This window comes from Meles meles, chromosome 18 (assembly GCF_922984935.1).
Source record: "Meles meles chromosome 18, mMelMel3.1 paternal haplotype, whole genome shotgun sequence".
NCBI lineage: Eukaryota > Metazoa > Chordata > Mammalia > Carnivora > Mustelidae > Meles > Meles meles.
Window position 1 is genome coordinate 60145870 of NC_060083.1, and position 60948 is coordinate 60206817.

The following is a 60948-nucleotide window of genomic DNA, read 5'->3' on the forward strand; positions in this document are numbered from 1 at the left end:
CAGAGAAGTGCCACGCAGCTGCGTCGGGGTCGCAGAAGCGAGGACTCTATTTTGCGAAACAAACAGACTACAAAGAAGTATGATTGGGTCGGCTATTTGTGGGTCTCTGAGCTGGAAGCCGAAAGGCCTCAGGTCACATCCTTTGTCGTCCTAAATCTCATCGGATGAGCGCCAAGCTTCCCCACAGGGTAGCAATTCTCTCGCTCGGCTGCTTCCCCAGGCTCGGTGTCCTAGCTCGGGGACACAGAGGACAGAACGGGGTGGGGAGAGCATCACCCCCAAGGATGCTTCCGCTCAGTCCATGGGACAGAGAGGTGTGTTTTTTTATTTTATTTTATTTTTTTTTAAGATTTTATTTATTTATTTGACAGAGATCACAAGTAGGCAGAGAGGCAGGCAGAGAGAGAGGAGGAAGCAGGCTCCCCGCGGAGCAGAGAGCCTGATGCGGGGCTCGATCCCAGGACCCTGAGATCATGACCCGAGCCGAAGGCAGCAGCTTAATCCACTGAGCCACCCAGGCGCCCCGAGAGGTGTGTTTAATGCACTCAGAATGAAGATCTAATGTAAGGCTCATGACTTTAACCCATCCAATATTTAATAGGGTTCTGGAAAACGGCAGGTGCCATGACAAGGAGAAGAAAATGAGTGGATACGGTCCAAGGACCCAAGCAACTTACAATCTAAAGAGATACAGACCTGATTCTTTTCCTGTCTCATTGAAGGCGGTATGCCTTAAGTGGAAGTGCCAAGTTCATAGGCATTATAGGAAAAAGAACAGGTGACAGGAAAGGCTTCGGGGAGGCCTGCAGAACTTATCAGCCACATTGTCCCTGTTTCCATGTCTGCCCTATGCAGCAGGCTGAGCACCTGGAAGGCAGATCTGCTTTTATATACTGTATCTTCCCACACTCCTGTGCTTAATGTGGTGTCGGAATAAATTACAGAGCTGAATAAATGTTTGCCGAGTTAACAAAGGGATGAATAAATGAACAGACAGAGTGGAGATGGAAAGAAAAATCATTCGGGACAAAGGAAAGCTGGGGACGGGGTTTATAGAAGATGTCAGGTGGCAGTGTTTGATGCTTCATTTATTTCTGTCATCAGTGTCATTTTCAAGCAAAGGTGAGAGTTTGTGTTTGTGTTGTTTGGAAACGGAACTCTGCCAGCAGCACGAAGAGAGCCCTGGGAGAAGGAAGACTTTTTTGGCAGCGAAACCAATTAAGGAAAGGGGAATGTTGCCTCTCCAGATTGAAATGTATTTCAGAAGTGTGTAAGGTCAGATGATAACTTTTGCCGTTCTGGCTTCTTGGCCTGAAGTTTTCCCAGGTTGCGAATGATGCAATGGTATTAGCTCAAGGCCACGGGAAGACTGCCAGAGCTCCATCAGGAAACTGTGCCTGGAGGGTGAGCTGCACTGTCCATACTTTTCCAGGCTGGAAACGTTGCCAGATGGCCCATGTCAGGAGAATCTGTCATGTTTTGCGAGGCTGTCTCTTACCATCAAACGAGAAGGTGATCTCTTCCAGCCGTGGAGGAGAGCCAGCATGTCCCTGGGACAGATCGACGTTCAAGGGGCAAATGCCAGGGTGGAGCGGGCCACTGGAGAATCAGATTAAGAGCCACCGGGCCTCTCACACAGCCTCGTTGTTTAACTGACCCTGACTCTTAGTCACATTCAAGGGATCACTCAAACCTTGTTTCCCGGTGCTGTGGCTGTGGTGGGGAAGAGGTTGGGCTCTGCAGGCTGAAATCTGAGCCAGGACTGTCACCTGCCTCCCAGTGTCTCACCTGCCATGACCCTCCCCTTAACCCATAGCCCCAATCCTCTCAGTGTCACCAACTTCCCATGAGTTCCTTGGGATGACTCCTGAGAGTGCACTAAGAGCAATGGAGAGGATGTGGCCGTAGGGAGTAGGGACAGTGTCCCCAGCTCTGGTTAATCCTGTTGGCTCAGGGTCGGTGCCCAGGCAAGTGTGAACAGGCCACTGATACCACGTCCTGACCACATCAGCCAGGGGCGGCCCCGTGGTGACTCAGCTGAGAAACCCAAAGGAGCCAGAGGGTCGCTCTGTGGATGCGAGAACTTGGGAATCTTCGGTCTCCATCCCAGGGCACCCATCAAGGCTTCCAGCCACCAAATGAGCAATGACAACGGATAGGCGAGGATTTACTAATAAAAATGCCCATTGACCTGGGGCCTCACTCAGGGTGTCTTAGAACACTCTCGTAGTACGACTCTCAAGAGAGCCCGAGGAAGAGAGCAGGGGTGCTGCCACCTCGTGTCACCCCCACGAGTGTGGCGCCATCGATCAGTCCTGCCCTTTGCTCTGTGTTCACACACACGCTGCATCGGCGAAGTGTCTTTCGAGGAAGGGTGTCTGACCCTCTTTGCCCTCTCCTCCTACCTGCTGGCTGGGGACCGAGCTGACACTGAGATAAGGGCAGGGCAGCAAGACAGAAGGGACCCATGGTCCTGGTGATGAGGATGAGACCACCGGAATCCACATAGCTTAACTGTCAGGACTCCTGTGTCAACACGGGCTGACTGTTTATCTAGAGAACTCTTGCCGGGGCAGATAAGACTGTAAACCGGGGGCGTCTGGGTGGCTCAGTGGGTTAAGCCTCTGCCTTTGGCTCGGGTTGTGGTCTCGGGGTTCTGGGATCGAGCCCCACATCGGGCTCTCTGCTCAGCAGAGCCTGCTTCCCCCTCTCTCTGCCTGCCTCTCTGCCTACTTGTGATCTCTCTCTCTCTTTGTCAAATAAATAAATAAAATCTTTAAAAAGAAAAAAAAAGACTGTAAACCAATAAAGACCTTCGCCATTTGCTTTAGGATACTCATGAAAAGTAAGATCTTCTAACAAAACGTGGCTCATCTTGGCAAACAACCCCCTCTCAGGAGGATAGTTTGCTCACCGGGGCAAACGGCTTGTTTATCAGACAACTGTTCCCTTATTGAGACTAGAATCTTTGAGACCTTCTGTTGGTTGTGTCCACCAGCCCTCAACAGCTACATCACAAAATGGCCCGGTTCTTCTGAGGTCTCAGCTTTGAGAGGCCTGCCTTGAACACTTAAGCCAAGACGCTTACACTCTGAAACGTACCCCTGACCTCCCCCAGCTGATGGACCAAGAGTGTCTCCGGGCTGACTCTGGTCCAGTGGAGCTCTCCCCTTCTGTTGTTGCTTCAGTCATGTTGGCCTTGGTTTGGTTCATCAACCCGTTATTCTGATGGTCCTTTGGGGGAGCTGGCCATTGATATTGGTGATGGAGGCACCGTACGAGCCTTGGACCGAGTTCACAGGTTGGGGACATACGTTTCTATTTTGTCATGACACTTTTACTCTGGGGGTTGTTGTCACCGACCGCCAACCCTGATCCCCTCACTTCTCTGCTCTCTCTTCCACACCGTACTCATCGTTATGCCTCACACAGGGTCTGCCATACAGTAAGAGCTCCGCGTATGTGTGCTAACAAGACGGGGATTGGTTCTTTTCATTGAACTCTGTAGTATGTCCCTCAGTATACTTTCTTACGGGTTTCAGACCCTTGCGCAGTAGGACTGATTTAAAAACGAACATACCATAATTTATACATCTAAACAAGGGTTGTTTCCTTCAAATTAGATTCCTTGGGAGTCTGTTCTTGTAGGACTGATACTACTATTTCTTGAGACATTTTCAAATACCTCTTCTGTAATTATGTCTTGATTTGCCAGCCTCAGGGGTGACAGGCCATCTTTTGTGTGTGTGAAAAATGTTTTGTTATTGGTGATTACAAACATATACAGATGTGAACACAATCACGCAATGATCAATTATCAACTTAGGACCAGTCTTATTTCATCTAAGCCTTTACTCCCTCTTTGCCCCACCTGGTTTATTTTGAAGGTAATCCTGGACAATACGTCATTTTGCTCTAAAATATTTCAGCATGTCCCTAAAAGACAGGGCTTCTTTGAAAAATGTTAGCCATAATACCATATCCCACCTTAAAAATTAGTAATTTTTTGGTATCACTGTATGTTCAAAGTGTTTAAGCTCCCTGGTTTCATAACACTTCATGAAAATCAGGATGGAAATCAAGTTCATGTACTGGAATAGGTTGATGTCTCGGGTCTGTTTTTTTCTTGAAAAGTTTTAACTGAAGTGTACTATATACAGATAAAAGTGTACAGCTCGGTGATCTCCCAACCCCTTGTAGGCCCTTCCCCCTTTCCTTCCGTTGGAGTTTATCTGATAAAGAATGTTTGTCTTGCAGGGTTGACATTCAGGCAATTGTTTTCCCCATGGTATCATTTGGCCTGTTCCTCTGTCCTCCGTGTCCTGTAAATTGGTGGTTACACCTACAGGCTTATCAGATCCGGTCAGTTTTCACCAAGACCATTTCCTAGGAGCTGCTGTTCACTCCCACCAGGAGGCTCGTCATTCCCGGGCTGTCTCTTTTGGGAAGCATCTTTCCAAGGTGGATGTGATTTTTACAAACAGGCGAAAGCCAGTCGGAGCTGAGCGCCGTGGGCAGTGTGGGTGCTCCAGCTGGAAAATGATGGTTTGTGAAAAACGAGGCGTGATCAAGTTACCAGCGATGTTCTCGATGTTCTCGTTTGGCTGCTCAACTGGCCCTGAAGGAAATTCCGCAGCCGCTCCGGAAATGGGCTGTGCATCCGACGTGCGGCCGCCCAGGGTGACTCACGCGGAGGGCGCAGCGGGGACACCGCCGCAGAACGCGCCGTGTGGGCGGACGAGCGCGGTGGCCCTCCCCGGTCCTGCGCCCCTCAGGGGCCGCGTCTCCGCGTGCATCCCACTCGAGCTTCGGAGCTGCGGCGGGAACGGCGCTGTCCCGCCGGAACGCCGCCCTCCTGGCCCCACGTCAGCTACACCGCGGGGTCCGGACGTGTAGACAAGACGACACTCGGCTCCACCCAGCCGCTCCCGAGCCCGGGCACTCGCTGCCTTACTCGGCGAGAATGTGGTCAGGGCACCGCAGGAGGAGCAGTGCACAAAAAATGAGGAGGGCCCGGCCCTCCGGCGCCGGCCGGATCTCGGGACAGCGCCCTGGGCCCGGCCCCGGGCAGCCGCAAAACCAGAAAGCGGGGCGGGGACCCGGGCCCGCGGCCTCCTTTGGCATCTCGCTCCGCCCCTCGCCCTCGCCCCGCCCCGTGACGCAAACAGGGCGGAGCCAGCGGCCTCTAGTGAGACCAGCCGGTGCGTCAGGGCCGGCGCCAATTCCGAGCTCCTCCCACGCCCGCCGGCCCCCGAGATGGCGCCTGCGCAGCGCGGCTCGGCCCGGGTGGAGCCCCCCTTCCCCTCCCCTAGCAACGGTCGTAGCGCCCGCCTCCGTCCGTCGGCTGCGCTCGCGCACGCGCGCTCCTTCTGGCCGCCCGGCCCCGCCCTCCCCGTCACCCGTAACAACCACTCGAGCCTCGCCGCGCCCCTCCCGCTCGCGCCCCCCAGCCCGCGGTCCACTCCCCGGAACCGGCGGCGGAGCTGCGGCCGCCGGCAGTGGAACGGCGACGGCACCACGGAGCCGCCGGCATGAGCGCCCCCCGCTTCCCCGCGTCCCGGGCCCGGCCTTTCTGACAAGAGGTAGGCGCGCGTCTCCGCGGCGGGCTCCGAGCGCGCCCCCGGCCCGGCCCCTCCCAGCGCCGCGAGGCTCTTCGCGGCCCCTTTGCTTCCTCCGCCGGGGCAGGAGCGGGCCCCACCGCCCCCGCTGCCCCGGTAGCCTCCATCCTCACCCCCGCCTTCGCACTCCGGGAGGCCTCCCTGGGGGAAGCAGACTTTGGGGTCCACGCCCGCCCTCGGCTCCCCACCCCCGGACTGGCCGGGGCTGGGGCCCCGCGGGAGCCGCGGCGCTGGACCCCCCGGACCTGCCCGAGGGCCCGGCCGCCCCTCCGCCTGCGCGCGGCGGACTCCCTGGTTCCGGCCATTGGCTAATTTTTAAGCACCGATTGTCATGCAATAGAGGCTGCCCTGGTCCAGGATGCCACCTGGCCGTTGTAACTCCGGAGTCCCACGTAGGACGTTTCTCCGGACCTGAGCATCCGAAGCGGGGCGCCGGCAGGAGTTGAGAAGCTCGTGAATTAGCAGGTTCCCCGGCGTAGTCACTCTGGGTTCTTCCGGGCTGTGGAATCCTGAATGGGTGTTAGAGTGTCTCCACCGAGCATTCTGCTTTTCAAGTCTCCCCCAACCCCCGCATCCCTTTTTATACCCTGTAACCAGCCTCCCCGTCTCTGGGAGATGCTCTAAAGTTAATTTTCCCCATTTCAGAATTGTGCACCAGCCTGGTCGGGCTTGCAGAGCGGAATAGAACGTGGTCCCGGCGCCTCGGGACCTGCCAGTCCCAGACCCAGTATTAGTGCCGGGCGGAGAGAGGCGCAGGACTCCGGAGTTTGGCTCTGAACGTTGTGATTTCAGAGTTGGACGTTCTTCGAGATTATCTCACCCGAAACCTCATTTTACAGAGGTGAAACCGAGTCCGAAGGAAGTCAAATGACTGCTTTGAGGTCACCGGGAGTAGTTCTGTAGCAGCTTTCGGACTGCCAGTGTTGATCAACAGAACCTGTTCTTGCCGGGAGAGATACGCTGAACAAACACACCAGGGAGTTCCAGACCTGGTAAAATGGAACGATAGAGATAAGAATCTTCTGAAATAAAATATATCTCCGTTTTTGTTTTTTTTTATTCCAGCTAGACTTTGGGCACCTTGAGGATATTCCGTTTTCTAGGTTCGAATATTCTCTGACCGTATTCAGCATGAAGTGACATCCTTAATGATTATTCTCAGCAGGACAGGTAGGCTCTTTGGATTTATCTTTCTTCCTCACTTTTTTTTTTTTTTTAGAAGATTTTATTTATTTGACAGGAAGGAGAGATCACAAGGAGGCAGAGAGGCAGGCAGAGAGAGTGGGGGGAAGCAGACTCCCCGCTGAGCAGAGAGCCCAATGCAGGGCTCGATCCCAGGACCCTGGGGTCATGACCTGAGCTGAAGGCAGAGGCTTAACCCACTGAGCCACCCAGGCGCCCCTTCTTCCTCACCTTTAAATAGGAAAGTAAAGTCACACAGAGGACTCCAAAAAACGTGTGTTTTTCAGAAAAATACGTGTAGACTGGCACCAGAGTGGGAATAGGTTATCCCGTAGGAGTCCTTTCTCTGGGAAGTAGGCAGCGTTTAGTGATTATTGACAGTCATCAACATCGGTCTGAGGCTGGAGGTCCACTCAGCTGGAGTGCTTGGTGTTGCTGTCCGTTTGAAGACAGGTCTCTGAAATTGCAGTCTACGCAGTTAGAAAACAGGGATTGACAAGTTTACTTTGAAGCTAGCTTTTGAGGAGTATTATAATTTGAGACACTGTAGGGTTTTTTCCCGTGTTTATTTTTGTGTGTCACCAGACTTAATATCTTGAGGTGCTATCACTTTTATTTAGCTAAGGCAGGGAAAATGATTCAGGAACTAATTATTGGATCATAACGTTTCAGTGCTGGAAAGAACTGGGATCCTGCACCCAGCCCAGCCCCTGGAGAGACCCCAGGGGGGCCGGAGCACAGCTGTTCCCTCATAACACTTGGACTTCATTCACCCTGTCTTACTGTCTTTTCACCTTCTCCTTCCTTGTACAGTCCAAGCGTCCTCTTCGGGATTTTGTGTGTAGGGAATTATGTGACCTATTGAGGTCCCTTTCTACAGTTAGACTGTGGTATGATGAGTAAATGCCCACATAATTTTTTCCAGACTTAATCATGGCTTTTTTAATCTTATATATTTGTATTTTGCAGGTGTGAGAGGATTGCTGTTGTGTTACAATCATGGTGCAGAAATACCAGTCACCCGTGAGGGTGTATAAACACCCCTTTGAATTAATTATGGCTGTAAGTACTTGACATTTTAATTTAGTCTTTGGCTGTTTTTTTTTTTTAAGTATTCAAATGGGATGATCTGTAAACAGGTGTTAATTTTATAATTTGTTTCCATTGCTCTGCTGTTACTTACTCTGTTTTTATGCTTATGATCAGGATCTAGAGTTCTTGAAATGTTTTTAAACCGTTAATCTTTAAAAATGAAAACCCGCGTGTTTTGTTTTTTTTTTAAATGCACCTCTGATTAATATGTGAATTTGAGTTAATTCTCTCTGAAAACACCGAAGTGGGTTTCTGACTAAATACTTCTTCCTCTGGATTTTGCTCTTTTTGTTTGTTCGTTGAAGTAGAAAAGGGATGTGGAGATTGGCTTTTCTTCCCTTTGCTGCTCCTTCAGAAGCATGTTCTGATTGTCGGAATTCGGTTATATAACAATGAGCACTACGAGATGGCGGGATGGCGTTCAATTTGATGATTCTAACGACTCTGCTGAATGAGTTTTTCCCCCTGAAGTCAAGTTCGTTGTGGCATAGCAGAACTCCACAAACGGGTTAACTCAAGCCTTAATTTTCTTTGTTATTCATCTGAAGAGTTTGGCTGAAAATAAGCATTTCACTAGATGCAAAACAAATCTTTTTCAATCACTTTTAGACTATTCTTGGGTATTCTTTCTTTTCTGTGTTACTGTTAAGGTGTAATACAGCCTAAGTACAGGAAATGCTTTGGTCATGAACATAACCATGGAAATGCCCAACTGGACCAAGATCAAGATCCAGATACCAGCCCAGCGAGGAGTCCCACTTGCCCCCTCCCTCCCACCTCAGAGTTAGCCGCTGCTCTGACTCCGGACGCCATTGATGAGTGTTGGCTGTTTCTGGTCTATATTTAACTAGAAACTCAGGTGTTTTTGCATCTGGCTGCTTCTGGGCAGCCTCGTTGGTGAGATCTATCCAGAGCAATATAGTTTTCAAAAATAACCCCCAAAACGCAAGCCGTCTCAAAGAAACAGTTTAGATTTAGGGAATTTTAAAAAACTGAGACGTAATTTACATACAGTGAAATGGTCACGTTCGGTGAACAGTTTGATCAGTTTTGATGGAAGAGTGACCCACACCTCTGTCGGATGCAGAACCTTCCCGCCCATTACCTCAGAAAGTTCCCTTGTGCCTCTTCTCGGTCCGTGTGAGGTTTTGGGGAGTTTTCTTTTGGCATGGGGGTGGTGTTTTTAGTTCTGCATTTCCTTTTTTTTTTTTTTTCTCTTGAAGATTTCATTTTTACATAATCTCTATGCCCTGTGCGGGGCTCGAACTCATAACCCCGAGATCAAGAGTCCTGTGTTTGACTGATGGAGCCAGCCAGGCGCCTCCGTGTTTCCCTTAAACACTAGGACTGTTCAGTATTTTCTGTGAATGGTTTATCAGAAAGGCTTGTTTCCTGTTTGCATGTTGTGCGTGCCGCTTTGGCTTTTGGTCGTATGCAGCAAAGACCCACTCCAGAGAGCCTGAGAAGGGGTATTGTTCGTGGGAACGCATGTGGTGCGATGGGGTGATGGGAATCGCGCAGAAACGCAGGAATGCAAACTGGCTGGGCTGAGCTCCAAGAACCGGGCCTTGGAAGGTGGTTCCCGGCAGCTCTGGGAACCTCAGCTGCACTTGTCCCTGGAACTTCACCCCGCGGGACTCGGCCTTGCTCCATAGTGGGGAGCCTCTCTTCCCCTTCCCCTGCCAGTCGGCTGCTTTGCCCACTCCTGGTTTTCCCTCCCCTGTGCTTCAGCTCCTGTGCCCTTTGAGCTATTCAGAGCCCCTCCAGCCCTAGCTCGGCCTGGTCACAAGTTCTCGATCACTGCATTCTTTCAGTTTCTAAGTGACCGAGTCTTGTCATGTTTCAGTTCAGATTCGAGAGACTCGATCTGGGCACCCCCGCCCCCACCCCCCCCCCGGAGTGAGGCTGTAGGTTATTGGCTAGCTTGTGGGTTATTCACCCCGGGCGGTGGCAGAGGCTGGTGGAGTTGGGGGAGAGGTGTGGGGAGCAGTGGGGCCCAGTGGCCCCCTGTGGGCCGGGCCAGGTCTGCAGCGGGCACAGGAGTTGGGAGTGGTGCATTCGTTTTGTAAAACTTTCAGTAGATCTTAAAAGCTCAATGTAACTCTGATTGTGGGAGGCAAAGGTTTTTTGGAGTCACTTCTGCAGACATTAGTTCATAAAGAGGAGTTTTGACTGTCTAATGATCAACTTCCTTATTTTCCTTACTTGACTATTTTCAAAATGGTGACTTTTGTCCTGCCCATTTTATGCGTGGATTTACAGAAGAATTTGAAATTGAAGTTCTGAACCATCCCACTAAGCTTTTAAAATAAACTCATTTTTAAATTGCTTTTGTTTTGAGGCAAGTAGTCGTTTTCTTTTGGGTTGTGGAAAATATTTTATAATCTGAAAATGAAATATATTCTCCTTCCAGAATGAGACAGGAGCTAGAATGTTTTAAGTTTTGTATGGTGTCATTGGCCACTTTTTGGACTGGAATTGTATGTCCTACAATTTTCTTTATTTACCTTGCTTTATTGTTTTTTTTCATTGAGGAGGAACAGTAGTATAATAGATTTAGTCTGGAAATATTCTGTGCCGTTCTTCAGGGTGAAGAGAGACAGTTAAAGCAGGAACAAAACTCTAGCTTCAAGAGAATTTTTTTTTTTTAAGACTTTATTTTTAAGTAAGCTCCTTACCCAGTGTGGGGCTCGAACTTTCAGTCCAGAGACCCGAGAGTCCCATGCCCTACCGACTGAACCAGCCAGACGCCCCTGCAGGGAAAGGGATTTGAGAGAGCGCCACAGCCAGGGCTGGGTAGTGGTGGGAGTGCTGGGCAGGTGGTCGGCCTGGGGAATCCATTTGAGCTTCTAAGTCTTGCTTCAGGGTGGCCCCTGGGGGGAGGATACTGTTGGGGAAAATACCAGTCAGTTGACACATGGCCTTGTCTGTCAACTGGGAGAGTGACTGAGTTCAGTATTGCCAGAAAATGGCTTAGGTGGAAATTGCCTAGTGTAACTAGCGATAGGTGGGCCTCCTCTTTGTTAATTGCATTTGATTGATTTAATGAAAATTTATCTTTTGGGATCAGTGTACCCGTAGCATGAAGAAATCATGTTGATGCTTTCACTGACTCCTTTGAATTAGATGGCAAGCAAGCAAGATGGAGGGGAGTTTGCCCCCGGGCCCTTAGGGCATTTTGAGGGCTTGCTTTTGTGAGACGTTTGCCCAGAAGCAGCATGTTAGTGCTTCAGTGAGTGGAGAAATGGCCTGAGAGCCCCTGTCTCTCCTTGGAGGGTGAGGAGCCCAAGGCGCACGTAGTCGGCCTTTCGGCAGCCTGCAGGGGCTCCCCAAAGTTCATGTTCCCCAGCTTGCCTCTGGCTTGTGCAGTCTCTGCCTGGACTGCCGGGAGGCATAATGTATCCCTGAAGGACAATTAAGATTTGGGGTCTCACCCAGGCAGAGCGAGGGGATCCCACAGAGCAGGAGCTTGGCATGGCAGGGAGGACTCTGATGCGCTCGCAGGTGAGTTTCATGTTGACATTTCTGGGGGGAAACACAGTTTTGAAACGAAACATTTTCAAGCACAGCTTTCCCCCTGATGTTGCAGGCCTCTTCCTGCCAACCCGAGGAGAGGTGAAGGAGCGGGGAGAGGTGGAAGAGGGCGTGGGAGGGTGGCTGGGACAGGGCCCCGTACCTCTGGGCTGCTGGGAAAGGGCCTGCCCTCTGTCTTCCGCGGCCCAGGGAGCCAGCCTGGCGCCAGCGCGCCCAAGTGGGGTGAGGACTGGCCCCTTATCCCTTTCGGCCCCAGGCCCCAGGACAGCTATTGTTTTGACCTGGTGGAGCCTGTGATGGGCGAGGCCCCGTCGCCCCCCCCATGCCAGCACGGTGTGGCCCAGGGCTCTGCTCTCAGGAGCACCAGCCGCCTTCCAGCGTCCCCTGCCATCTGCGGTCCAGCAGACACAGCCTCTGACTGTGTCCTCCGGTCCCGCGTTTCTGTCCCTTTGTCTCCTGCTTGTTCCATCTTGTATGCCTTCAGGTCACCCCGTGTTCTCCTGCCAGACGCTGTGTCCACTTGGCAGTCCCATTTGTGTGACCTCTTACTGTCTCACCTGCTGTAAACTCCCGTGCTCTTCCTCGAGGCCCTTCCTGTCCTGCTTTCTCTGTTTGACCTTACTTCACAAACATGGATTTTTAAATGCGTCCTGTGCTGTTCTGGGCGCCGCACGGTGTTTTTCCGGCCTGTGCACCCTTTTGACAGTTCCCTCCTCCCCTTCCCTGCTTGCTTCTCCCCATCCCGTTTGTGTGAGTCCCGGTCCTGCTGACCTCGCCCACCTCCCCGGCCTCTGAGGGGCAGCCCGGGCCTCTCCTGCTCCTCCCATGTCTTGTCATCAGGCTCGTCAGGGTCAGCTGCTTCCCCGGCTCCCCGGGGTTTATGCTCCCGGTTCCGCGCCGCTATTCATACGTTCCTCGGGGGCAGTGACTTCGCGGAGTTGTTCTCGTTCCCTCACGTGTTGGCGCTGAGCACGTCTAGGCCCCGGCTTGCACCCGGTCAGCGGACGTCTGTGTGCAGAAGCTTTGGGAGGTGGGTCTGCTGGGAGCTCAGACCGCACGTGTAACCCCATGGCCCGTTTTCAGACGAAAGAGTATGTTTTCTCCGTGGAAGACAAGTGACGCACTGCGATTTTCAGTTACCAGCGCTTCCTCTAGGAGCAGAGAGAGCCCTTTTGTGATGAATCTGACTTTTTTTTTTTTTACATCTTCATAAAGTATACGAAGCCCTGTTGACCGGCAGCTCACCAGTAGTTCGAGCGACGCGCTTTTGTGGGTTGAACAAACAGAGAAGGCGTTTGCCGGTGAGCAGTCGCCACTGAGGTCCCTACCACCACCCCCCCCCCCCGCCCCGCTACATTTGCTTGTGCTCTTCTCTGTCGTATTTTTGTTTGTTTCATTCTTTGTGTTTTTAGCCTCTTTTCCCTTTCCCCAGGTGTCTCCTGGCTTCCCGCTGAGACTAGATGAGGAGGGCAGGCGGGAGAGATTTGCTGTGAGTTGGGTGCACGTCTAGTCCCTGCCACAGACCAGCTGGGGCCCAGTGACTAGGCCAGTTACCTGGTGTCGGGCTGTGGTGTGGAGGAATTAGCCCGCAGACAGAGCAGGGAGGACAGGGCCTAGCGATTCCCACGCCCTCCCCACTTCCCTACCTCAAATACGAGGTGAAATGAATCAATAAGTAAATGACTTCTCTGAATGTGTGTATTTCTTTTATTTTTAAGATTTCTTTTAGATTAAACAGGAATTCCTACTTATATTTAGGCTTTATTCTATTCATTCAAGTTTTCTGTATCAAAACATTAGGGGATGCCTGGGGACCCCAGGCAGACTTGTATTGGGGGCTGCTGTGAGAAGAGCCCCACGTTGAGTTGAACTGAGGCTGGTCTTTTTGGGGTGAGAGCGAGGTGTGCAGAAATCCGGGAAATAGAGCGCTTCCTGCGGAGGCGGCCCGGCCCATGAGCCACCCCACTTCCATCGTTGCTCAGGTTGGCTGGGGCGGAGGGGCACAAGTCCACTGGAACCCGGACATGCTTTGTCCTTGCTCACCCTTCCTGGCAGCCACCTGCCTCCTGAAGCCCCGTGCATCATCCCGAAGAAATTTTCTCCCTCTGACTTGAGTCGCACGCATGTGGGGCTTTGAGCGGCATTTTAGATTTAAGTGTTGTCGTCCCTTCTCTCGTTGTTGTTGTTTTCTTTTTTTAATATTTTATTTTATTTATTTGACAGAGATCACAAGCAGGCAGAGAGGCAGGCAGAGAGAGAGGAAGGGAAGCAGGCTCCCTGCTGAGCGGAGAGCCCGATGCGGGGCTCCATCCCAGGACCCTGAGATCATGACCTGAGCCGAAGGCAGAGGCTTAACCCACTGAGCCACCCAGGCACCACTCATTGTTCTTCTTGAAGCACATCTTCTTCCTCTCATCCTAGATTTCATCCCTGGGCCTTTCAGCATCCCTGACTCTGGTTTCCCAGTTTCTCATGGTGATACTGAAATACGTCCTCGCATTGATCGAGGCGGGGTTGTATCTTCAGGCAGCTTGATGGGCAGTGGGATTTGTTTTTACTCAGAGGTGAATAATCGGTGTCATGTATTTTGGGTAGCTGACTTTCAGCAATTTATTCAAGTCCAGGAATGGAGGGAAATGATCCAGTTTCTTTGGTGGCGTATTAAGGTCAGTTTTCAGTGGGGGGATATTGTAGTCTTCTCATTTATAGGCTGTACAAGTGCCATAGTGTGAGTCCTATCGCATTTAATACAAGCTGGGGTGTAATTAGTCAGGCTCACTTAGTTCTGGAAATGGACAATTATAGTACACTTCCATTACATGCTCCTTTGTATAGAACTAGGCATTTTCCCTTCTCTTACACCCACTTGCCAACACGTTATGCATTCCAGATTATTTTTAATGTGCTAGGGTGAAGACAGTTGTGGTTCGGTAGGAAATATCCAAAGGAGAAATAAAGCAGGATCTGACTCAGCTCCTTGCCTCTTTGATTTACCTGTTTTTGTGAAAACACAAAATACCAGACAGAAACCCCGAAACCTTGTGTTACGGACATTTTCAAGCATGTATGAGTAGAGAGGATGAAGTGTCCAGTTAGTGCCGCGGGCCCATGGCCCCTGCCGGCAGGAGCAGCGCTTTGCCCCTACAACTGTGTCATCTGCCCCTCCCCCTTCTTTGCCTGGTGTATTTCAAGTAGATTTCAGACATCTTGCGAACTCATCCCTAACTCCTGAAGCATGTATCTCTAACCAATAAGGACCTTTTTCTTTTGTAAACACAGTTACCACAATGTCCTCATCATATTGAACAAAAACACTGTGTTCAGACTTATCTTGACTGTCTAGGACGATGTCTTTTCAGAAATTGTTTGGATCCCGCTCCAGATCAGCCATTGCTCTTGGTTTTTGTGTCTTCATTCTCCACGCTTCTCCCACATTCTCCCTTCCCTTTGTTTCCTTTCATGCCCTCACTTTGTTAGAGAAACTGGGTCATCGTCCAGTCCCGTCCCCCTGACCTTTGGCTGACTTGATTGTTCACAGTAGCGGATAGGAGCAGATGGAGCCTCGAATCAGGTCAGCGACTTGTAGCAGCTCTGGCTGAAATGCTTGATGACGGCGATTGGCCTTACTGATTTAGTGGCGAAAACCTGCTGCTCCTCTTTGGCCGCAGTGACCCTCTTCAAGAATGTGGACTTGCAAATAAGATGCAAAATACTCTTTCCCATTAAACTGAGTCTATCCATAGTTACTTTTTAACCGACTTCATCGGTTCTAATTTTTCACACAGAAAGCACTTGAAAGGAGTTCATCTCCTGGCAGGTCTGACTGAGAGCGGAGGGTGCTGGTGGAGGCCTGGCTGGGGGCTAGTGAGGTGAGGGCGGGTGGGGGTGGTCTGAGGGGTCTGGCTAACGGTGCTTCTTCCATGGGAGCCCTGGGTAGGGATATCAGGCTGGTCGGAGAAGTGAGCACAGAGAAGTTCGCTGAAGAGAGGCTGTGGCTTGCCTGGTGTCGTAACTGAGTCTTCGTTCTTGGTTTTAACCTGTGTAAGCGGGAAACAGTCTTGTGTATTTCTCAGGGAGTGACTTACATGTTGAAACCGAGAGCATGTGCCGCATTCAGATTCTTTTGCTGGGTCCAATTTGATGTTAGGTGAACTCGCCTGTTTTGTTTTTTTTTTAAATCAAAAGTTTATGTATGTGTCACTATCACTCTCTATAAGGTGACTGCTTTATGTGTCTTGATGCGTGCTGGATCCCTTTTCCATTCAGAAATCTTGCCATCTGTTGCATGGCCTTCCTGCGTGTTTCTGCGCTGGCGCGTCCAGAGTGCACTTGGAGTTGCTGATAAGCACGCGGTGTGTCAGTGTCTTGGATATTTTTTTTGTAAAGATTTTATTTATTTATTTGACAGACAGAGATCACAAGTAGGCAGAGAGGCAGGCAGAGAGAGAGGAGGAAGCAGGCTCCCTGCCGAGCAGAGAGCCCGATGCGGGGCTCTATCCCAGGACCCTGAGATCACGACCTGAGCTGAAGGCAGAGGCTTAACCCACTGAGCCACCCAGGCACCCCTGTTTTATTTTATTTTATTTTTTTTAATATTTTATTTATTTGACAGAGAGAAATCACAACTAGACAGAGAGGCAGGCAGAGAGAGAGAAGGAGGCAGGCTCCCTTGACAGACAGAGATCACAAGTAGGCAGAGAGGCAGACAGAGAGAGGGAGAAGCAGGCTCCCTGCTGAGCAGAGAACCCGATGTGGGGCTCTATCCCAGGACCCTGAGATCACGACCTGAGCTGAAGGCAGAGGCTTAACCCACTGAGCCACCCAGGCGCCCCGGTATCTTGGATATTTGATTAGAGGCTGCATGTGGGACTCTGCGGCCTGTGCCTCTGACCGATCTCACCTCTCTCTCCCGACTTCCATGCCTTTCTGGGGGCAGACAGACGACTCCTCTGATGATACTTGTTTTGCTGTTTGGGGACCACCGGTTGTATCTTTCGTGTTTTCTTGGCCTCATAAACATCATGGTGCTTTAATTGGTAGTTAATGCTGTCTTAGAACCATCCAGTTCTCTCTCACCGGACATGTCTTCCTGGGCAGCCTCAGTTAAACCCATGGCTTCAGCTGTTACTTTATAAACAGAAGCTCTCAAAGTTTATCTTCAGCCGAGACTCCCACTCAGGAGCTCCCAGATTCCCAGCCAGCTGCCTGCTAGGACATCTCCATTTGACTATATACAAATTTAGTGTCTCTGAAACAGAAGCCACTCCCTCCTCCTGCCTGTGCAAAGAACACAGCCTAACAGAAAACAAATACACAAAAAAAACAAACCAAAAAAACCCCAGTAAAATGCCACTCGGAAGCTCTGCCTTTTCCTGTGATCTGCTTCTGACGAGTGCCACGTGGCTTGCTCTGCCGTCAGACCAGAAACCTCGGCGACCCTGGCTGCCGTCCTGGCAGGCTCAGTGATGACCAGACCCTCCCCTGTGCAGAATGTCTCCTGAACCGTTTGTCTTTCTTTTTCTCCCTCCCTCCCACTTTTTTTTTTTTTTTAAGTTTTATTTATTTAAGTCATCTTTACACCCCAGGTGGGGCTGGAACTCACGACCCCGAGGTCAGGAGTCACGTGCATGCTCCTCTGACCCAGCCAGCCAGCCACCCCACCTGAACTGTTTCTGAATCTGCCCTTCTCCAGTCACGTTGGCTTCCTCTCCGTTGGCAGTTCCTGGCGTCCTCAGGGCCTCTGGACTCTCACTTCTGACCCCATCTCACCCACCTGCTCTTTGGGCTGCCGCCAGGGGCTCTGATTATAAACCTGAGCATGTTCTGTGCTGGAGGTCTTAAGTGTCTGCCTCGCACCTTCGAAGTGAGGCTCCAGTTGGTACCCAGCTCGGTGCCCGGGGCCCTTCCCCCCTCCTCCTGCTTGTCTCCCCAGCCTCACCTCCCTGCAGGAGCCCCCCACGGCTGCCACCCGGCCAGCTCTGTTGGACCAGTTGGAGTTCGGTCAGCGTGCTGTGCTGCTATTTCCCGCAGCCTCTGGGCCTTTCTGCCAACTGCCTGGGGGTGTCCCTCCCTCTTCCCCACCTGGTGGGCTCTAGCTGGTCTCACTCCCTTCTCCCAGGTGGGACTCCCTCTCTCTGCTCTCACGGGCTGCTCTCACTTCACGGGTCTCTCCACTTGCAGCTTGTAACACGAGCGTGGAGTGAGCTCTCCGGGGCAGACTTGGCCGAAGAATCGGTCAGTCTTGGATCTGCGCTTGTGTTCCTGTGAGCCTTCTGCTTCTGGTGCTGAACATTTTGACCAAAGGTCACATTGGGTCATATTCTTTTGGTTGGACGCATTCACTACTTATATTCGAATTATGTTTTGAAGGAATCTGACTCAGATCATGTTTTGTGGGTAGAACAGTGTCTATATTCAGTGAAGTTTGTAATTGCTATAGTTGACGAAAAAAATGTGTCCTAGTTTATGTATCATTTGGTGTTTTGAGTGGCTTTTCTCCCATAGTGATGAAGACCAAATATAAAAGAATTTCATTTCTCTGGTTCTCCTATAGAACATAAAATTCATTTAAAAATTATTGACTCTGGGGCGCCTGGGTGGCTCAGTGGTTTAAGCCACTGCCTTCAGCTCAGGTCATGATCTCAGGGTCCTGGGATCGAACCCCGCATCGGGCTCTCTGCTCAGCAGGGAGCCTGCTTCCTCCTCTCTCTCTACCTTGGTCTCTGCCTATTTGTGATCTCCCTCTGTGTCAAATAAATACATAAAATCCTTAAGAAAAGAAAAAACACGTTGACTCTGGTAATATGGTAGTCTGGTTTTTGGTGTGTGTGTGTGTGTGTGTGTTTCTTTTTTTTGAGATATCTTCAAGTTTAAACCTGAAAGGTTGATTATCATATGACTCTTTTTCCTTAAGGAATAAGTTACTCTGTAATATTAGGTAGTCCTAATCATAAATGTGTGTGTTTCTCTTCTTTTTCGTAGCTGAATCCCTGTGTGTGTCTTAAAAACCAAGTCCAGCCTAAAAGCTGTAAGGTTCAGATTTTTTTTTTAGTCTTTTTTTTTTAAAGATTTTATTTATTTATTTGAAACACAGAGATCACAGGTAGGCAGAGAGGCAAGCAGAGAGAGAAGGGGGAAAGCAGGCTCCCTGCTGAGCAGAGAGCTCAATGCGGGGCTCGATCCCAGGACCCTGAGACCATGACCTGAGATGAAGGCAGAAGGTTAACCCACTGAGCTACCCAGGCACCCTGTAAGGTACAGATTTTAAGAAGTAAATTCATTTACTTTAGGAAATCGTTGGTTGTATTGCAGGATTTATGCTGTTAATATTCAGAACTCTTCCCCAAACACCTGTTGTCTTCGTTTTACTTTAAACACACAGTTGGTGTAGAATGCAAATTCTGGCATTTCTAAGCTCTGATTCTCTACTGAATCAGGATCTTCTGAGAGTCGGCTCAGCGGCGTGGCCGGTTCTGATACGGTCTCAGGTTTGAGAACCACGGGCGTAGCTCTCCTTAATTAGAATTTGTAGCAAATGGAATAGGAGGAAGGGAAGATGGTTTCAGTTATAACTTTCACATTTTTGGAAAGGACTAGATCCTGCGACAGGCTGTCTTATAGGGACCCTTGTTACATTCTGTTTTCTTCCGAAGGATCCGGCGTGCCAAGAGAGAGACTGTTGGTCTGCTTTTTGTGCTTCTCCAGGCCACCGTTCTTGAGTTTGTTCTGTGATCCCAAAGTTATAGCACGCGTTTCTTTGCACTCGCCTTAATTTAATTATTTGTGTGACTTTCGTAATTTTCAGGTGGAGGAGGTTTGTACTATATCTTAGTGTGGTAGGTAGACAGGTGTATAAAACCTGCCACGTTAGCCATTTCTGAGTGTGTGGTTCGGCTAAGTGTGCACAGCGTTATGCAGCCGTCACTGCCATTCACCGGCGGGACTTTTTCACCTTTCCGCACAGAAACTTTGTGCCCGTTACACACCAAGCCCCATCCCCCACCTCCTGGCAGACACCCTGCGTCTCTTTTTGCTTTCTGTTTCTGAATAGAACTATGACTGTTCCTTATGTGAGCGGAATCCTACATTTGTCCTTTTGTGATTTGCTTTTTACCCAACATCATTTCTTCACGGGTCATCCATGTTGTAGCAGGTGTCCGAATTTCCTTTTTAAGGCTGGCTCGTCTATTTCCTGTATCTACCACATTTTGTTTCTCTGTTCGTCCATCAGTGGGCACTTGGGTTGCTTCTACTTTTTGGCTGTTGTGTTTACTGTGCACTTTTAAGATCTGGTTTTTGACTATAATGTCAAGAAGAAAAATGTGGTGCTTTCTAGGTTTTTTTGTCCTTTGTATTTTTTTAAAAAAGATATTATTTATTTATTTGACAGAGAGAGAGAGATCACAAGTAGGTAGAGAGGCAGGCAGAGAGAGAGAGGAAGAAGCAGGCTCCCTGCTGAGCAGAGAGCCCGATGCGGGGCTCGATCCCAGGACCCCGGGATCATGACCTGAGCCAAAGGCATAGCCCTTAACCCACTGAGCCACCCAGGTGCCCTGTCCTTTGTATTAATAGATTCTAGATCCAAAAGACAACTTCCTTGAAGAATTATACCCCTGGATTTGGTCCCGTCTATTCAAAGTATATCTGTAATTTACATCTCGTGGCTGCCGTTGCTGCTGGGTTCTGAAGAAAGACCAGCACCTAACAGCAGGGGTAGAGCCCCCAAAGTACAGTGGTGGCTCCCACCGTCGGGGGCGAGAAGTGGCAGAGAGAACAGGGAAGTGGGCGCTGGAAGGCCCCGGCGGTGCGACTTGCACATCAGGCCTCTAATAAATAGCGCGCGACAGATATGTTCCCGCCGGGCTGATACAGCTCCTGCTTCCGGCCTCCTGATGATGGAGTTTTTATTCTGGTTCATGAAGCCGGATAATATTTCCGCAGCTCATTACATTCTTTTATGTGGGCAAACACATGGCATCTTTCAAAGCTGACAGCTGCGATTCCCTGGAACACCAGATGCTTTTCTGAAGTCCATGGGTTTATTTTTTACACTCTGGAAAGTCAAACAGTACTCTGCCAAATCCAACTTGATTTGAGGAGGAATATGCAAAATTGCTATTTTTGTTGCCACCTATAGACTCTGTTTGCCGTTGATGAGACGAGCAGTTTATGGATTAGGGATGGTTTTGGTAAGTCGTGGCGTGTTGTGGAGGCCGTTGGATCTTGCGTGGCTCAGTCATGTGATTGCACATGAAACCTGAGAGAAGAAAAACCTTTCATAGCGCTCCACACACTCTTACTTGCCTGGGGCTTTAGTAATTGTGGCCTGTGGAACATTCAACCTTCAAGATTTATTGACGGAAGTATCTTAAGTATAAAGGTCTACTTAAAAGATGTGTCTGCTCCGGTTTTTTCCTAACCACAGTTGACCCTTGAACACAGGGGTTAGGGGCATGGACCCTCCCCTCCCCCCAGTGCAGTTAAAAATCTGCTTATAACTTTTTTTTTAAGATTTTATTTATATATTTCACACGCACACACACACACACACACACACACACACAGAGATCACAAGTAGGCAGAGCAGCGGGCGGAGAGAGAGAGAGAAGCAGTCTCCTAGCTGAGCAGGGAGCCTGACATGGGGCTCCATCCCAGGACCCTGAGATCATGACCTGAGCTGAAGGCAACTGTTTAACTGACTGAGCCACCCAGGCGCCCCAGAAATCTACATGTAACTTTTTTTTTTTTTTTAAGATTTTTTAATTTATTTGACAGAGAGAGACACAGTGAGAGAGGGAACACAAACAGGGGGAGTGGGAGAAGCAGGCTTCCCGCCGAGCAGGGAGCCTGAGGCAGGGCTCGATCCTTGGACACTGGGATCACGACCTGAGCCAAAGGCAGAGGCTCAGCGACTGAGTCACCCAGGCGCCCCTGCATATAACTTTTGCTGGACCAGAAACTTAACCAGTAATAGCCCGCTGTTGACTGGAGCCTTACTGGTCACATAAGCAGTTGACTAACGCAGATTTTATGTCTGTCATGTACCGTATTCCTACAATCAAATGAGGTAAAGAAAAAATGTTAAGAAAGTCATAAAAAATACATTTACCACACTGTACCTTATTTATTGAAAAAATCTGTGTATTTGTGGCCCTGCACGGTTCAGACTGTGTTCAAGGGTCCATTGACGTGTCCTTCAGTTCTCTAACAGGGATCGGCTAATGTTGTGTTTTTTTATTTGGACGGTCAAAAAAAAGTACGAGATCACCTGGGTGCCTGACATAGCTAAGTGGTATTGGACAGAACGTGGTTTCCTGCTAGGGTTATTTGGGGGTGCCCAATAATAGTGTTACTTTTTTTTTTTTTTTTAAGATTTTTATTTATTTATTTGACAGAGATCACAAGCAGGCAGAGAGGCAGGCAGAGAGAGAGGAGGAAGCAGGCTCCCCGCTGAGCAGAGAGCACGATGCGGGGCTCGATCCCAGGACCCTGGGATTATGACCTGAGCGGAAGGCAGAGTCTCAACCCACTGAGCCACCCAGGTGCCCCCAGTAATACTGTTTTCACGGTTGAAAGCAAATGCGAGAAGAATTGAGGTGGAATTACCGTGTAGAAGATGTGTTTGAGTCAAGTGTAGGCTAAGGTGCCTCGCAGACAGGGAGCTGTACAAATAAAGATTTGACTAAAGAAAGCAGCAGGCATGGCGGGTCGACGTGCAGCCCCTCCCGGCGGGCCCGCAGGTCTGAACGCGCTGTGCCCGGCCGTCACTTTGTGTCTGCGCTGAAGGAGACGTCGGCTCCAACGGCTCCAACAACTCGTCGCCCTTCCTAGTAAACGTATGTCGTGGGCTTTATAATTGTATGTGTGTATTTACCTAGTTTGTACATATTTAAGTGACGTAATAATAGAAATAACTGGTCAACACCAGAGGTCCAAAAACCTTTTCTCAAAAGGCGCTCATACGTTATTCAGGCTTTGGTGCGCACCGTCCTGGAGTTCGATTTTGCTGCACTTGCGTGAATCCGGGGCAGCCGGGTCCTTAAGTTGGGTTTGCTCGAAACCCAGCCTGAGGCTGAAAACAACCAGAGGTGGGGCCGGGCTTTGACACAGCAGCGTGCAGCCCTTCTGTGCGGTGAACTGAGCCCGTAGTGGTAGCTTGTTCGCTTGACTGTCCCTTAGTTGGATCGGCCGGCCAGGAACGCAGAAGAGGAGTTGGTCGCGCCCTCAGCTTCTGGGTCTGACTTAGAGCCGTGGAAATCTACATGGTGTACACACTGTGACAATGTCACCTGACTGTGGAAAGGTGTGTGTGCGGGTCCTTTTACGTTCGTGATTTTTTTTTTTTTAATTAAAGATATTTATTTAGTTATTTGACAGCGAGAGAGAGAGATCACAAGTAGGCAGAGAGGCAGGCAGAGAGTGAGAAGGAAGCAGGCTCCCCGCCAAGCAGAGAGCCCGATGCGGGACTCGATCCCAGGACCCTGAGATCATGACCTGAGCCGAAGGCAGCGGCTTAAACCACTGAGCCACCCAGGCGCCCCTTACGTTCGTGATTCTTAAAGTCATGTTTCTTTTTCATGAAAGGAATTTTTGATTGTTTTATAAATGGTCCTCAAATACAATGGCATCATATTTTTAACTTTAAAAGTTTAAAACTTTTGGGGCATCTGACCGGCTCAGTTGGAAGGGCATGTGATTCTTGATCTCGGGGTTGTAAGTTCAAGCCCCACGCTGCGTACAGAGATTACTCAAAAATAAAATCTTAAAAAGTAGCATATACACTGTGTTAATTCCACAGATCTAAGTTAGACCCAGAAGAAATGGAGGACGCTGCCGGTATCCCACTGACTGCTTGCACTTACTCTGTGGGCAGGGCCCCCACCAGCTTTCTTTGGATATAGTTGACATTTAACATTGTATTAGTTTAAGGTGAACAGCTGTGCTTGGATAGATGTACATATTTGTGAAATGATCATTACAATAAGTTAATTCAATATCCATCACCTCACATAGTTAACACATTTTTTTCTTGTGGTAACATTTAAGATGGACTCTTAGTAGCTTTCGAATATGCAGTACAGTATTACTGATTATAACCTCTGCGCTGTGCGTTACAGCCCCAGGACTTACCGGGTTTTTCTTTGTTTGTTTTTAAAGACTATTTATTTATCTATTTATTTTAGAGAGAGAGAGAGAGACCAGGCGCTGGTGAGCGGGGGTGGTGGAGTCGGTAGAGAGAAAGAGAGGGAGAAAATCCCCAAGCAGACTCCTCACTGAACGGGGAGCCCAACTCAGGGCTTGATCTCATGGACCTGAGAGCCTGACCTGGATGCTTAACCGACCGACTGACTGAGCCACCCGGGTGTCTCCCCCCCCCCCCCCCGCTTTAAGTAAGCTCTATGTCCACCATGGGACTTTAACTCCTGGCCCTGAGGTCAGCAGTCGCACGCACCACCAACTGACTGACTTATAACTGGAAGGGTGTTATTTTTTGGAGTAGGTGTTCTTTGATTCCATTGTAAAAAGGAGAAAACCGAGGTTGAATTCGTTCCTCCAGTGGTAGTCTTTCACCTGGCTGCCTCGCCCAGGGACTGTGGGGCTGCCTGCCAGCATGGAGGGGCGGCCCGGCTGCCGCTGGCCCACCTCCAGACCAACCTGGATCCCACCAGCCAGCCGCCCACGCCCCACCCTTGCCTCCTGATTCTCGACAGGGCCAGAGTATGGCCTTTGCTTTAAAATTCCTCTTCCTTTCTCCTCTGGGTTCCCCCTTTGATCTGTGTCTGACCCAGTTCCCTGCTGGGCAGGAAGACTTCTCTCCCCAGTGCCCCGTCTCCCCAGCCGTTCTCTTTTTTTTTTTTTTTTTTTTTTTTTTTTTTTTTTTTTTAAAGATTTTATTTATTTATTTGACAGAGAGAGATCACAAGTAGATAGAGAGGCAGGCAGAGAGAGAGAGAGGGAAGCAGGCTCCCTGCTGAGCAGAGAGCCCGATGCGGGACTCGATCCCAGGACCCTGAGATCATGACCTGAGCCGAAGGCAGCGGCTTAACCCACTGAGCCACCCAGGCGCCCCCCAGCCGTTCTCTTTAACAGAACCTCTTGCTCGTGGGTGGGCACCGCTGGCGTTCACATCAAGGTCTGTTGACTCCGGAGCCAGCTCCGCGTTGGTTCTGTGCTGGGGCTCCCTGGTTTGTGCCTCAGTCCTGGGGGGACGTGCTGCCGGAGCGGAGGGAAAGGACACTGGGGAGTCGCGGCGTCAGACACTCAGTAATTGACGTGGTCGGGGTGCAGGGTGGGTCAGAAGTTGCTGGTGCTCTGAGTTTGAAATAGACCATTTGAAAAATAAATAAATCAGAACAGTCCATCTGAGTCCCTAAGCACCGGTGCGGCTTCCTGTCTGGTCAGCGGTTGTGCGAGATGCCCCAGGGAAGACTTCGTCTGGGGACCGGGACGGCGGGGCAGGGGATGGGGATGCCCTCTCCCCCCCCCCCCCCCCCCCCCCCCCGGGGAACAGCAGGGCAATGTTTACATTTATTCTGGCCTCAGGAGCTGGGCAGTTAGTTTCCCCGACATGCGTCCTTTCCCTTCCAGGTAATTGTATTTCCTCGTTCTGTGGAAAACGTTAATACCGTTGGCAGAGGCCAGATTCAGGGCTGCCTGTAACCGAAACCTTTTCAGGGAACATCTTGTTACCTGGCCCCCGCCAGCCCCTGTGCATTTTACAGAAGTCTCTTCCCGGCTCGGGTTATGCTTACCTTCTGCTCGCAGTAACTGAGTGTTGTATGTTTAGCTAATTAATTGGTTGTTTAACCAGCTAAACCCATTTATGTCTTACATTTATTTCATATTACACAGGGAGTATTTTATCTGCAATGTCTAAATGAAATAAAGATTGTTTCTGTTTCGCTTCTGTTTGCCTTTTCTTTTCCTTATAGAAAGTCGGAGACGTGTATGATAGTATTTATACCAAGGGTGGGTTTTTTTTTTTAATGTTGGCTGTTTATAAACTTGACACAGTCGGTTTCTACCAGAGCCTCGTGAGATTTGCATCTTGTGTTTCTAGGGCCACTGGGGCCATATTTATCATTTTAGTCTGGTGAACACATGGATTTTTTGAAGGGTGCACTTTTGAAGTATAATAGAAGAGGTAAATGTCAAAAAAATTTTGTGTTAGAAAGGTGTCCTTCCTCGTCGTGCGCATCGCCGAGTTTGCTCCTTGGGACTGTAGCGCGGCCGGGTCCTTACCCGTGGTCCGTCACTCTCTCCCTCTTCGCGGGGCTCACAGGCAGTGGGGAACAGTAGCCGTGTGTTTTGACGATTGTTCTTATTCTATGTCAGGATCTATTAAACGTTTCCTTTTTTAATCTTCCACAGTTCTGTACATTAAAGAAGATGAGGACATTTAGTAACCTCCCAAGGCCATCTTCCCGCGGAGGGCAGAGCTGGGATTTGAAACCAGTCTCTTTTCCCAGGGTCTGTGCTCTTGAGATAGAAAGGCCGTTTGCATCAGGAGTGGGGCAGACCTGGGTTCAAATCCTGGAACATTTGCTCCTCTCAGCCTCCCATTTCCTCACTTCAGAATAGAGAGAAACATTTCATAGAAAGATCCTGTCTAAACGCATTAATCTCGGTAACCTTTTATGGTGCATATGTAGGCTGGGGTTTGGGAGTCTGTTCTCAAGCTCGTTTCCCCCATGGTGTGTGGTCTACGCACACGGTCTTTGCCTTCTGCCCGTGCCCCCTCGGCACCTGCCCTCCAGTGCCTGTCCTAGGAAGGGAGAGAGTGTTTTGAGTAAGGGATCTTCTTAATTTCTCTAGGTTCTTCTGAAAAGAAGTTCGTCTTTTTGTTTTCTTATAGCACAGTTAATAGGTGTTTGCTCCTTTTCTTCGTATTTAATAGGTATGAGGTTTTTTTTTTTAGAATAGTTTTAGGTTTACAGAGAACGAGCAGATACTACCAAGTTTCTATATACCCCTTTATAATTTCCCATTTATTTATTTGAGAGAGAGGGCGGGCACACGTGCTCATGTGAGCAGGGGATATGACAGAGGGAGAGACAGAATCCCAAGCAGTGAAGTGTAGCCCAATGCTGGGCTTCATCTCACAGCTCTGAGATCAGGACCTGAGCTGAAATCAAGAGTCTGACCCTTAACCCACGAAGCCACTCGGGCGCCCCTTCCCCCATTATTGACGTCCTGTATGGTGTGTTCGTTTTGATTGATGAACCGATAGTAATACATTATTATTAACTGAAGTCTGTAATTTACATTGGGATTCCCTCTCTGTGTTGTACATTCTGTGGGTGTGGACACGTGTAGAATGTCATGTGTCCGTCCACATTACAGTATCGGCCGGAGCAGTTTCACTGCCCAAAAAACCCTCTGTGCTCCACCCACTCCTCCTTCCCTTCTCTCCTCCAGTACCTGGGAGCCACTGAGCTTTTGGCTGTGACCTTCGTTGTCCTTTACCAGAGTGTCATGTGGTTGGAATCCTAGGGGACATGGCCATTTCATTAAACAATAGTCATTGGAGTTTCTTCCATGTATTTCTGTGGGTTGATAGCTGATCTTTCTTTATTGCTGAGTATAATATTTCATCGTGTGGATGTGCCCCAGTCTGTTTATCCACCTTTTATGGGACATCGTGGCTGCTTCCAGTGTTTGACGATTAGGAACAAAGCCTTCGGGGCGCTTGGGTGGCTCAGTGGGTTAAAGCCGCTGCCTTCGGCTCAGGTCATGATCCCAGGGTTCTGGGATCGAGCCCTGCATCGGGCTTTCTCCTCGGCAGGGAGCCTGCTTCCCTTCCTCTCTCTCTGCCTGCCTCTCTGCCTACTTGTGATTCTGTCTATCAAATAAATAAATAAAATCTTAAAAAAAAAAAAATCTTAAAAAAAAAAAAAAAAAAAGCCTTCCACGCTGCGTCCCTTTCAAATGCCCTTGACCTGTGCCTGCTCCGTGCTGAGTGATGGAATTGGGTTCCTTTATCAGGAAATCCTGGGCACTGCTAGAAAATGCTTCCCTAAGTTGGCCTGTCAATTAAACATATATACTTGTGTTTCTATTTTTATTTTTTTAGCTTTACTGAGGTAAAAATGATGAATACTGAACTGTGCATTTTAAAGATGTACAGTTGGACAAGTTCTGTCATGCGTATATACCTTTGAAACCATCACTTAATTAAGATAATGAACATTATCTTTATGCTTTATGCCCCTTTGCAATTTCTCCTTTTTCCTACCACCAGGCAACCACTGATTTGCGTTCTGTTAGTCTAAATTGACTTGCATTTTCTAGAATTATACAGAAATAGATTCACTTGTACTTTTTTTGGTCTGTTTTCTTTGATTCACCATAATTCTTTTGGATTCATTCATGCGTGCATGAATAGTTCGTTACACTGTATTGCTGAAGAGTGTTTTTTTGGGTGGGCATAGCACAATTTGTTTATTTTTATATATTGCAGCAGAAAACATTGGTATTAAAAAAAAGAACACTTTTTAATTCTGTAGGGCTTTTCTGAGATTTTTGGATCTGTTAGAATTGAGAGTAAAACCTATAATTTATTTTTTATTTTTCCTATAATTTATCTTAAAACTCTGTGTTCATATTTGTGAACTAGAAAATAAAAGGGATACTTTTTAGGCTGTCAGCAAAGGGAAAAAAGAGAAGCAGTTACTAAAGTCACATTCTAGGCAGAAAACAAAACTAGGTCTAAGACTCTTGGGACCTAGAGAGGGAAGGAATACCAGGGATCAAGCTGGGGGGAGAGCAGAGCAGGATTAAGGGGGCTGAGAGGGAGGGGAGCAGCCTCAGAGGGGTCGAAGAGAGCTTTGAGCCGCCCCAGCAGGCTGTCCTTGAAGGAATTAACCGATGTTAAGTCACCTTCAGAAGTTGCCCGTTTTCTAAGAAATTCCCTCTGCTGCCAGAGGTTGTTAAATGGGGTTACAGCCTTCTAGTCGGCATGTGGACAAAAGGCTTTAAATAACAGAGCCTAATTGATAAAACAGATTGGGAACTCAGACTAATGTAATTAGCTTATCAATAAGTATGAATGACTCTCTGGGTTATCATGAGACTTACGATGTGGGGCGTCTGCCCCGTGGCCCTGCAGACATTCTCGGGACTTTGACTAGGCCAAAGGGGTGGCAGTCAGGTGGAAACATTTGTTACAGGAGTCAGTTATGCATTGTAAGTCAGCCAAGAATAGCAGAGCAACTTTTTAAACTTTAAATGTGGCTCTTGAGACTGAGGAACTGTTGTCTGTTTTTTTTTTAAGATTTTATTTTATTTATCAGCACACACCAGCAGTGGGGAGGGGCGGAGGGACCGGGAAAAGCAGATCCTCACTGAGCAGGGAGCCCCGTGTGGGACTTGATCCCAGGACCCTGAGATCATGACCTGAGCCGAAGGCAAGTACTTAACCGACTGAGCCACCCAGGTGTCCCGAGGAAGCCAAGTGTGGTTAGTGGCTGCTGGTTCCCGGGATGGTTCTGGAGTCATCTGTTCAGTGATTGGAATGGTGGGTGTTTTCCTTGCTATTCAAATTCATTCCCTCTTCTCCCCTGCCCCCCACTTGTTTTTGGGTGAAATGCATGTAGTCAAATTTGTGTATGTAAGTTAGATGAGCATTTGTCAGAATTCTGTCATCAACTGGAGAACGGTTTAGATGGATATAAATACTGATATGGTAAGTGGTAATCTATTGGCTTTGCGGTTCTCCCTGTTTTATGTAAAGTTTTTTTGTCCTTCAGTTTTGACTGATTGGCATTTTAAATAACTCTTGAATTTTTGTGAGAAAATAATTAAATGGAACCTGTTATAATCTCTGATCTGGAGTGGGCGGACGATGTCCTGCTGCCTGTTTTCTAAAATAGAAAGCTAAAAAATAGTTTTTACATTTTTTAATGGTTAGGGAAAATCCCAAAGAATAACATTTCCTCACATGTAAAAAGTGTATGAAGTTCATTTCTTGGTGTCTGTAAGTCAAGCCTCATCGGCGCACAGCTGCGCTCGTTGGTTCCAGTGTTGGCAGCGGCGCCGTGTTCGCGACAGAGCCTGTCCGGCCTGTGAAGCTGGAAATATTTGTTATCTGGCCCTTCACTTACAGGAAAAGCTTGCTTGCCCCTCTCTCCGATTTTTAAAGGTCTTATGCAGACACTGGAAACTTACTAGAACACTGGCCCTTTGTTTTTGATAGAAAGTTTGACGGTGGAGGATGATCTACTGGATGGAGCGCATTTGTTTAGATTTTGAATGCCACCTCTTCACACAGGCGGGAGAATTTGTGAGCAAACGAGTGCAGTTCAGAGCACCGGGAGCCACAGTCTGTCATTGTTCTGAGGCCCCCAGAGCACCACAGGGCTGAAGGATATTTTTAATTTTGGAGGAAACGCGGGGACAGTCATCATTTCTTGGACACTGCGCAAGCTTCCAGCCCACGGTGGCTCACATTTTAAGATTAGATCACACTGCATTTTTTTTTCTTTTTAAGATTTTATTTATTTGAGAGAGAAATAGAGAGAGCGCGCACATGCACAGTTGGAGGGGGGAACAAGGAGGAGAGGGAGAAGCAGACTCCCCGCTGAGCAGGGAGCCCAACCTGGGACTCGATCCCAGGGACCATGCCCTGAACTGAAGGCAGCTACCCAACTGACTGAGGCTCCCGGGCGCCTCTGAAGTTTTCTTTTCTTTCTTTTTTTCTTTTTTTAAGATTTTTATTTATTTATTTGACACACAGAGAGAGATCACAAGTAGGCAGAGAGGCAGGCAGAGAGAGAGGAAGGGAAGCAGGCTCCCCGCTGAGCAGAGAGCCCGATGCGGGGCTCGATCCCAGGACCCTGGGATCATGACCTGAGCCGAAGGCAGAGGCTTTGACCCACTGAGCCACCCAGGCGCCCCTTGAATTTCTTTTAATGGTGTGATGATCTTCGTGGGGCCGGGTTTTCGCTGGCTGCTGTGCTCAAAAGTCATTGCCACCTGAGAATCAGTGAGCAAGCGGCAGGAAGTCCAAGTGCGAGTGTCCACTTGATTCCAAGCCTCTGTAGGACCCAAGCACACATGCTCCCAGGTAATCCTGGGTATTTAGGAAGGAAACAAAAACACGTTTTCCCTCAACTTAAATGTGTTATTGTTTCAGATGGTTACTGAGTCATTAGGACGCAAATGCTTTTTAAGTTGTTTGGCCCTAATAATAAATGGTATTTCGTTTGGCTTTGGGGCACCGTGGAGAAGTTATTGTGATTTTAAGGATGCTGTGAAAGGAAGTTTGGAAAAAACCTCTGACGTGAGCTCCCTGTGACCAAGCCTAAGGACAAAGAGTCAGAAATGTCATCAGTGATGATCTTTACGACAGTAAACAAACTGAAATCACCCCGGGCTATTGTGTGAGATGTGGGTCTCAAGCGCTTTGCAGGAACTGGACACAGTTGAACCTGGTTGGGCCCCAACTTTCTCATCCAGGCCAGAAAGCAGAGGGCGCAGTTACTCAGGCAGGCTGGGTCGCTAGATCGTACTTGGAGTTGGAATTTGAAAGCTCGAGAGCTCTGTGTCAGTCTATTAAATCGCGTTATTAAAAGTTTCTAGGTAGTCTTACTTGGAAATTCTTAAAAGGAATACATTACAAATACTGTAAGATAGAGGATTCTAGAAGACCTTACTAAATCAAGACTTGCGCTGTACGATTGGCTGCACGCCCCACGGAGAGAAGAAATGGTTTGATGTTTGTCTTTAACCAGGAACAACTGAAACTATCCTGCTGTTATGAGTTGGTAACTTTGCTTTAGCCAAATGTAAACATGCTATTTTTTTTTTTTAAAGATTTTATCTATTTCTCAGAGAGAGAGCACGTGCGCACGGGCCTGCGTGAGCTGGGGGAGGGACAGAGACACAGGGAGAAGCAGACGGTCCGCTGAGCAGGGAGCCCAGTCCGGGGCTCGGTCCCAGGACCCTGAGATCATGACCCAAGCCAAAGACAGACACTTAACCGACGAAGCCACCCGGGTGGCCCTCTAATTTTTGTTTTAATGAAGCTCTACGTTGAGCTTGGAACTTGCACTCATGACCCTGAGATTAAGAGTCACATGCTCTACTGACTGAGCCAACCAGGTGCCCCAGCGTGCTAAGTTTTTCATAGATTTACATGATTATTTTTTTTTCTAAGGATAATTCTTTGTCTTCCTGTTTTGTTCTTAGAGCAACGGTTCAGATGCTGAGAAGTCCTGGGACTTCTGCTGCCCGTTGTGTAATAGTGACTTCTAGTCATTGCTCTGCTGTGAACCAGGAACAGTTGGTCAGCGGGATCCTTAGTGCTGTGTGTGCAGGATAAAACCCAGCCTGGGGCTCACTGGCCTTTGTGGGGCACGGCAGGGAAGGGGCACTTTGGGGGAGTGCCTGGCTCTTGTTGAGGTTGTTCCTGCTCCTTGGTCCTTTCCTCACTATTTTTTTTTTTTTTTGGATCATGTTCTAGCATTTATTTCTAGGACCCAAAGCGTTAGGAAAATTTATGGTAGAAAATCTTAAAATGGGCAGAACTTCCCATAGTGCTAATTCGTGTTACTCCTCGGGAGAGGCCTTTGCCAGGCACCTGGGGTGACGGCCCTGCCATCCCACCTTTTGTTCAGGTCTGCGACAAAGAGCACTGTCTCTTGGAGTGGCGTTACGCTCCGGGTGGGTCTCCCTGGCCCCAGTTACTTTAAGAGGACAGAAAATACCTACCATTGTGTGGTTTTTTGGACGCTATTTAAAATGATCATAGTTTGGGTAAATAAGATTAATGACTTATCTGGAATGAAAACTTCCTACATGTGAAGTCTTTTTACAATTGTGGGTACTTTTTACCACGCAGTTCTTGCCAGGCCGTGGAGAACAAGGCAGGTGTAGAGGAGCCCGGTGTGGGCTGCGGGCAGGGGACACGATGGGCCCTGCGCGGTGACTGCTCCCTGCTCCCTGCTGGAGGTCTGGCTCGCTCAGTGGCCCCATGCCCTCGTCCGCGTGCTGTTTTCTAACTGAAAATACATGGATTTTAAAAGAAATTCTGAAATTCTTCTGTCCTTTCACAACACTGTTCCCTGTGGAGAACTCTTGGAGCCCTGGAGTGGAGATGTGAGGGAGGGCACCGGTGACACGCGCGTGCGCCCTCCCAGTATTTGCACGCTTCTCCGGAGCGCTGCGTGCATGTGTGTTTTCGCAGTGATATGGCTGGTTTCCGTCACGGTGTGGTGGTGGTGAGGGCGCGTGTTGGGGAGAGGCATGGCAAAAAGAAGGTGCTTCTGGTGGAAACTGTCTCCACTGTTTGCAGTTGGGAGGTGTCGGCGCCTGGCGTGGGAGCGGCACGCCTGCCATCTGTTCTTCGCTGTAGCTGTGCCTTCCGCAGCGCGGCGCACTCCTACTCCAACGGGGAGGCCCTAGGAGAGAATCCAAGTGCTTTCGCCTGATTACTGGGGCACTCATCTCCCTGCCCTCCTCGTCCAGAGAGCTCACAGCCCTGGAGGCTGAAGTCACGCCTTCTCCACACTAAATGGTCGCTGGAAAGAAGGTGTGATCAGAACCATGGGATTTGAGGTTTTCTCAGATGAAATCCAGAAGTTAACCTTCAAATGTGCTTGATCTCAGAGGGAGACGGCTTGGGATCGAGCAGATTTTTACAGATGTCTTTTTAGCTTTAGTAGAGCCATGGTGTGTTCTTGTTTGAGCTTCCCGGTGGGTGTCCCCGTCTGCCGCGGCTGGACATGTGGGTCTCACTGAAGACGGTGGTTGAGGACAAGGATCTGGCTGTAAACGCAGCGCTTCCCTCCCCCGGTTGCGCGCTCTGTGCTGCCCTCGTGCCCTCGCTCATGCCCTTGAGCTCCTTTGAAAATTCGCTCCTGAGACCGGGGTGTCACTTAATGAATTTAGATGAATAAAGTATAACGTCGCCAACCAGGACCTCAGCTTTTCTTGAAAAGGGCTCACGCTTTCAAAAATGGACGTTTGTAAATATCCTGTTAAGTATGAGCACGTGCATTCCCAAGTAGCCCGTAACTCGGAGCCCCTTGTGCGCACCAAACAGAGGTAGTAGGGGACGTAGAGGAGCCCACCAGCTGAGCACCGGCTGGGGAGGACACACTGTCAGGCCCAGGTTCCCGGGCGGTGGACACTTTCCATACCCGTAGTTCGCCGAGCTGTAGGTAAGCTTTTGAGTTTCAGCAACAGACCTCGGGCTTGGAGCTCTTCTCGGAGGGACCTCCTGGGCCTGGGCCCGCTTCCGAGAAACCGCCCTTCTGTAAGCAGGTCTGTAAGGCCGCCCGGGCTGTGCGCCCTTTGCTCCCTTGTGCGGGTGCACTTGTGGGGAAGGCCTTTCGCCACCCGGCCCGGAGCCCTTCCCCGGGCGCTCTCGGGCAGCTGGAGCGCCAGTACAGTTCCTTGACACTCGTCACCTCCTCCCTGCCTTCTCCACCGCTGTCTGTAGGATGTGTGTTCCTGTCTTGTCTCTAAAGCAGCCCCATCCCTGTGTCCTCCGCTGTTGAGTTTGCTGGGATCGTAACGCGGTGCTTAGATGGTGGTCCCCTGCCTGTCCCTGCCCCTCTGACAGTCTGTGAATTATGGAATCCTAACTCTGAGGGACTTGGGTCACTTTGCTTTTATATTTGCTTCCTTGAGCCCTAGCGACTTCTGACACACACCTCAGCCATGTTTAGTTTTTTCCCTTACGGATTCTTCCTGGGGTAGAACCAGATCCGTGTCTAAGCGAGTCTGGTGGCTGTGTCCAGTGCCGTAGAATAGCCGCGTTGTTACACGGAAAGCAGGTGGCTTAGTTTGTGGCTAAATTGTGTACGGACATCGTTCAATTTCAGGCTAGATTCTTTAAATGGAATGTCTTTTAAATGGGTTTTCCTGGCAGAATGTGCTGTTAAGCTCATTAATTCTCAAGTTGAAATGTCTTCACTAAAATATGGTTTTCTTCAGCACAGTACAAGCTTCTCACATCTCCAAATTGCATCCAAAGGTTGCTTAAAAACTGAAAGTACTGTTGCCAGGCTCCTGAGTTACAGGCTCAGAAATCCCTTTTGCAAGAGGAAGAGTGGGTGTCGGAAGGTGGGAGGGAGCTGAGTTACCCAGAAGGCCGCGCTCCTCCGGGGGCGACTGGGCCCGGCCCTGGTTTTGTTTTGTTAGTGAGACAATTGCTGTGTTAAACGAAAAGAGTGAACGAATGATGGTAACAGGTAGTTCTCTGGCAAAAGCAACTTCTCCTTTTCAAGAGATAGCGAAGAACATTTCTCTCTCTCTGGAGAAGTTCCCTCTGGAAGAGTTAACCCTGCTCAGCCTTTCTTGATTTTTGTGTTTGATAAATGCTGAGTGCGAGGAAGTCACTTGATGACACCGCGGACCCTGGCGACAGAGAAGACATTTGGAAATCCCTGCGGCTCTCCTCGGGCCGTCATCTGAACCCAGTGCGAGCGGAAGCCTGGGTTCTCGCTCGGTCCTCCGGGAGAGACTTCTGAGCACCGAGAGAAGACTCGCTGGCCTGCTTACTTGGGCTCATTGGCCCAAACAAGGTTTTAAAAATAGGGAAGCTTCACCCAGAAATTCCGACTGCTGTCTTCTCTTGAACAGCCGGAAGCTGGAGCTCTCTGGGTCTCAGAGCTCCGCTGGCAGGACTGGGCAGGGGGCCCCTGTACGGAGGCGCGGGTCCCTGGTGGGCCGCACACCCGGCCGCTCCTTGGGCTGGGGCCTGAGCAAACCTCAGGTTTGTGCAGTTCCACAATCCGGTGTGGCATCCTCAGTCAGTTACGTACAGAAACACTGCGAGTTTCCACATGGCCCCCCCAAGGTGCCTTCTCCTGTTAACATTTTCCCCAACTTTTTCTTTTGAGAAAAATTTCCATTTTTAAAAAAGTTGACGAAGTACAGTGAATACCTGTATACATTTCCACTTAGCTCAGTTAGCGCGTTTGCTTGCTTGCTTACACACTCACACACGGATGCACACACACAGCATATGTTTGCAGAACCATCTGAAAGTCAGTTGTGTGTATCCTAACACTTTTGACCTAAAGGCTCATGCACGTATTGTCTAAGAAGAGAACCTCTGCCTGACGGTCACCATCATCACACGGAGAGATCGAACACCGACAGAATGACTGTTTCATGTGCGATGCGTGGTCACATTTCCTTAAGTCGTCTGCACAGCTATTTTATTCTGATCAAAGAGCCAGTGTGTTCAATGGTCTTGTCTCTTTAGTTGCCTTCATTCTCGATCATTCTCTGCTTTTTTTTGTTCATCTTTCAAACATCAGCATTTTTCATGTAATTTTTTTTCCATTTATTTTTAAGAGTGCAGGCTGGTGGTTCTGCGCAGTGTTCTGTAGCCTGGCCCTGTCTCCTTGGTTCCTCGCCATGAGCTCCAGGCTCACCATTTCGTTGTGAGGACCGCGCCCGCTGTGCGTGCTCCCCGCGTGGCCCGTCAGCTTGTCGGTCCCGAGTTGAACCGTTCGGTCCGGGTGGCGTCTGCTAGATCTTTCCGCATAAAGGCCCCTTAGTCCCCTCGCACCTGGTAAGCTGCGGGATGACCGTGTGAGACTGTGATGCCCCATCTGAAAGCCACCCCCAGCAGTGCTGTTTGAGGGTTCTTGTCCGCACCTGTGGCCGAGGATTGGTGCTCGCACAACTGTCCGGTGGTTATTCGGTGACATTTTCCTGCATGATTTCCTCCCCTGCCCGCTTTTCTTGAGTATCACTCTGTGGGTTCTAAAGCTTCACTATCTTTTCTCTTTCTGGTGCTCAAATGACCCCAGAGTTGGGGAGGGGAACCCCTTCGGGTTGGTTTTTGTGTCCTTTTCTCCTGTCTCCCATCGGTCACCGAGCACATCCTTGATTTCTGGTAAGTTCTTCAGATTCACCTTGACCTTCCCTTCCTCCAGACCTGTCATCGGCCACTTCACGGTGCCTGCGTTCCTCCGTGGTAGGGGTGGTATTTAGAGACCACGATCTAGACGCCACGTTTCTCATGGCTGCTGAGATGTCGTTGCTTCTAGGCCCTTCCTGCGGCTAAAACTAGAACATGTATTAATGTTTGTAATTAAATTGGAACGCTGCTATTTTTCAGAGGTTGTAGCAGCTTAGTAAGTTGTAGTTGGTACTGGAAACCTGGAATCTGGGATCTGTAAGCAATTTCAGAGACTTGAGGCTTTCCGCAGGCTTCTAGAAAGTTAGGGCTTTCTGTGCCAACGGTATGCAGAATTCATTAACCTTATATATATCTCTGAAAGATTGGCCCAGGTTAGGTGAACACAGAAACGAAAAGTTGGATTCGTTGGTTTATTTGGTAAGGTTTTATTCCATAAGTCAAAGAATGTTTATCGAACAGAGACGTTGTTTTAGGCAATGCCAAGAGAAATGGCACTTGGTGTCTGCACTGTGGCTGAGTAACGCGTCTGGGGCAGGGTGACCGGCACAGATGAGCACGTGGAGGGAGGGAGGTGGATGCTTCCTGCCCGGTGCTTGCAGGGCTGCTGCCTAAGGCGCAGGTGAGCGTCTCCTCGGCTGGATGGCTTTACCAGGAACGCAGCATTTGTACTGTGTGTGGAATCAGAGGCCAGGCTGCTTGGGAAATGACCTGTGCCAGCCACTCTCCTTTAGGAGTTTAAAAGCTGTTGTGGGCATTTGGGAAGTGATCTAATAGGCCTTTGGGTAGGAGAGACCCTAGCTTATGTCATTTCTTGGCGAGTGCTTGCTTTTCCTTTATGTAACCTAAAGAGAATTGTTTTGGGGCGCCTGGGTGGCTCAGTGGGTTAAGAGAATTGTTTTGTGTGAAGCCCTAGCGTTCTCGGGTTTTCAGTATGTCGGGGTGTTGCAGTGTACAAAACCAGCTTGTTTGTTGGTTTGTTTGTTTGATGCGTTACAGCTTGGAAGTCGGTTTAGATGGTTTTCAGTGTCCGTGGAACAAATGATAGCAAATTGTTTTCTAGAATTGTTCATGTGTGTAGTGCTTTAACAAATTTTAGGGCCTCCTTGAGACTTATCTGTGGTGTTATCTGAGCAGTTGGATAAACTTCTTAAGTGTTTATTTCAAACGCATTAAGAGACAAATACTGTGTGATTTATCAAGACTATAGCAGTAATGGGATTCAGAATGTATTTGAGGGGAGTAGGGGAGTAGATAAATACAAAGAATGTTTCTGACTCAAAGGAAAAACATTCAAAAAACCCAATACAACTGGTGGCCACATAAATTTTGCCTCCCTTCCAGACTGCCCTGTGCAAGACTGTCATTAATTTTCTGAGAAGGCGACTCCTCCCATGGTCCCGTTCCTTCCTTCTCCATCCCGTGCAGAGGTGGTCAGCTCCAGGGCGACGAGCACTGCACCTCCAGGGCCCGGCCATGCGGTCAGTCCCAGGAGAGACCTGCCTCGTCACAGCGTCACTGCAGCCCACCATCCCCCCCCCCGCCAGCTGGGGGTGCCTCTTCGTACCCCGACATTCCCTTGAGGTGCGCTCCTGGGTGCTCTTCCCTGGACACCCTCCTCCTTGCTGGTTATGAACAGGCCCGTGTCAGCGCTTCCTCTCCCGTGCGGCCGGCCCGGACCACGGACTCTCCGAAGCGCGCGGGCGCTCTCTTCCTCCTCAAGCCTGCATGCACTTGCTTATGCTTAGGACACGCTTTTATGTTACCCTGACTCCCTTTCCTGAACCGTCTGCTTCCGCTTCTCCCCCCTCCCACGTTCGCCGGCGTGGGATCTGGTAAAGACGGAGACGGCAGCAGCACAGCCCAAAGGTTTCGGATTTGCTGTAACCCTGCCGTGCCACGGGTGGGGAGGAGAGATGACGGGCTTGCGGGTCACCCGCAGCAGGACTAGTGAAAACCAGCCGGAGAGGGGTTAGCGGGTGGCTCTGGTGCTTTACGGGGTTTCAGCAAAGGTGTTGTGATCGGAGTATTACTTCTGTTCACACATCAGGCCTGTTCACGGGGCCCGTCAGGAAACTTCTGCAGAAACGGCGCTCTCGTTAGTTTGCTGATGCCCCAGACCAGTCGCGCCTAGTCCGACGGAGGATCAGAGCAGTCTGCATTGCCTTCAGATTTTCATTCCTCTTTTTAACACCGTACAGTTCTTAAGTCTGTGCTTGGTTGTGATTGAAGTGGAAAGTCAGCCTCCCCTCCCCCCCGTTTTTAGGCCACCTGCTGGAGGAGTGATGCCCTGGCCCTGGGCTGCTTTTTCATGCTCCTTCTTACAGCCCAGCACTTGTCATCCTGAGTCCAGTGGTTTCCTGCTCACACAGCCCTGTGAGCTGCTGGGTGGCTTAGGTTTTAGTGTGAATGTAGCAAGGTCTTCAGCGAAGTTGTCTTCACAGATGACCACACACACACACACACACACACACAGCAAACTCAGGTGCCTGAGTGCGTGTTCTGAAAACTTGGATGAATTATATAACAAGTGAAACTTTCTTTTCTTAATTAAGTTTTTTATTTTGTGATAATTGAAGATTCACGCTATATTGATAATACATTATTCATAAGGAATAAGACGGAGAGATGCCGTGTGCTCTTTAACCATTTTCCCCCGCTGGTAGCATCTTGGGAAACTGGTACATCGTGGGAACCAGGGCTTGATGTTGATGCAGTAAAGATACAGAACAGTTTCCAAGCATCTTTCTTTGTTATCCTGTTATGATCATACCCCACCCGCCCTTATCCCACAGCAGCTGCTCATCTGTTCTCCATTTCTACAGTGCTGTCATTTCTTTCCTTCTTTCTTTTTTTAAGAGTTTATTTCACTTATTTTAGGGGAGGAGAGGCAGAGGGGGAGAGAGAGAGAGAATCTCAAGCAGACTCAGTGCTAAGCGTGGAACCCAACACGGGGCTCAATCCCATGACCCTGAGATCAGGAGCTGAACTGAAACCAAGAGCCGGACGGACACTCAACTGACTGAGCCCCCCAGGGGCCCCTATAGTGGTGTCATTTCAAGAAGGTTACAAAAATGGTTAAGTCCTTGATCCACTTTGAGTTAATTTTTATATAAGGCACGTGGTTTAGGTCCATTTTTAGTACTGAGGTCCATTTTTTTTTTCTTGCCTATGGGTGTGCAGTTTTTCCAGTGATATTTGTTGGGAAAAAAAGGCTACACTTCTTCCACTGAAGTGCTTCTGCACCTTTGTCAAAAATCAGTTGGGCATATTTGTTTGGGTTAGTTTACAGCTCTCTGCTCTGTCCAGTGATCTCGGTGTCTATCCCTCTGCCAGTACCAAGAGCCTGGATCACTGTAGCTGTGTAGTAAGCACTAATACCATATCATGAAAGTGACTCCTCCCAGTTTAGTCTTCTGCTTCAAAATTGTTATAGCTATTTCAGTTCTTCTGCTTTTCCTTATCAATTTTAAAATAATCTTGTCTGTAGCTTAAAAAATAATAAGCCTTTCTGGGGTTTTGTAGGAATTATGTTAAATCTCTATATCCATATGGGGGGAATTAACATCTTTCCTGTGTTGAGACTCCCAATCCATGAACATAGAATGTCTTTTTTTTTTTTTTTCAATAAAAGTTTATAATGTAAAAAGGAAGATGGCTCTGATGTAACATGTTGACATGAATTAAGAGATACTTTTTTTCCCAGGGAGAATATCTGTGTTGCATCTGTGTTCAATTTCTTTCTTAAAAAATTCTTTTACAGGCCTATGAAAGGAGGTTTCCTACATGTCCTTTGATCCCGATGTTTGTGGACAGTGACACTGTGAATGAGTTCAAGAGTGAAGACGGGGCTATTCACGTTATAGAACGACGCTGTAAGCTGGACATAGATGCACCAAGGCTGCTTAAAAAGGTGCCAGTGGGGACACCTTAGTCATCCCCAAACTAGAGGAACTTATATTCAAAGCCCGTGTTGCATTTGGTGTTATTAATAAGCCCTTTTCCTCTTCATTTTGTTTTCTAAAGATTGCAGGAGTTGATTATGTTTATTTTGTCCAGAAAAACTCACTGAATTCTCGGGAACGTACTTTGCACATTGAGGCCCACAACGAAACCTTTTCTAATCGGGTCATCATCAATGAGCACTGCTGCTACACCGTGAGTAACCGGCCTTCGGGGACAGACACGCGTGCGGCTGCCGCACTCTGGGTGGGGGGTTGCTTGGCCCCCACTTGTCACCGCCATCCGCTGCCTTGTCTTGGAGGGTGGCTCCGCAGCAGCTGTGGTCCCTCATTTCTCATTGGTGGCATCAGCCAGGTGACGGGTGTGGCTTACTGCAGAATGGGCTACGTTATCATAGCAGTTAAGGGAGCCTGGTGATGCCTTGATTTGTTTTTAAAGGTTACCTTAATACGTCCCTTCCTCTCGGGCACCACTCTGACACTCTAGAAGTATATATGAAGGGCCCGAGCTAGTTTTCCTCCGTTCTCTGAAAGTAGAGCATTACTGTGAACTATGCCAAAATGGGGCAGAGCGAAACAGCAAATTACCATGAATTTGTATGGAAAAATTTGTTAGCCTTCCTAGACTCAAAAAAAATAACCTCTTTAGGGTTTTCTGAGACCTTAGGAATCTTGCTAACAAATGCACAAAGTGAATGCAGATAAAGTCCAGATGCTCAGAGACTCGGCTCTAGGCTCCTGAGTCCTGATGCTGGGATCCCGAGTGTGGCTCTCCGGGAGGGGCCTTGGCCCGTCTCACGGCTTGGGCTTGGGGTGTGAGCTGCTCTCTAATAGTGTTTGCAAAACAAGCAGTGAATGCTGTTTTTGCTTTTTCCCTTTTTCCTAAAAGCGGAAATCCTCTTTGGATTTCTTTTGGTTATCAGAACTAGGTAAATAAGTAGATCTTTCGGAAAAGCCAAGTGGTGGAATGCAGACTCTGGGGAGGGGGGATACCTGCAATGCAGTCCTCTAGGATGAGGCTGAGGGCTTTTATCTGCCGCCCCGTCTTCAATAACTTCTGTTACCAGATTATTAGAAGGACCTAATAGGGTCTCTCTGCTTCTCTCGTACCTTCCTACAACATATCCGTAGCACTGAATCCAAAATGATCCTTTTAAAATATATCGGATCATGGCATACCTTGTACAGTGTTACTGAATTTCCCTCAGAGGAGGAGCCCAGGGGCCTCCCAGTGGCTTATAAGGTCTTGCGTTTTCTCTTAATCACACATCTGCTGTCCTGCCTGCCTTGTGCACAAGCCTACGCACAGTCTTCGGGCTCCGATCTCCATCTCGTAGGCGTGCTTCCCTAAGGACCTTTGCTGCAAGCGCGCCCTCTGCTGGGAGCACTCTGCCCCCGGTCTCTGCTTGACACGACCCCCCGCCCGCTTCAGTCTGTGCTCCATCTGCCCTTCTGCATGAAGCCGGTCTGAACACCCTGTTTAATTCTGCCGCCTCCCTGCGCCCCACCCCCCAACACACACCCTGGTCCTCTTAGCCTGCTCCACCACTGTTCCTTTCTCCCTTGGCACTTGTCTTCCAACAACGACAGAATTTCTTACCTCTTATGTTTACGGCTAATTGCCATTCTCCCCCTCCAGACCGTCAGCTTCATAAGGCCGGGATCTTTGATTTGTTTATGATGGAGAACTCTGCTCAGTCAATACGGTGACGGATGAAACAAGAATGAAAAGGAAGCTCTCTTTATTTTTTTTTTAATATTTTATTTATTTATTTGACAGAGAGAGAGGTCACAAGTAGGCAGAGAGAGGGGAGGAAGCAGGCTCCCTGCTGAGCACAGAGCTCAATGCGGGGCTCAGTCCCAGGATCCTGAGATCATGACCTGAGCCGAAGACAGACGCTTTAACCCACTGAGCCACCCAGGCGCCCCTGAAGCTCTCCTTTGAACAGTCATTTTAAGAAATTTTTTAGAGTATTTTAGAAATATTATTTAAGTTTTTTCATGATTTTGAACCTTTCTGTACATTTTTCCATCTAGTGCTTTCATGATAATAACATTATTGGTCAAATAAAATGTTTTCTTTTGTTTATCAGTTGATTGAAGAGCAAATGACCTTGTCAGTTGTCAGCATAGTTAATGGGAATATCTCTCATTTATCTACAGGTTCACCCTGAAAATGAAGATTGGACTTGTTTTGAACAGTCTGCAAGTTTAGATATTAAATCTTTCTTTGGTTTTGAAAGTACAGTGGAAAAAATTGCAATGAAACAGTACACCAGCAATATTAAAAAAGTGAGTCCACGTTGGGATTTTATGGAAAGGGGAGGCAGGAGCCTCTGAGGTGCTCCGAGCTGGCAGTGCTTTCAGAAGGCTGGAAATGGGCGTTCAGGGATCCCCGCCGTTTCTAGACAGGGAGGTACTTCGGCTTTCCCCGAGCCTTGTGTTCCAGGGCGGTGTAGGGTAGGATGGGGGCTCAGATGATGCTGGCAGCCAGTGGAGTCAAGGAGGAGCCTGTGGCCGTCGGCCGTGGCACCCTGCTTAGAATCACTGACCGGCTGGAGTGGGCTGGGGTGGGCCGGGTGAGGCGGGAGCCGCCGGCGTACAGCACCCCCAGCTGCCACCTTGGGGTCTGTGGGCAGGGGGCACTGCTCCAGGAGACGCTTGCCAGGGATCTCCTGGGGGTCCCCAGCCTTTGGGTTATTATTACCTGTGGAAGAACTTTCCTTCTCATTTTTTTTTCAAGATTTATGTATTTGATTGGGTGGGGGGAGTGCGTGAGCACAGTGGGAAGGTGCAGAGGGAGAAGGAAAGAGAATCTTAAGCAGGTTCCCCGCTGAGCCCGAACCCTGATGCGGGGCTTGAACTCACAACCCTGAGACCATGACCTGAGCTAAAATCAAGAGTCGGACGCTTAACCGACTGAGCCACCCAGGCTCCCCACTTTCCTTCTCATTTTTATCCCGTTGCTCAGTGTTGTTGTGAAATATGGTTGTGAAGTGTATCCGTGTGGGGTTCTGAGAGCTTCTGGAAGGCTTGCTTTCTTCTCAAGGTGTTCCAATTCGGATGGAGACACAAAGCATATGCTGAGTGCAAGTGGGATAAATCAGTGCTTCTAACTAGTCCTAAAAAGAACTTCCGTCTCTTTAGACGTTATTTCCTAGACCTTTGGAGAAGAGGAAGTAAAACAATTATGAAAAACAAAAAAACACAAAGGCTTTTCTTTTTATAGATTTATTCTGTAGCAGTGCAGTTTTTATTAGTGTTTTAAAAACCTGCGGGAGATGAAAGATTTGAACGTTGAATATACGCTAACCTTAAAATTGGTTTTGTTTTAAAGGGAAAAGAAATCATCGAGTACTACCTTCGTCAGCTGGAAGAAGAAGGCATAACGTTCGTGCCCCGCTGGACTCCCCCTTCCATTGCCCCGTCCTCGGAGGCCTCCTCCTCGTGCAAGAAGCAGGCAGCGTCCTTGGCTGTTGTGGTTCCAGACGCTGCCCAGGCGGAGGGGCCGGGCAGCGAGGCCCTCAGCAGCCCCAGCGGGCCACCTGAGCCCGCGGCGGGGACCCCGGATGGTGCGTTGGAGAGAGGGTCGTCCCGCGGGCAAGGCCAGGGGACTCCGCGGAGACCTTTCCCCTCGGCTTCCTCCGCCCGTGCTTGTTGACTGAGGACGCGTGGCGATAGTCACCGTCCCTTTGCCACCTTTTTTTTTCCTAGAATGAAGAGACATTTAATGTTTTTTAATGGGCAGGAAGGGTCATACCAAGTTGTTATTTTCTTGATGCCAGGAAATGTGTTTATTTTGAGGGCATCTTTAGTGAATGAGAGGTGGCAACCAATGCTTTTCACAGCTGTGTCACCATCAGACACCTTATACTCACTCCGTGCGAGGCCCCGTTGTCCGCACTTAATGAGAATTTACTCACTCGACCGTGGTTCCGTCTTACTACAAAATGCTTATTACCCCCATTTTCTGCATGAGTGAGCTGCGGCCCAGAGGAGCTGAGTAACTTGCACGGAGTCACACAGCCGGCGGGTGGTGGCGCTGGGACTGAGCTGAGGTGGCTGGCTCTGGGGTCTGCACGTAGCCGGTGTGCTGTGCTAAACACATGTGCACACACAGAACACGCGCACGCGCACACACACCTGTTTGCTTCTCCGAGTGACGCCCACTGTGAAACCACCCAAGAAAATTCTGCCACTCCTAAGTTTTGTTGAAGTATTGGTTTCTCTTGCCACGCTTTCTTCTCTGTAGCGAAACTGTGCAATTTGTTTGCCATTCAGTAGGTCGCACGTGGCGGAGACTTAAATTGGTTTAGGGACACGTTTTATCTTTCCACCTCGTGAGCGTTGGCTGTATTTTAGGTACCTGATCATGAAGAAGATTATTTCTTGTATTTTTTTTTTTAAGATTTTATTTATTTGACAGGCAGAGATCACAAGTAGGCAGAGAGGCAGGCAGAGAGAGAGGGGGAAGCAGGCTTCCTGGCAAGCAGAGAGCCCGATGCGGGGCTCGATCCCAGGACCCTGAGGTCATGACCCGAGATGAAGGCAGAGGCTTTAGCCCACTGAGCCACCCAGGCGCCCCTCTTGTATTCTTGAGCGCAGTAGCTCTTTTCAGAATAGGTTTCAGTCTACATGCTTGGTTTATTTCATAGTTTTATGTCACGTAGGCCTTCTTTATATAAGTTTGGATTAAAATAGTCACTCATCATCTGTTACAGATTTTCTCCTGTCGTGAGTACTGTTGTAATTTTGCAAATAGAGTTGACCACACGGTGATCAGGGAGTATAACTGAATCACTAGCTGGACCTGGGGCTCGGTCAGTGATCTGATCTTACAGACTATCAGCGAGGGTCTCCAGGGGGCTGGCTTGGCACTGCGGTCCCTGGGGTGGTGTTGAGTTCTGCGACTCGAGGAACCACGCTTAACTTTGCTGAGCAGGACCAGTTTGGAAGTCTTCACGTTCTAGTGTTCTCTGTGTAAATGTTGTCCTGTAACTTCTGTTGCAGACAAACTAGACGCGGACTACATCAAGAGGTACCTGGGTGATTTGACCCCGCTACAGGAGAGCTGCCTGATCCGGCTTCGCCAGTGGCTCCAGGAGACGCATAAGGGCAAAGTGAGAACCCACACCCCCTGTGCATGGTGCTGTCTTTGTTGCTCTGGACCTGGTCCTGTGCATAGTTTCGTAGAGTAAATGTTCCTGATTGCCGTAGCTGGGGATGTCCCTCTCAGGCCCAGTGTCGGGGGATCTGTATTTCTGGGTGTGGCATCCGAGTCCCTCCTGGCAAGTCGAGATGCCCTGCTGTACGATCAGCTGTGCTTTTCGAGGCTTACCAAGGAGGGTCTCCCTTAAAAACAATTACAGGCCAAGTTACAAGGCAATATTATATTCCAAATACTCAGGTTTTTAAAAGATTATTTATTTATTTTAGATAGCGTGGGGGGAGGGGTAGAGGGAGAAGAAGGAGGAGAGAATACCCAGCAGACTCCCCGCTGAACAAGGAGCCCAACGTGGGATTCGATCCCATGACCCTGAGATCACAACCTGAGCTGAAACCAGGAGCCAGACACTCAACCCACTGAGCCATCCAGCCACCCCCAAGGATTCAGATGGTTTAATTTTCAGAAGCTTCGGAAGGATTTCACAGATGGTTCCAAGACCAGAAGTGTTTGAGCTTTCATTTTGAGGTTTTTGGTAGAATTTTAGCCTTGTTAAGGCATCCGGTTTTTCTAACAAGCTTCATACTGATAGGGGGCTGGTGGCGAGCACAGGCAGACTGGCGTGTCCAGCTGTACTGGCGTCACTTAGTAAAGGGAAGCAGGGGTTGCACGGAGTCGGCCCGTGCTCGAATTCCGTCAGCCGTCAGCCTGGGTTACAAGAGCCACGTTCTGAGGACTGTTCAGTGTCACTTGTCGGGAGCACAGCAACTGTCGTCACGGATGTCCGTTGTCGTGCGCTCACCCTGCCCCAGGTGCGCTCACGATCTCGACGAGGTCCTCCGGCAGCCCTCTGGGGTGGTGGCATTTCTGTCATAGGAGGGAACTGAGGCACGGAGCAGTGAAGTCACTTGCCTGAGGCGAGTGAGCACTGGGGTGAGGCTCTGAAGCCAGGCCTGGGCGGCAGCGACGCCATCTCCGTGCCTCGTGCTCTCCCAGCGGTGCGGTCGTTGGCAGGCTCCCCTCCTGCCACACTCCTGTCCCCTGTGGACCAGCGGCATGCGTCGGCGGGCGCGTGGCCGCACAGGAGGACGGCCAGGCCAGAGGAGACGCTGACGTGGTTTTGGTCACCTTACACGGAGGCAGACTTTAGAGGAGGAGTGCGTTACGGATGCCGCCAGCACGACCACAGGCAGCACTTGTGTGTTGTCACCCTTGTTCCAGTGGCCTGGAAGTGTGGAGAAGTGCGCCCGGCCCGTAGCCCTCCGTCAGTCCCTTGAATTGAAGCATCTGATGTTTGATGAAGTATTTATGCCTTTGCTCTACTTGGCGGAAACAAATGGGCCATGATAAAGATTATTCTGATTAACGATACCGATTTTCTAAAGCATTAAGTGAGGTTTTTTTTAGTAATGGTTAATTTTAAGTCGTGCGATAATGCAGCTCCCTGTGGTGAAAAGTGACCGTTTTAGAGTGTTATTCCCCTAGTAACTTGGTTATTTTTTCCCCCTTAGCAACTTTTAACGTCGCTTAGAAACATTTTTGCTCTCACTAGATCCCGAAAGACGAGCACATTCTTCGGTTCCTGCGCGCCCGGGACTTCAACATCGACAAAGCCCGAGAGGTCCTATGTCAGTCCTTGACCTGGCGGAAGCAGCACCAGGTGGACTACATTCTGGAGACCTGGAGCCCCCCGCAGGTCCTGCAGGACTACTACGCGGGCGGCTGGCACCACCACGACAAAGGTGGGCTGGGCGTCCTGGACGCGCTTCGAGGCCACACACTGCGTGCGGTCGAAGGGGCCTGTCCTGGGAACAGAGCGGGGGTCCATCCCTACGTCTAGCCCGTCTCCACCCCGCCCCCTCGGAAGCCCCCCGAAGCCCCCCATAGAGCAGCAGGGGCGTGCTGTCTGCCTCTTCCCTCGGCTCGTGGCCCCTTGGCCACCAGGTTTCTTCACCTCCTGTCTTGGTCACAAAGACTTTGTTTTGACTCATTAAAACACCGGCGTGTTGGAGGGAGGGCAGCGTTTTCAGGAGCACAGTGCTAGTAAAGGAACGTTCCTTAACTGCGGTCCCTACAAGATCTAGGACAGTGTGTAGCCAGGTTTTCTGTATCAAAACAGTGAGGAACTTTCAGCTGTGTTTTGGGCAGGAAGCAAAACAAGCCAAGGAAGTGATACCCCTGAAATGAAGGGTAAGTTAAGCCGAGCGCAGTTCTCTTGGATCGCTTTCCGTAGCGCGCCTTGCAGGAAAGCCGGCGTTTGCCAGAGTCGTGCTCACTGTTTGCTGGTTCGGAGCTGGGGCACGAGGACGGCCCTGGAACTGCGCCCCCGACCCCAGCAGATTCTTCCAAACAGAGCAGCTCGGATTTGTCTGTTTTCCGGACCTCATCTTGTGTACTTTTCCAGATTAATTGTCGCTCTTTGTTTTTCCTAGCAACATGTGTTATTCTGCTTTCCCACCCTTCAGAGATTAAAGTTTGGTCGTGAAACATTAACAAACGTATTTTATAAATATGGGGGACACCTTTTATAAATCTCCCTTTCAGCAAGGTTTAGGAGCGCAAAGACCTTTTTGTTTTAAGTGGAACAGATCTAGACCCAGGCCGGTGATAAATACAAGGAAAATTTGGACTTCTTTGTCAAGATGACAGGGCTGACCCTCCAGTAACAGATGACAAGTCTCAGTGGCCTGTCAGTAGCAGATTCCATTCCTGGCCTTTCTGCCGCTCCCCTGTGGCACCGAGTGTCGGGAGTCCAGGCGCTAGAGACTCTGCGGACTCCAGGGGACACTGTGGCCACCGAGATCTTTCTTCCTCTGTGTCGCTGGCCCGTGAAGACAGGGCATTTGTATAGTGAGGGAGGTTCCTCTCGGGTTCCATCTGCTACACCTCCGGGCTGTAGACACGTAGAGCCAACGTGTGCTGCTTGGGGCGGATTTAAAAATGTCCTGGAAGTCCTTGTTTATCCTGTGGGTGGGAATCGGGGGACCCTGGCTTTTAAGAAGATCTAGACATTAACGTTTTGTTAACTCGTGAAATGGAAAAAAAAAAAAAAGGTGTTTTCTCTAAGAAACAAAATTTTAAAATACTCCATAATCACAGAAAAAAGTTTCTGTGGATATTCTGAGGTGTACCCCCCCACACCCCCCGCCACCGAAAGTCAGCTCTGCTCCGCCCCCTGGTGGCTGAAGTGAGGAGGTCTAGCAGCGGCCCCGTCAGTTAGAGCCGGTCGTTAGAGCCAGATGAGAGGCTGAGATGTGACTGGTGTGTCTTATGCTGGGCACACGGCAGCGGCTGGGGGAGCTCCTGTCCACACACAGCCAGCCGCGGCGTCTGAGTGGGAAGGCGCGCTCCTTGTTAAGGCTCCTGGAGTGGCGCCGTCAGCTTCTCTGCAGGAATGCCGCTGATCATCCCTTGCCTTCCCCTCCTGCAGACGGGCGCCCGCTGTACGTGCTCCGGCTGGGGCAGATGGACACCAAGGGCCTGGTGCGAGCCCTCGGGGAGGAGGCTCTGCTGCGATACGTAAGTGCCTCCTGGGGAGGTCGCTGCCCCCTCCCTTTGCCAGCAGCGTGGTGACCTCACTGTGTTCTAGCGGGCATGGAGAGCGTCATTAGGCCAGCCACTTCTCTGTGGAGCAAGAGGAATAGCGTGGAGGACATTAGGAGACGAGATGGGCAAGTGAAGGGGGGAATCACAGGGGGAGATGAGCCACGAGAGACTGTGGACTCTAGGAAACAAACTGAGGGTTTCAGAGGGGAGGGGGCTGTGGGGATGGGTGAGCCCGGTGATGGGAATTAAGGAGGGCACGGGCTGCATGAGCACTGGGTGTTAGACGCAGGCAGTGAATCGTGGAACAGCACATCAAAAACTAATCAAGTACTGTGTGGTGACTAATATAATAAAAATTGTTAAAACTGTATGTTTTCAAAGCAATGATTAAAACATAAAATTCCCATTTAAAAGCAGGTCAGTCTAGTAAAATATATTTTTAAAATTTCTAAAGAGGGCACGGAAGTTATAAAAATGTTTTTCATAGGGAAGCATCAACAAAAAAGTCTGTGTAGCCACTCAAGATGACTTCGTGGGGACCAGTTTTGGGTCCTCTTGTTCCCTGGCTTGGTCCCACCCCTCCCGCTCCTCTCGAGCTGTCTCTCAGGTCAGGCCTCTTCATAGGAGTCTTTGCCCGGCACTGCCTTACTCGCAGGTCTTCACATCTCTTACCTGGATGATTATAAATGCTTCCTTCCTGCCCCCCGAACTCCAGGCTCCTCCCCATTTCAGCCTCCACAGTGTGGGCAGTTATGAAGAGAAGGATGTGCTTAAATTAAGAACCAAACAAACAAGGGCGCCTGGGAGGCTCAGTGGGTTAAGCCTCTGCCTTCAGCTCAGCCCGTGGTCCCAGGGTCCTGGGATCGAGCCCCGCATCGGGCTCCCTGCTCCGCGGGCTGTGTGACCGTCACTTTGTTTCCTAGCTTGACGCAGTGCTGTTACTTAGACTAACCGGGGGCTTTTGTGGCCATTTCACACACAGGTTCTCTCCATAAACGAGGAAGGGCTGAGACGGTGTGAAGAAAATACAAAGGTCTTCGGTCGACCCATCAGGTAGATGTTGATTTTGTTTTTCCTTCCAGCTTACTGAGAATGTGGGTAAATATCTCTAATCGACTTTTGGGGCCAAAATCTGGTTTGATTTTTAGGCTTTTAGATTTCTGGAACCAAGTCTAAATAGCTTCCCGTTTTCTGCGGTATTCCAGAAGGTAGAAGACAGAAAGCCATGCAGCTGGGTCAGTTGGGAGGGATAGATGCCAGGTTTTGGTGTCTGTAGCCCTGAGTGAGGCACTGCTGTGCCCTCAGTCTCGGTGGGTCGGCCTGTCCCGTTAGTCCGCGGGTCCTTGGGAGCCCCGGGGCGCAGGTCGGCTTTGTCTGTCGTAGCTGCGGGGCTGCGAGGATGTTATTCTGCATTTCTGAGCCGTACTTGTCACCACGGTAAACTGTTTGGGAAATGTGCGGTGGCGCAGGGGTGGACCTAGGAAGGCCCAGCAGGGGACTGGGAGGGCCGCGCCTCCCGGCAGGAGGGAGTCTCGAGGGTCCCGTCCTGGCTGCAGTCCGCCGGGACAGAGCTGCTGCCGCTTAGGGCACGCCGGGCGTCAGAAGCCAGGCTCGTGTCCTGCTCGGTCTGTCGAGGTGGCCAAGCGCGTCAGGCCCAGTGCGTCGGGCGCCGTGTCTGCGGGCTCGCACGCGGGTCCGAGTGGGGTTCCTCGCTGTCAGCGAGCCGCTGAGCTACTGCTGCTCTGGGATGGGGCGCCCCCACGGGTCTGCGCTGCAGGCCACGGGCTGGAAGCGCTGTTTCTGGCACTTGATTTTTTAGAAATGGGTCTGGTTTCGGAAACGGCTCTAAATGGCTGTTTCGTACCGTCAAGAAGATCGCTTAGGACGTGGTTTGCATGCGTGCGTGTCTAGTGCGTGGCTCACACGTCTGCAACCCCTGCAGCTCGTGGACCTGCCTGGTGGACCTGGAGGGCCTCAACATGCGCCACCTGTGGAGACCCGGCGTCAAGGCCCTGCTGCGCATCATAGAGGTGGTGGAGGCCAACTACCCCGAGACGCTCGGCCGCCTCCTCATCCTGCGCGCTCCCCGCGTCTTCCCGGTCCTCTGGACGCTGGTGGGTGTGGCTGCGCCGCTGCCGAAGCGGGGGGCCACTTAGAAGGCACCCGGGCTGGCTTTCCTGTCCCCGCATCTGTCCGTCTTAACTAGTCAGGAAGTAGCAAATGTGGAAACACACAGGCCCTCTCAAACGCTGAAGGGAGGAAAGAGCTCCTGAGAGTCCTTTTGTCACGCAGATAGACGTTAGGGAAAAAGTGTGTCGGGCTCCCTGCCCCTGCCTCCCCACCACTCATACTGTCACGTGGTAATTTTAATCTTTGGAATCACACAGCAGAGCCAAATGGCTGCATGGTCTTTGCTCGTTACCTGCAGGTTAGTCCATTCATTGATGACAACACCAGAAGGAAATTCCTGATTTATGCAGGAAATGACTACCAGGGTCCCGGAGGCCTGCTGGACTACATCGATAAAGAGATCATTCCAGATTTCCTGAGCGGGGAGTGCATGGTATGTATTGAGGCAAGCCGCTCTGCATTCGGCTGCTTTACGGGGGTGGGAAAGGTAGGTGTTGGTTGGTATAAACGATTTTCAGACTTTCAGTTCGGATTATTGTTTTTTGTTCTGTTTTGTTTTTCTTTATTTGGCTGACATTTCTCTGACCCAGGACTAAACCACATAGACCTATTTTGGTAATTGTTGGCAACATGAGTATTTCTTCATTGTTAAATATAATGAGAATTTGTTTTAGAGCCTAACGTAATTGCACCTTTATTCGCTCAGTTCTGTGCAGGTCGGATGCGTGTAACTGTTCTGAGGAGCTGTGCATTTTATAAAAACACTTTGAAAAGCTCCAAGTGGTTTTGCCAGATCGCCCCCTTGACATTAAATAAGAGTGATGTTTTGAAGGGGACACGTTAAGAGAACTACTGTCATCTGGGGGCTTTGATTCATGGCATGGCTAGGCTCTCGGGCGGCAACGTCCGCCTCTGTGCCCTGGACTGTGATGAGGGGTCCTTGAGCACTGCAGCCCCTGGGGTGTGCCCGGCTCCCATGAGGGTGAGGGAGAGCAAAGGCTGCAGAGGCCCAGGTGGCTTCCTCCATTGCTAAAGCCAGAGGGGAGCCTGGTTGTCTTTAGAGAAAGGATCTCTATCAGCCTAGGGAAAATAAAGTTGTCCTTTTGAGAGGTGTACACGCTAGCTTGGATGCACGTATTTAGCTAACAAACCGGGTTTTCAGGGGAGTCTCCGGGTTGGTTAGAGGAGTTTGGACAGCAGCGGGATTCAGCTTTCAGGGCCTCGGTCCCGCGTCAGGAATGGCAGACATCGGCACAGTGCGGCGCGAGGGGCAGGGGAGCCTCAGGACCCTCCCTGGCCGAGGAGGTCAGCTGTGGAGAGAACCCCAGACAACTCACGTTAGGAACAGTCCAGAAGTGGTTGGTCCTTCTGACCGTGAACTGGAGCAGAGGGAGACCTCACTCAAGGCACGCCGGAGCGACCATGACGTGCTCCCCATGGTGAGAGTCGTCCTCGTGCATCCACGGGTCCAGGCTCTCCTGCGCTCCCCGCTGGGTCCGTCTGACAGAGGCTGCCTCTGCAGGAGGTGCTGTATTCTCTGAACCTCAGTGTTGAGTCATTAGGTCAAGGTCAGTTAGGAAATGTGTGAAGTATATAGATTCTAGTTAACCTAGCCTATTGCAAGCGGACTGAGAAGAGGCTCTCCTTAATTACTTTCTGTCTCGTGTTGTGGACTGATCTGACTTGGGTTAGACAACAAAGCTTTCATTGTTGATTATATATTAGCTATCGTAGTTTATAATAAAAACCTGCCTGTAGTCGCTGAGAATAAAACTTTTTTTTAAAGATTTTATTATTTATTTGACAGATAGAGATCACAAGTAGGCAGAGAGAGAGAGAGGGGGAAGCAGGCTCCCTGCTGAGCAGAGAGACCGATGCAGGGCTCGATCCTAGGACCCTGGGATCATGACCTGAGCTGAAGGCTGAGGCTTAACCCACTGAGCCACCCAGGCGCCCCAAAAACATTTCTTAGCATCGTGTTTTCTCTTTACAGTGCCGTGTAACTGCTTGTCATTCTTCCACGAAGCAGCACTAGAAACGGATTCCCGTACCTCTTACGTAGTAGCGTAAATTCTCTGGGAAATTAGCGTCAGCCTGTTCTCACGTAGATCTAAGAGATTTTAAAAAGTTACGTTGCTCAGTCCTGCAGCCAGTGTTAGGACGGTGCCGGTGTGTTCCATTCCCAAGCGGCCAGGGTCATTGCGCCTGCCGGGACGTGGCCCGCCACGGAGCGTTGGTTCTCAGAGGGCCCCATCCGTGTGCACAGTGTTCACTGCTGTGTTTGTGTTTGCAGTGTGAGGTGCCCGAGGGCGGACTGGTCCCCAAGTCTCTGTACAGGACTGCGGAGGAGCTGGAGAACGAGGACCTCCGGCTCTGGACCGAGACCATCTACCAGTCTGCAAGCGTCTTCAAAGGAGCCCCGCACGAGGTGCGCCAGCCGCGCTGCGGGCCTGGGTGGCGGGGACCCTGTCCCCCTAGGGACCTTCCTCAGCGCGTCTTCCCAGCAGGAGCGCCTTCAGAAGCATCACATGCTTTTTCTGGTCTTGGCCTTTAGGGTTTATTTTTTTTCCCAAACCTTTATTTGGGGTGAAAGTCTGTGTTGAGGGACAGGTGTCTCTCGAGGGACCTGCGCCCAGAAGGAGGCGAGGCCTCCTGACCTCTGCTCTGCCAGGGACCCGCGGGCGCAGGGCGGGTGGCTGGTGGGAGGCTTCCCTGTGGGACACGGACTCTGCGCCTGAGGTCATCTAACGACTCTGCAGGGCTGGTTTCCGTGTTTGTCTCTTCATGACTGGGCTTCGGTTATTTCTGTTTGTGGAAGAATTTGCCCGTTTTTGTAAGTCAGGCAGGGTCCGGAGAAAGTAGCACTTTTCTGTTTTCCCTTCTTGCGGTCACATTAGGGGCAGAAGCGAGAGGACGGCCGTGTCCTGCTGACGCTGTGTGTCCTGTGACATGGCGGGCGGTCTGGGCTCTGAGGGTTCACGACAGAGTGCACTTTCCCGAGCTCTGGGCGGCGCCGTCTGTGACTCAGGGTGGTTGCTCCGGGCGGTGGCGCAGGGCACCGAGCCAGGGCTCAGCGCGCCGGGCCGTGCGCTCAGGCGGCCCCCTTACCACCACCTGCCATCCGTCCTTGCTGGCGTGTGTCCCGGCACGGCCGCTTGGGGCGCACGCGGCTGCTGTTGCCGTGTTCGAACAGGCAGGGGCAGATCTGGTCTGCCGCATGCTTGGGTTCGGGGGGGAAATCTCAAGATTTTTCATGGCTGTGTCTTGAGGATTATTTCTGGTAATTCCGTATTCGGAGGCCCGGCGCAGGCAGGCGGAGTTCTTCTTCGTCTTAGGTAACTCGCTCTCATCTGTGGTAGGGGGCTCCCTGGCAGGGAAGGTTCTCGTACGTCACGGGGCATGTGGCAGGTGGAAGTTTTCTACATCGGAATGCTAAGCCCTGCTCTGGGGGTTAAGTAAAACACAAGTCAAGGCCATAAGAGCCCTGAAATAAGGGCTGAACTCCGTGTCCCTGCGGAGAAGGTGGGGGGGGTGCTGTCCGCAGAGGGCACCGCATCTGGGGAGAACTTGGCCCCTGGGGAGCCACCGCACTGCGGAAGGACAGTCACGGCGCCCAGACAGGACCGTCGTGCCCCGTGGAATCTGCTGTTCAGGGAGATGGCGAGGGGGTGGCTGTATGGTGAGAAGCCACAGTGGTGGAATCACGGGGTCGGCCTGACGGGCGAAGCGCCAGCCGGGTCGCCCTGGGAGGAGGGGGCGCAGCCGCCTGAGCTCTTACTGCCGCGCTTGGTTCTCCCACGGCGCCCCCAGTAACGCACTCGGGTCTGACTGATCGGTCCCTGCTGGGAACCTTGCCGGGGGCGCCGTGAGGAGGTACGCGTTAGAGGTAGGCCCTCAGTCCCCGCGGCCCTCCCCTGCACAGGGCTGCTTAGGGGGCCCTGGCTGCCACTGTTCCTTGTGAGTCGGTCCCTGCCCCGGCCTCGAGGCGTGGAGGCCTGGAGCGCTTCCTCCTGTTCCTCTGCGCGCCCTTTACTCAGCTCCCACCTTCTCTGGGACGTCCTTGTGCTCGCCAGCCTGGAACAGTCCGTGGAGCCACTCCTGAAGCATCTCGAGTCACGCCTGCTCTGTGCTGTTACGGCATTTCTACGGCCGGGAGGGGTGCTGAGGGTCGTGCAGTGGGGGGTCTGGGCTGCGGGTGCAGCCGAGGGGGGCGGAGCTCGGCCCGCCACACGGAGCAGGAGGGCTGGGAGGAGGGAGAGCAGGAGGAGCAGGGGAGCGGAGGAACCGTGGGTGCGGTGGAGAGACAGCCGATGGGCTGCCGGGACAGGCCTCCCTCCCTCCTGCGACACTCACGGCTGGGCCCAGAAGCTCCCCGCAGAGATGAGGCTGCCACCATGTCGGCTCGGGGCCCAGGGGCTCACGCTGAACACACTCTCTGCTTCCAGATCCTCATTCAGATTGTGGACGCCTCTTCAGTGATCACTTGGGATTTTGACGTGTGCAAAGGAGACATCGTCTTCAACATCTACCACTCCAAGAGGTCGCCCCAGCCCCCCAAGAAGGACTCCCTGGGGGCGCACAGCATCACTTCCCCGGGAGGGAACAACGTGCAGCTGATAGACCGAGCCTGGCAGCTGGGCCGAGACTACAGCCTGGTGGAGTCGCCGCTGACCTGCAGAGAGGGGGAGAGCGTGCAGGTGAGGGGGGAGAGCGTGCAAGTAGCCGGCGAGACCCTCTGCAGCGTGGTGGCTTTGTCTTCGAAAGGGAGGGGTCTGCTGCCGCCTTGCTGTCCTGCGTGGCTGGCGCTGTCCGGCTGCGGGAGCGCCCGTGGCCGCGTGCAGTGCTGGCTACGGTCAGAATGACCTGGGAAGCCCAGGGAGGCTCCGAAGACGGGGAGCTCAGACCTGAGCGAGGGTTCTGGGATAAATTCATGACTTTTAGCTCAAGTGCCTGAGTTTTCTTGAGAAATTAGTTTCACAGAAGCGATGCGGAAGGCAGGGAAAGGCATTCTGTGCCCATGGACAGCTGGGATCCAGCCTTCCCCGAGAGGACAGTCACCCTAAGCAGCAGGGAGACCAGCACGTGCTGGGAGAGCTGTTAGCTGTCGTCACTGAGCCCTCGCATTCGTCCAGAAATGCTCCGGCAGCTCAGTCTTCAGATCGTGGCCGGTCGTGTTGAGTGCTCATGCTGAGAGCGGTGGTTCTCAGGTGCTCTGGCCTGCCTGATGGATGCATAATTCTGCCGCCTTTACAGCTCTCAGGGAGGAGGCTGTCAGTGGGGGGGTAGAGGAAAAGGGAGTATTTTATTGGGTTTTAAAAATAATAAACAGTTTAAGCTGCAGAATTAGTGAAGAAGGTAATTTTCAGAGGTTGACATCCTGCCTTAGATTGCATTCTGTTAGCCAGAATGCTCTAGTAAGATCGTCGGAAGCAGGTCGGAGAGCACTGCCAGGTCAGATGATCTGTTTGGAGCCTCGGAAGGCTGGATGAGCCCCCGCCCATGCTCCCTCATCCCATCCCACCAGGCACCTGCTCTGCGTTGGCTTTTCTTCCCCTGAAGCTGCAAGTGCTGGGGGCGGACAGAGGCTGAGAGTCCCTCCCCGAGGCCTCGGGGCACCTGGGAGGGGCCTGGCTGCAGGGCCCGCAGACCCCGAGTGGAGCCAGCCCGGGAGCGCGTAGTCGACTCTCTCACCGCTGGGCTTGGCGGGCCGGCCGGCTGCATCCAGCATGCTCGCGCTCGGGGAGGGCTGCAGGCCGTGCCGGCTGGGGCTTGGGGCCACGCGGGGTCTCAGGAGGGACTTCTCAGCCGCCGCCACCGACTCGTTCCAGGGCTCGCACGTGACCAGGTGGCCGGGCTTCTACATCCTGCAGTGGAGGTTCCACAGCATGCCTGCGTGCGCCGCCACCAACCTGCCGCGGGTGGACGACGTGCTGGCCTCCCTGCAGGTGTCGTCGCACAAGTGCAAAGTGATGTACTACACCGAGGTGATCGGCTCCGAGGACTTCCGGTGCGGGCTCCCCGCCCCCGGCCCGCAGCAGCGCAGGGGGTGGGGGTGGGGGGCGCAGGGGACCCATGGGCCAAGCCGGCAGGGAGCCGCGGTTCTGGGAGAGCCTGCCGTGGGAGTGCTGGGGGTGCCAAGTGGGGCAGCCTGCCGTGGGGTCCTCACGCCTCTCCCCTCCCTGTGCCGTCCGCAGAGGCTCTATGACCAGCCTGGAGTCCAGCCACAGCGGGTTCTCGCAGCTGAGCGCCGCCACCACCTCCTCCAGCCAGTCTCAGTCCAGCTCCATGATTTCCAGGTAGTGCCGCGGCGCCCGTGCCCAGGGCGCGGAGGGGACGGCGCGCCGCCTCGGACAGCCCGCCGCACCCCGCCACCCGCCCGGCGGCCTCACTGTGCAGACTCCTCACCCTCTAGGTAGCAGATGGCTCTCCAGATGGCAGGCGCAGGCCCTGAGCCCAGACCGTCCCGACGGGTCATTTTAACTCGCGCTCTCTAGCCATAGATTTTGTACACAGCGTGCGCAAAAGCAAACCAGAGCACAAGGGCTCTCTCGAAAGAAAAGTAGTTTGTATACAATTAAGAGGTTGACTTGGTCTCAAATGTTGATGCAGAAAATGTTTCCAGCCACCGCCACGCTCTGTCCACTAGCGGAGGAATTGCTACGCCATCCGCCCGTCCTCCGGCAGTGGCCTTCCTTCCTGCACGGAGCAGGAACTGCCCGCCTGTCCCCCGCACTGCGCCATGGTGTCGCCCCCTGCTGTCCCCGGCATGCACGGGCCCGGGGGGACTGCCCGCCAGGCCCCTGTCCTCCGAGCAGTGCAGCTCCCATGGGGACCGCTCAGGGACAGCCTACGGGAGCAGGTGCCCCGCTGTCCTGGGGTGGGTGCGGGTGGGGCCGGGGGCTCTCGGGGGCCCCCACAGCAGCAGGAGAGCACCGCCACCATTAAACAGCTTCTCTTTCCTCCTTTCCACATCATTTTGGTACTTTCAGAGCAGGATTTTTCTGTACGTGAACTCGCGCAGGAGGGGTCCTTTCCCTTTTCCTTCTGGTGTCGTTCTTACCTGCAAGTGCTCGTTGTAAGCTCACGCGAGGCTTGCGTGCCCTCTGCCTCCTCTCGGCTCGAGAGCGTCAGGGCCCACATGGTCTTCCTGGTCACTAGAAGGCTGTTTTGGAGACTCAGTCCCATTTGCCCTTTGAAGTTGTCCAGAGTGTTCGTCTGAGCTGATGAGTGTTCTCGCTGCGCAGCCGCCTCGGGACAGCGTGGGGCTGACGGGGACCCCGCTCCCGCATAGACGGAAACCGCAGGCGTGCGGGGCTGTGTCCGCATGTGCCCGCATGGGGGGTGCACGTGCGAGTGTGCCAGTGGGTTTGTGCGTGAGTGTGGCAATGTGTGTGGGGCATGGGGGTGCGAGTGCGGCAGTGGGGGGTTTTGGAGTGGGCGTCAGTGCGTGGGGGGCACACGTGTGCGGCAGGGGTGGAGGTGGGGTGTGGGGTGCTGGTGAGAAATGGGGCAGGTGGAAAGTGGGGTCTGGTTACCGGGGAGTCTTAGAAGCAGCGCAGAACGCGAGCTGGTTTGCCTTGTGTTGTTTGGATTCCCAGTTCCCAAGCATGGTGTTCTTGCGTTGTCCGCGGTTTTTCCAGCTTTTTGTGGGAAAAGCAGGTCATTTGCGAATCTGTCTGGGTGGTGCATTGGGTTGGTGTCTGTGATGAGGATGTGATGCGTGGTGGTGGGTGTCGGAGGAGGTTGTGTTTTTAAAGATACGAGCCCAAAGCCACGTGGCTGTTAGCGACAGGTGTGAGGCACAGAAGCCTGGGCCGCGTTGCTTCCCATCTGCTCCCGGGGCCCACGGCGGGTGGCCGCAGTATGGACAAGTGTGTGGAGGGCGTGGGTGCCCCGTGGGTGAGCCCCAGCGGGCTCTCGAGGAACACCTGGCGGTGAGGCCCGTGAGGCGGCCCGTGCACCGAAGACTGGGCTTCTCCGTGGTTGCCGGCCTTCCCGGAGTTGTTCCCTTTGAAAAGATAGGTTCAGCACGGCACCTAAAGCCTTGTTTCCAGAAAGCACATTAGGGTTAGGTAGTGCCCCTGTGCTGCTTCTGATCAGTGCTTCCTGCTTCTAAATTATAAGGACCTGAAGGTGGTCCCTTCCCTCTCTCTCTCTCTCTCTCTCTCTCTCTCTCTCTCTCTCTCTCTGTGTCTCAGATGGTGGTTTTGCTGACAGCTGCCAAGAACACGCTTCCCTCCACAGGCCACCTCAGCCCAGGGATGTCTGTAGAACTGAGTTGCAGCCATCCCTCCCTCCCCCAGTCGAAGACGCGTTCGTTTTAAGTTGACTCAGAAGTGGCCCTTCTTGTCCCCAGAGAGTCGAACGCGTCTCTAAGAGTTCAAGGCACATCACTGCGCAGACGCCGGCGGGGTTGCTCACGAGCGACGCGGCACCTGCTTCTCCTCGGAGGGGGCCGCGGGCACGTGGACCCGGCCGTGCCCCTCCTTCCGCGCCTGCATTTCCTACTCTCCGCCTTTCTTCTGCACTAAGGGTTCTTTGGGTTTCCCCCATGTTACTAGTGTCTTAACTCACTTTTCTTCCTCAATCCATTATTTGCATATCAAATTCTGTAAATGTTTTGTAAACATATTACCTCACCTTTGGTAATACAATATGATGGTCTTTAAAAGATTTTTTTACTGTTACGGATAATAAATGTGAACTGTTTAAAGACGAGCCTGTCTCTTTCTTCCTGTGGAACGTGGCGCGCAGCGTCCTTCGGAGAGTGGGACCTTAGGAGATGGGAGAGGTCGAGGACAGATCTGGATCCAGGGTGCTGGGTTCTAGAAGTTCCAGAGTAGAGCCCCGCGTGTGCGGGACCATTTGCAGTCGCGTGGGCGGTCCTGCAGACAGACGGCAGCTGTGAGCAGCCGACCCGCAGATGCCACCCGGAGCCGACGGTTCGCTCGCTCCCACGACAAGTGTTCTTGGACTGCGTGAGGCCTGATGTTGCTCGTGACAGGCTGCTCGAGACACTTTCTTCAGTAACGACACGGATCCTCGAATCACGTGGCTTCAGAAAGAAGAAAATGGACAGGTGTGGACCTTCGGAACCTGGGCCCCCTTGTCGCCGGCTGCTTGCGGGTTGTGTGTAGGGGTGGCCAGGCCGGAACAGCCCGGGACAGACACCCTGCTGGCCTGCCCCCGTCGTCGTCTGCTTTCCTGGTCAGGGTGTGTGGGAGCCGGCCGAGGGGACGGGGCAGGGGCGTGGCGTGGCCGCACGTCCGTGGCCGCACGTGAGCTGTGCGTTTGCCAGCAGCCGAGGGGGGCGACCTGCGTCATGCGCACCGCAGCGGCCCCCGCGTGCCTCCCACCGTAGCGTGTTGCTGGGGGGAGGGCAGGGCGCGCAGCAGTTCTCCCGGCGCGGAGGCCTCTGCCGGCCCTCGGGTCGGGCCTGCGCCTGCGGGGCAGTGGGGGCAGCGTCGGGTCTCACGGGGACGGCGTGAGAAACGGGTGGGCCCGGGTTGCCTGCCGCTGTCTCTCGGCCTTCTCAGAGCGAGGCGACAAGTGGGGGGTCCTGAACAGCGGTCACAGTGTTCTTCTGGGTCGCCGAACCTCCAATATGTAGTTCTGCTTAAACGCGTCACTTCCTTTCTTACCCGAGCACACGCGTACGGCGCCTCTCAGGTCTCCGGTCAAGGCGGAGGTGACCTCAGGAAATGTCATGACACGCCAATGAATCCGTTTTATTTTATTTTAAAGATTTTATTTATTTGAGGGACAGCGGCAGAGGGCGACGGAGAGGGAGAAGCAGACCCCCGGCCGAGTAAGGAGCCTGACGCAGGACGCGATCCCGGAACT

At 51.3% G+C, this 60948-nt stretch overlaps 1 protein-coding gene across 2 annotated transcripts; it reads left to right on the plus strand.

Annotated features, from left to right (window-relative positions):
- Positions 1-5433: 5433 nt before the first annotated feature.
- On the plus strand, positions 5434-59823 carry SEC14L1 (SEC14 like lipid binding 1). Of its 2 annotated transcripts, none has more exons than XM_045984695.1 (18): positions 5434-5582; positions 6684-6788; positions 7770-7862; positions 40067-40216; positions 40330-40461; positions 42429-42557; positions 43603-43837; positions 45276-45385; positions 46982-47171; positions 48860-48948; positions 49958-50028; positions 50918-51089; positions 51404-51538; positions 53399-53533; positions 55551-55802; positions 56934-57112; positions 57300-57401; positions 59304-59823. In XM_045984695.1, exons 3-18 carry the CDS (start codon positions 7800-7802, stop codon positions 59317-59319), a joined length of 2160 nt encoding a protein of 719 aa, XP_045840651.1. In that variant the 5' UTR covers positions 5434-5582; positions 6684-6788; positions 7770-7799; the 3' UTR covers positions 59320-59823. The 2 variants fall into 2 exon arrangements, with proteins under 2 accessions (XP_045840651.1, XP_045840652.1); XM_045984696.1 differs by having other exon boundaries at positions 40363-40461.
- Positions 59824-60948: the final 1125 nt, after the last annotated feature.

Bases quoted from the DNA above. Each gene is read 5' to 3' on its own strand.
- SEC14L1 (XM_045984695.1), top strand. From the start codon at position 7,800: ATGGTGCAGAAATACCAGTCACCCGTGAGGGTGTATAAACACCCCTTT. The intron at 43,838-45,275 runs GTGCGTTGGAGA...CTTCTGTTGCAG, and splicing joins CGCGGCGGGGACCCCGGATG to ACAAACTAGACGCGGACTAC. The intron at 53,534-55,550 runs GTGCGCCAGCCG...CTCTGCTTCCAG, and splicing joins TCAAAGGAGCCCCGCACGAG to ATCCTCATTCAGATTGTGGA.